Genomic DNA, 60,948 nt, shown 5'->3' with positions numbered 1-60,948 from the left:
ATCTCTACACTCCTCTCAGCATTGCAAGGCACACACGGAGTTACCAGGACGGCAGCCTGTGCCTGGTTGAGATGGAGAGAGGAACAACTGCGGGGGAGATAATGCATTGTGTTAGTCTGGGAACAATATGTTAGCAGTGAGATTCTACGCAATTTTGTGTGGGTGTGTGCGTGTGTGTGTGCACGCGTGCACCATTGTGTTGCTTATTTTGAAGCTGCGGTACGTGCAGCTAGAGCTTTCCAACCTCCACACCTCAGTGCAGAACAGCAGGTTAGAGTTAAGTCGGTGAACCAGGCCTTCTGTTGAGACAAGCTTAGATTGATGCATGTGTGTGTATGTGTGTGTGTATTCACATGTGTAGTCACACAGGGATGTGTGCTCAAGCCTTGTGAGCCCTGAAAAATGACAAACAAGAAACTTATAAGTCCCGGGATCACAAACTTCTGGCTTAAATGCACGCCTGAAACCTCTTTCCCGTCCATAACCTTTTTTTGTTGTTGTTTTTTTTGCCAAGACAGAGCAGTTTGCCTTTTATCTGTTTTGTTTAAGTCAGGGAGGAAAAGTGACAGCAGTGCAAGCAGGCAAACAAACCAAAAGCGAGCGCTTTGCAAAGTTTTGAATTAAATTAGGATTTCATACCACCTCAGAGCCTTTGAGAAGCAGCTTATGTGTGTCATGAATTACTAAGTAGCAATATTTGGGGCTTCTCACTGCCATCAAACAGCTGAGGCTTAATTTCCTAAGATTTGCCCTGGAGTGTCCATGAAAGTGGGCTGTCTGAGCTGCTATCTGAGGAATGAAAAGCCTCTTTCGCTTAAATTCCATCAAGAAATCTTCCTGGAAATCATAATTAGGCTTAAAATGATGAATTATGATCAAACTTGCATTTATATTTCAATGGGTTGCACTTAAATGAAGACGAAAAAGGAGAGGTGATGGATGACTAACGTCTCCCAAACCATTCAAGTGGTTTAGAAAACAATAATCTGAGCCTTTGCTAGTGTAAGCAGTTAGCTACGATGGAACAAGAGGCCATATTTGGCTTTAAATAACACGTCACTTGTTCTCTTGTTCTTATAAAACACTGAGTTATTGCATGAAATCTCTTTGCTACCAACGAAAGACGAAGGTGCAAGAAAGTGAACAGGTGAAACCAGGGGGACCCCTCTAGACGCTTTTCATCGGTTCATTCAATGCTTTCTGAGTATGATCTGATATTTACAATCAATGTATGGAGTAAAATTTGACGTAGACGTAACTGTCTGTTTTTCGTTAAGACTCAACGGACCATGTGGGGACAGAAATTTAATGCTCCATCAGTGCCTCCAAGTGGAGCAAAACTAATCAAAAAGTAGGTCAGGCTGCCAATAATTGAAACATTCAACATTTGGATATGAGTGAATCTCAGTCAGTGCATTTCCATGCCTTACTATAAGATACGCTGTTACTAGGTAACTGTCGTTTGAGCAAAACTTGCATCAGTTCTGTAGCACTGGTGCACATCTGTCATTTATATGACATCTTATATGACGTAAAACTGTCTGAAAAACCAGTAGCTGATAGTGAAAAAATATATACAACATTGTCAAATGTGCAATAGACCAATGCAACTTGATTTAACCAAAAGTGATAAAAGTTGAAGTCAGCTTTATCTCATTTCTAATCTGATAAATGATTTTATTAAAGCAGTTTTTATTTATGACCAGAAAACTTTGTGTTCCATGCCATGTTGTAAAATATGTGCACTGTGTAGGATAACAAAATAAAATAAAAAATACATGTTTAAAGACTAAAAAACAAAACTTGATGTCCTCAAAAAAGTCTCCTTCATTGATTTAAGTAAAAACAAATGTTTGTGTAAAACACCAGCATATATGGCAGCTTTAAAGTTAACATACATGACAGCATGTAATCAAGTTCACAGTGCAACCATTTGAATCGATTTAGGTGATGTTATGACAAGATTGATGCGCCATATCCTCTGAGTTTATCCAGTTGTTCAGCTATTTATTATTAGAAAGTGATATGTGTGTTTATTTGAAGCGTGCTGCTGTTCCTATCATGATATTTGGGACTTTGGTTTTGTATTTTGCTGCATTTTCGTATTTTAAATGTATTTTATATTCTGCTCTCTGTTCCCTTTGTCTTCTGTCAGACATTTCTTCTTTCTCAGTTCAAATTCACTTGCTTGTGTTCACTCACTTTCTAATCAACCACCTGCTCCTCGTTTAATCAACTCTTCAACATGAATACCCGTTAGTCAGCTCTTGGTAAGATCATCCTGTCATTCCAAGATTCCTCCTTGTATCTTTAGTTTTAACATATTTTTGAACATCTGTTTTGAGTAAAGTTGTTTATTTTCATCTTCATTCCTCCTCTGCATTTTTGCCAGTAAATGACATTTCCCTTTAAACCTTGATCTTGGATTAAAATGAAGTATATTCATACTGTTCACCTACGGTATTTATGAGCGGAGGATGCTGATCGTTGTGGCCTTCCTGTTCTAAGAACTCTTTACGCAGATTTGCTTAAATAAACACGTAATAGCATTTAACTTAGGTCAGAAGTCATTACACAAATTGCTGAGAAATATGTTTTATTAAAGTAGCTGTTTTTCAATGGTTTAAAAAAAAAAAACAAGATGATTTGTTTTAAAGCAGTAAACATTTAGGTTATTTCCACTTTTGTCATTAACTTTCATGTTTTCCTTGATTTTTTTATTTTTTTTATTTCTGAATGAATAACCACACATCCACCAAGCAGCTGTGGTAAAATACTTTTATAGAGCATTAATCCATATCTGAAATAAAGCATCCAAGCAGCTCTGATACATACAGAACTCAACTCACCATTTTTATCAATTCACATATACTTTCTATGTAAATATGTGGGATCTTGTTTGTGTGTGTGTGAGCACTGTATGTACATGTAGACACATGTAATATTTCATCAGTTACAGTATAATAAAAGTTTTAAATCGGGTCATAATTTCTTTTAAATGTCCCTTGATATAAAAGCTGGTGTGCTGACCCTCATTAGTCCATAAAAGAAAAATCTCTTTCTCCCCTTCCCCATAAATTCTGCTAATTTAACATTTAATAAATATGCTCTCTTATCTGCTGTATTGTCCCTTCGCTCCCATACCTTGACAGTATATATTCTCTTTATGTCTCCTAATAGCTTCCTGACTACGAGTTATATGGCAGACTAAACTTTTGCATTTCCTTGACTTCAGTGGGGTTTTTTTTTTCTCCATCCTGCCCCTGGATCAAATTTGTAAATGCTGAAGATGCATAAAAAAAATTAAAAAAAAACAAACAAACAGAAACAACATGTGCAGTCTGGTGAAATCATTTCCATCATGTCTTAACAGAATCAGATTAAAAACTGTTTCTCCCTCATAGTAATTTATTTGCATCTTAATCCTCCTGGTAATTTCACAGTTTTTTTTTTCCTCCCCTTCACAGAGTCAAATGTCACTTTTTTTTATTTTTGTTTTTTGTAAAGAAGCGTGTGCGGTGCATTACAGTAACAAAATGTCTTTCCCCCCCACCCCCCATCCCCTGACGCTCAGAGGAACCAAAAGCACTTCTTCCGGTTCTTCTTGGCGGAGGCAGGGGGTCGCATTAGTTGTGGAGAGTCTTGTTGGTGAGGTGTTGCGGCCTGGGAGGTGGGAGTCTGTGGTGAGCCCTCTGGAGGGTCGCCCACCTTCCAAGTTCGTACCACCTGCCCTTCTTGCAGACGGAAATCGTGCTCCACACTGAAAAGAGGATTTAAAAAAAGATATAAAAAACAGCATTTCTTTCTCTTGGTCACATGAAGCAGACAGAAAAAACAAAAACAACAAAGAAACACTCAATCTTCTGTAAACTTCCCCAGGATCAATTATGCCTTAGAATTACAATTTTATATGGAAATGTGTTTCAAAAAATGTACACAGACAATGACAAAAAATTACATTGCTACTCGACATCACATACTTAGAAAACACTTATCGAAGAACATTAAAATCCCTCACTGAGTCTCTCTCTTTGGGGTCGATGCACCTTCCTGTGCTTCCAATTTGGGTGAAAATATCTCTCTTCAAAAACAACTTACAGTACTGTAGCAGCATGTGTTTACAGCAATGGTTTATTATACACTATATTTCTCATGGGTTTTTGTGTTCAATCTCTCCAAAGGATTCATAGCTCGGTGCAGATTTTTTAATATATCTTTTTTTATTTGTCCTTGTGAACGTTTCTTCAAGTGTTGTTCCCGTTTCGTATAGCTCTTTGAAATGAACCTCTTCTTGCAAAACAACACATAAGTAATTCTGAGTGGTGCCGAGTCATGACCCACAACGGAAAGTTTTCATATTAGTGAGGTTGACCTTGATCAGGAAGCTATTTCTGAAGAAGAGTTGGGAAGAGCAAAATCTTTCAGGTGGCCTTTCGGCATACATACAATACACACCCATTGGCACCAGCATGTACAATAAAAAAAAAAAAAAATCATTTTATTAAAATGGAGAAAAAAAAAAGGTGAAAATATAACCTTGACTTTAAGTGCATTTATTCAGTGTGTAAAAAGAAACCATGTTTAATAATTGATTTTTTTTAAACCACCATTGTCACAATTAGTGGGACCCCTGCTGTCACCAAACCCCCTTTTTCGATGGTTCTTTGTCATCTCATGCAACATTTCACAAGGCTGCAGAGAACAGAGGGATCTTTGACCATTTCTCTTTGTTGAACCTCTCTTGATCGTTACCCCCTCTTTTAAATTAGTGGATGAGACTGAGACGGCCATGACAGCTTTTATGTTTAAACCATGTCTGTGTACATTTGGCTGGATATTTCGGATTAATACTCTAACAATGTCATGCCTCCTCATTTCCATTTCTTTTAAAATTGAGCAGTCATTCTTGGCTTCTCTATTGATATTTAAAATCTCATGTAGTTACAAAAAAATGCTACGCCATAATCTAACAAGGTTCTAGAGATCCTTGGAAGAGAAATAGTCAAACAGCATCAGACCTGGCAATATAAACCTTTTGTATTGGAAACAAGAATCTAGAGATCTTTTGGAAGAATGAATGAAGTTGGTGACGCACCTTGACGGGGGACATCAAGCTAACGTAGCGCCCTATCAATATCTTACTGAAATTTAAACATTATTTGTATGTTGACTCGCTGTTGACGGTGAAGCAGCAGCGATAAACATCAATCTCAAACTCCAGAGGGTCTTTGTCTGTCTGTGTGTCTGTCTAGGTGAGGTGGTTTTAGCCACTGAAAAGCTAAAACTTTTCAGTCTCCTTTGACTAAGTTAGAGTATCAGTACCTATCATCATAACTTTAGATTTGTAATGGTAAGGCAGAAATAACTTTAAAATTTGAGATTTTTTTTTTCTCTCTCTACTTTGCCACTTAACAGTTTTCGGTGGCTAGAAAAACGTGGATCATAATCCAGTCATGTTTGACAATGTCAATTTCATCCACATTCAAGGTGTAAGGAGTGAAACACCTTGGATGTCCACCTGAAACAAAAGCCTTTTTTTTGAAAATCTAATTTCATTTGGATTCGCCCCATCTCTAACCATGCTTGCAAAATTAAGAAGACATGCAGGGTGTCCTGAGGAAACCCGGTTGCTCTTTAAGATCGGGTGATGAGTCCCGCCCGTAGCTATGGTTAGGACACAACTCCAAATTGCTTTGATGTAAAGAGCAGATATACTCGTCTAGAGAAAAGGAGCAGAAATTGGGTTATCTTAATGTTTTCCAAGTCATGCTGGGCTGAAAACAAAAGTAAAAAGAACATAGCCCATAACCAAACATCTTCTCAAAGAGGAGTAACAAAAGCTTATGGAAAAAAAAAAACCCTGAAGTGCATAGAAAAACCTTTGGGCTCAACCAATAACCACTGGGTAAATGTCTCACATTTAATGCACTCTGCCCCAATCCTAGTTCGTCAAAGTGCATCTCATATTTTCTTTATATTTCCTCTATTTTTTTTTTAAGAAAAAAAAATGAATGTGTCTACAGGAAGCAGCTCCTAACTGATGTAAAGCTGATGTACATCTTACATTCAATTGCAAGATAAACCGATATGTTTTTAAACCATATTGGTTTAAAAAGGAACCAAAATGATTTCCGCTGCTGGTTCAAAGAAGATTGAACTCAAATCACATTTATTTATTCTAAGGATCTGGAATTGCAAAACGATGAGTGAGGTTACAGATTTAAAGCCTTTTTCGACATCAAGTTTTCAGAAGGGTTGAAATCTGGACTCTTCGGTTTTCAACACATGAATGAAAACGAAGTGTATTTCACTCCCTGCAGTCTTCATTTACAGTTTAGGGCTCATCATTTCTGCATAAAACACTTTTATATTGGTCAAATCTTGGCGGAAAAATAAAAAAAGGAAGACACTGATTTCTGAGTAATTTAGAGCGTTTTAAATTGCTTTATGATTTTAAAGCTGTCTAGTCTTGTTTTGTTTTTTTTCTTTTGGCAGATGATTACTACAATAAGTCACCTCTTTATTTATTTTTTTTTGTACTGCATCAGGCCATTAGTGAGTATTTAACTCATTACTGATAGTTACGTAAATTTTGTAATCCATTCAATACTGAGTCGCATCACTTTTCATAGGGCAAAGATGGATCCTCAAGTGGGAAGAACCAGTGAAAAACACTGATGAATCCACACCTGGTACCTTCTACAGTTCATAATGAAGACTGACAAAATAAATCAAGTGCAGAGAGGCTGAATATCACTGACTAGTTCCAACAGCAGAGATTCTGGGGTTGCAGTCGATGCAGACACCAAAAAAAAAACAAGTCAGCAAGGTGCACCGATAGTCACGTGGCGCCGTAGCTTTGGGGCTTCACTGACAAAATGAGATGTGAGCTCTGATGCGCTGCCTTGGAAGCCATCAGTAAAAGGTAAGCAATAATAAACGAATGCATCTGCAATACAGGAAGAGGAAAATATCAGCTTGCTGACTTGGTTTTGTCAGCAGTTACATGTTTAGTAAGCATTCGCCCTATTAACGGATTCTTCTTCCCTCTTTTCCTTTTTTTTATTCACTTTTCTTCCCTGCTATTTTTTTGCTTATTATGCAGTGGCCTAGTTAGCTGGTGTTTCTCATCACAGCGCAGATGCTGGAAATAAAGAGGACTCCCTCGGCAACGATACAAGGAAAGAAATGTTGCAGAGGAAGCAACGAGGACGGAGCTCAGCAGCAGGAACCGAAGTTTTTAAAGCGAGAACAATGAGGACTCTCGCACTCGCATCCATCTCGCTCCACAACTCCCACACCCGCAGTCACTCAACCACTTTACTACGGATGCCCACTGCTATTCTAATGCGCAGCAAACCTAATGAAACCTTGAACTTCAGAGAGCGGCGCGATACGAGCAGAGTGGATGTGGACAAAGTAAACAGTGGAAAAGTGTGTGGGTTCAAAGAGCGGTGGAGAGGATTTCTTCCCTTTGCAATATTTACAGCAGGTGAGGGGAGTTTGGGGGGGGAACGTTCAGCTAAACTCCAGTGTGGCAGCCGGGACTCCTCCTTCACAGTGGAAAAAAAAAAAAAAAATCCTCCAAAGCTGTCAAATGAGGGAACAGTGTGCAGGAAAACAAGTCATAGAAGTTATCTGTGGGGTTGTGCTGCAATGAAATAACCCAGATAAATAAAATATACTATTCTCTCATCTTCACTGCCACTCTATTTGTGCCACTACACACCCCGGCTCCCTGAAGATCCCCTCTGTGACTCGTCCCCTGCCTCCGCTGTGTTCTCCCTTTGTGAAAATGAATAGCCTCGGACCATGGTAATGTGTGATCAAGGCACAGGGTCTCCGTGGGGGGCCGGAGGGGAGGGGAGGGGCGCACTTCCTACCCTCAGCCAGAACCATCTACTCACCGAGTTCACAAACTGTGGCAGGCAGGAAGCTGTGAACCTTACATAGGTCTCCCCACTGCTCCTCTTTAGTGCGCTGCTCACATCTCTGTGATTCTTTTGCTCCGGGCTTTCCACAAACTCAAGTCCTGCCTACGGGCAAGTTAGATGTGCAAATCATGCAACTTGGTATTTTAGATGCAGACGTACCATGATCCAAAACATGAACAACAGGCATCCAAAGGCCACATAACAGTAATGTTTAAATACATTTCTTTTCCACAGGCGAAAAACAATTAGACATAAAAATATGATATATATATATATATATATATATATATATATATATATATATATATATATATATATATATATATATATATATATATATATATATATATATATAAGTTTTTATTAAACATGTAATGGGACGTCCTAATACTTTCACACTTTCACATGACTAGATATTGCTCAGCCAAAATGTAAATAATTTATATTTGAGATTAACTTCATGAGAATGAATGGTTTATGAGTCTTAATCTCTCTCTCTTTAACAGCTCAGTGTTGCTGCACATTCAAGATCTTTGGCAAACACAATATGTCACCAGCTTTTAGCTCCTGATTGCTTAGACCGACCTTTCATCAGTGTTTGGTAATGCTCAACACTGTTACGCAAGCCAGCTTCTTATTCTTTGTTTGCAAAGCAACTCGAATGGGAGGATTATGCAAGATTCAAGGTAAAGAACAAAAAAACAAAGAAAAGAAAAAGGAACATTACATGTGAATCTCAGAATCCATCTTTTTTTTTAGTTGAAGGAAACTTCCTTTTAAATGCTCTAGAGGTTGCATAAACCTGAATAAAATAAAAACAAATACTTTTTATGGGTATATTATGAAGGGTTACATGTTTTTATTTTTCAAATTTTACATTTGGATTTTGGCATTTAGGCACACCAGCTGGAACAGATGAACATAAGTAGTTGGGAGTAAATCTGATCAAACATAATCGATACCAAACATTATACTTTAAAGTGCTTCATTGGACTTGAACTAACTTAAGTTTTCTAAGACACCTTCTCTCTAATATTCATAAATATATCTCATTATTCTGGCCGTTTCTCAGTCCTTAAAAAATCTGTGTGGGAGATTTAGCCATAAAACTAAACTTTCAGAGTTATTTTTTTTTCTTTTTTTCACTTCTCTGGTCATTATATCTTTACTCAATCACTAACATGGAAGCATATTCACCCACATCCTGGATCATTTGTGACTTCCTGTGTGCTGGTATATTTCTCCTCACAAACCTAATAATAATCTCATTTATTCTCATGCCCTTGCTCCTTCGTCTATCAACTCCTCTGCTATTCTGCAATTCCTGGGGATGTGCACACTTCCAACCAAGCTGTCAATTTGGCAAACTATTTTTTAATATATTTTCTTTTTTTTTTTTTTTTTTTACAAGCCTCGTTGAATTAAAACCAGCTCTTAGAGAAGTTGTGGATTGGACATTGGTTTATCCTAACCAATGTTCAGTGCAGAGACTGAGCAAAATACATGAAATGTGATTGTAATGATCGTGGTTGCGGCAGCAGCTTTGTGAACTCATTGGTTTTTTTATGGTTCGTAAAATGATAAGTTATTAGAAATTTAACTAATTGGTTTGGGATAGAAAAAGTTCAATCTTTCCATTATCCCTCAGCCACTTTCCTAAACTCAATGCTGCCAGTTCATCGAATGTATTAAGAGGTTATTTGGCTGAAAGCTAGTCTATACTCCATGTGTAACACGGGGGAAAGAACCCGGATTGTGACTGAGGACGTGGCCCTAAAGCCAACTGGTAGACTACTGAAATATCAAGTGGTCTAGAGTTTCCCAATTAATGATACCCAGGTAGGTCTGGCTGAGAATGAGGAAACAGAAATAGTATACAAAATATGTTTTATTTATACATTCTTTTACAATATTAAAAATAGACTTTATTATTCTAATTTAAAACGCAATAGGCTCAAAAACCCAGGACAAGACTAGAAGCAATTGGAACCAAACGAATGCAAACCAGATTAGTAGAAACACAAAATAATGTTAGGAAAAAAAGAAAAACAAATCCCGCACTGCCCCAACCCCGTCCTAAGGCTGTGCCCAACACGCTAATAAAAATAAGGAGCTATGCTGTTCTGGTTCTGCACGGTTTGTGGTTCTGAATGGTTTGTGGGAGCACAATAGGCAACAGCAGCAATCTGCAATACCCAAAGAAAACAATGACGCATCTGCTGACAATAATAGACAGGTAGAGTAGTGACATAAAAATCCATTTATCCTACTAGTATTAAATGTCCACGATCCGAACACTCACAGCAACCCGATGAGCACGGCGCCAGCGCTCATCTGACCTGAGAGCCAACTCAACCAACGGACCAAACAAACGCACACAGATTGGCGTGCACACCCGGTGCCTATATGCTTAATGAGCCCGACAAGGCTGTGAACGGAAGTGACGGTGGGGAACGGGGCCTAGATGTGTTCAAAGGCCCAAACCACGGTGGGAATTTACAACCACTAGATGTAAACTACATCTTCCAATAAAACCACCCGGTTACACATGCATGAATAATGGTCACGTACCACGATGTGGTAAGGAATTGCTTTATAGTTTCTGTTCTCTGACACAAACCTGCATTTGAGCATAAAAATTAAAGTGAGTCCAAAGCCAGCCCTCATTAGCTCAAGTTTGTTGCTATTCCAGTCAACGGCACGTTACCTTTTTCCTACCGAGTGTCCTTACCTCGTTTATTTTTTTATTCTATCCTTGGAGATTTAAAACACAAGCCTCCCTCCGGTTGCAGTCGTTCAGCGACCTTGCCCGGGAGCTTTACAGCGGCACATCTCAACAGGGGCTTGAATCAGCAGATTTGTGGCTACGCCACGCTACGAAATTCAAGGTTGTTTGTTTATTGTCATTCCGTTAATTAAAGGTAAACAAACAAGCGAGAGAATTAGCTTCACCGTTCGAGATGAACAACTTTACGTCGGCGGTTGAATTTGTATCGGCGAAGCTGCTGCTTGCGCCGCGCCGTCGCCGTGCAGCCGGCGGAAAATATACGATACCTGCACCGCGCTGCACTTTGTGTAAATTAGGATGTTAGATAAAGTCAGAATGGATTTGGGCTACTATTTGACTAGATGAAAATGATATTTTAAAACTGTATTTCAGGCACAGTAACTGGACAGAGCCTCATCTCTTTTTTATACTGCCATCCATAAAACATTCATTCAGCTGCACCAGCAGGAGATCATCATTTCTCCTCCGTCTCTCGTTCTATGAAGAGAGGGTTTCAGCTGAAACATAGTAGGGCAGAGGCAATCAACATGAAATATCTTTCCAATTTTCTCTCTCCCACCATATAGGCTGAACATCCTTGGGGGGGGGGGGGGGGAAGAGCTTTGCATCTCGTCAGAAGAGCTTTCAGTCTCTGTTAGGATCCGTGACCGTAGATCACGACACGTTTTTCACTCTGAAATTCCAGACCCCACTTACATCCCAACACTCTATTTGTTCCCTCCTCATACTTTTGTATTAGAATAGTAGCCACAGAAAAGAAAGTTGGAGCGTTAGGTTTAATAACGAGTTATTCGCCAATGATGGAGTCTCCTTGAGCGAGATGCAGGAATTAGACTGCTTCTAATTCGCTTATCAGATTGTACTGACTTAAAGAACGCATTGGATAAAACGAGGAAATGTATTCTACTGGAGCAAATCGTCACCAAACAGGCTGAGATTCTCTCTAACTGATGTCCTTTCCCTGCCATTATTTTTCACATTTAATCTCTTTGCTGCTCTTCAGTAATTTAAAAATACGGCACAAAGTTCCAAGGTGGAATTGTCATTGGTGTTGCGTGTCCATTTATTTTATTTGTCTTATTTTTCAGGTAAACCTTATAGAAAGATTCCCACATAATTCACATCCTAACATACTCCAAAATCATCTCTCTAAACGTTTGGAAGGCATCCGTACCACATCCCCAATCCACAACAACTTGCTTCTTTAAATCCAAAGCAACCCTGAATCTACCAGTTTTTTTTTTGTTTGAGGCACTCGGTTTCTCCCAGGATACTTTTTTTCCCCCCCTAAAAGGCCATGTGTGTTTCTGCTTTGCTCTATTAAAGGCAAACACAGATAAACACAAAAAAAGAATTTAAGAAAGGCTAATTGAGAGGAAACAATTAACCCGACATGCATATTTCCGACTGATAGAGAAAGTTGGGAGTGTGAACGGTGAGGCCGTGGTGAAACACTTGTTTTCTTCATACTCTCTCAATTGTCTTTCTTGTTTCTGCGGATGAGCTGCTTCCTGACAGGCAGTGAGTAAGACTGATAAAAATAATTTCTGACATGAGGTCAGTAATCCCCAGTTCTTCAAACGGAGGCATCTTCTGTTTACTGCTCTTCTACCTCTATATCAGCCACCTTATGTCTACTGACCCAGCTGTCACGCTTCTGAAATTTACCTGCATTTATCCAAATGACAACAAGTCTACATGGGGCTGGAAGCTCAACTTGAAGGTAAATTTACTGCAGGTATATTTGCTGAAGACTTTTGGGACAGCAGTAAATCTTTATAGGAATGAATTTACAATGAACTCCCTCATGTCCAGCAGCAGCAGCCGAGCCACCAAACTTTAGGGTCCAGGGTAAAGTCTTTAAATGTGAAGCGAGAGTCCAACATCAACTCTAAACTCAAACAAAGGATTTGCCTCTGATTGCAACAGAGAAAATGTGGGTCTACCACAAGACCTTTTAATTTAGACATTGTAAAATGCAGTGATTAAATCATGCCTTCCTACATCCATTACCGTCTCATTTGGAACAGCAACGCAGCAAGACTGAAAGACACTGCTGCGCATTTAAAGGAGAGCTTTATAGACGCAGAAAAAAAAAAAGCAAAAAAAAAAGTAGAAAGAAGGCAGGAAACATAAGTGATGAACTCTGACATGTAGGATTCGATCTTTCATGGCAGTTTCCAGTATGACAGGAATATAACGTTTTTAACATATTAAAAGAAAATTGTCAATAGTCGACAAAAGCAACTGGAATGACGTCCCAAGAAATCTGCATGTGCAAAGATACCAAAACTAATAGGTCCATAAATTAGGACATGCTTAATACAGTGGAACGATAAAGAGAGGAGGAAAATAATCATAAGGGTTTTCTAAAATCCATGCACTACGTACGAGTAAATGACGCAAACCGCTGTTTGCTTAAAAAGACGAGATGAAGGACCTGAAAGGTTTGAGAGATCAAAGAAAATCCCCCCGCTTTGTAAATAAATAGGCCAAGAGGAAGAGAAAGAGGTGGGATTAGCAAGTGCTATTGTTTCAAAGTAAATAAATGTGTTCACCCATGCTATGTGTGTATGGTCACCACAAAGGACCCTAATGCAGAAGAAGAAGAAGTTGAAGTTTCCTCCGAAACATTTGGGCCAGCCAATGAATTGGTAGTTATTGCATAGAAACACTGTCAGGCAGGCTTTAGCATTTAAACACTGAATTTAAATCACAGGAACAGCCTGCCGAGGAATGACTTTATCCGATTATCCGCTGGATCCTGACTGAAGATGGATGGGCGGACAGACAGACGGATGCACGGATGCAATGAAATCGGCATCTCGTGATGACAGCCTCATGCAGCTAATATAAACTTTCGTTAATTAAGCTGTTATCCTGAAGAATTACATCACATCTAAAGATCACGAGATAATTAAAGCAGCATCTCAAACATGACACCCAGTCAGCATAACAAAGTTTTGCTGAAACACCATCAATCCCTGTGTACCCGGTGAGTTATCAGTTGAGTTTTCATCGAGCTCAAAGGGCCGTAATTTGTCAAGCTCAAAGGGCCCAGAAAGAAATCTAATTAAACATCTGAAGATAGAGGACTTCACAAACATGATAGTGGACTCCGGCAAGTAGCACCAGAGATGGATTTCCATGATAGACCGAGAGCAGTTTGGCTGGAAGACACCGCGGAGCTGAGGTTAATTTCATTACGTTTCTTCTCATCCGTACGAGTAAATGACGCAAACCGGTGTTTGCTTAAAAAGACGAGACGAAGGACCTGAAAGGTTTGAGAGATCAAAGAAAATCCCCCCCGCTTTGTAAATAAATAGGCCAAGAAAGGAATGGTAAGGAAGCCGAGCATAAGGACTGAGGAGGAAGAAGCAAATGTAGGCCAGCAACTCGGAGTACCTGCACTGGCTGGAGGACCGACCTGCTCCTGCATTTCAGTGCTCGGTGTCTTGTGTCATCCGGAGAGCTCACATGACGAAAAAAAAAAGGAAACGGGTAGAGGAGGGGTGTACAAAGTGCATAAATGAGACAAGATTGCATACTCTGAACAAGAAGCCAGGGGGGAGCCTCGCAGTCGTGAGCATCCAGGGTCTGTTGAGAGGGATAAAAAAAAAAAAGCCTGTTTGCTATGAATTCCCTGTCATGACTTGTTTACTTTAGGAGGTGGTTGAGCACACATGCTATTGTCTAAATGCCTTTGTTGGGGGCTGCTGTGTGCATCTGATTATCTAATGTGGCGTTTTAGTAGAAACGGTAGCTGAGACAGATATGCAAGGACAATGTCACGCTCTTGTAAGAGTTACCATGACCTTGTTCAAATATTTTTCTCATTATTTTTTGTTATTTATTTGTTTGCTTGTTTGTTTTGAAGTGCATCACCTGTCAGAGTCATGATCTGCTCACATTCTGGCCTACTTTCAATCCTGACTGCCTCAGATAAAGGCAGGTAGTGACAATTGAAATTTAGAGAACAAATCTAAGTTCAATTTAAAGCCTCGTTTGCCATAAATGTGCAACAAACCTGCAAGAAAGAAAACTGAATCTGGAAGACCGAAAACCATTGTAAGTGAAAAACGCATTGAATGATTGGTGTGACTTCGTAAAAAACTATACAAATTAAATTTATTTACCACATCAGTCTTTAATTAGTAATGATGAGGGGGAAAAACAGAAGTTATTTAAATATAAAGTGACTTTTTACTAGAACATAAAATATTGATTTATTGGTTTTAAAATGCCACTTGAAACATAAAATGCTGACTTCCATGTGTGATTTATTAGTGAATACTTCGAGAACGGGCGCTTTAACAGTAAATCTTTTTCCATGTCCGCAGTTTGCAGACACAGCACTGTTTCTGGACTGCTGAGCAGGAAAGTTTGAACCAGGATGGTTAATCAACCCTTCTTTTGTGTGCGAAGAATCCCAGCACAAGTAATTTCATTACAGTTGTGTTCGGTGTAAATCTAAAAACTACCACACGGTATTTTTTTGTGCAAGAGAAAAAAAACAACAAAAAAAAAACCGTGTGGATTTTTGTTGACTTTTAATGAGAAAAACATTTACTTTTGAGCTCCCCTGGGGCTGCTGCAACCCAAATTTAGCACGGCATATGTGTCGAGGTGTGTTTCCCCAGTCTGTCTCGACATTCTAGCCAGGATTTTCCCTCGGCAACCGCCTACGATCGATATTCACCCAGAGCTCAGCAAGTGGGCAAAACAAAAGAACTGCACACCTTCTCTGTTTATTGCAAAAGTTGATCCACTGTTTGTTTGTTTTTTTTTTGTTTTGTTTTGTTTTATTTTTTATTTTTCCAGAATATTGCGACGTCGAAGCAAAGGAGCAGCAAGTCAGCTGAAGTGAATTAGAAGAAGAAGTAAAAAAAAAAAAAAAGCAAAAGGTGCTGGCTGGCTGCACACAGTGAGGTTATTGAGTGACGGCTGCTGGAGCGGAAGCCTCTGATGGATGAGTGGCTGTTGAGGAGATGTGACAGAAAGAGGTGTGACGGCATGATGGCAGTTTGCCACCTGAAAAAAACAACAACTACAAGATAGCATCAATCATTTCCATTTCCTTCTAGGACCACTGATGAGCACAGACTAACACACTGGGGCTTTCCGTTTTCCGTGAATGGAGTGTATGTGGTTTTGTTTCACCTCTTCCAGCTTTTTCAGATGCCACAAAGTTAAAGGGCTACTGTGAGTTAGGTTTACAGGGAGTCACTGTACAGGTAAGGAAGGAATGAGGGTTTTAGGAACCTGATTTCATGTCTGTTACATGCAATATTTACTCTAGATATTATGATGCATCTTATAAAAATCCCACAAAACCATAAGCAAGCTGCGACAGCAGAGCTGACCTTTATAAACCCACAAGAGAGAGAATTTTCAAATGCACTGATGATATACGAGAGTCAGGAGTGAATATAGATTATATGGTAAAATGAGAGATTCGTGTTCTGAAGATGGTAAAGACTTCATAGTACCATAAAAAGATTTCTTTAAACAACCAGCACCTGCTTTTCTTAAGGCCTGGGAACTCTGTAACGTCCAGCTGCTGAACTGGACAATTTGCACTGATAGTCTACAACAATTCAAATTTCTGCTTATATATTCACCACAGCATCACCATATAGGCTTAGTAGCAGAGCCATTGCTTTGCAGCTTGTACTAAGTATTTTAGGCCTAACATTACAAATATGTTCAGTTAGACGTCGCTGTACTGCTTATTAAAAACAAAAACACAACCTTCTCTTATAGTGGATGCACATGTTGTTAAAGTCGTCCTCGTGTAACGGCCATCCTCCTAGGTCTCCGTCTCCAAGGGCAACACATTCTGTGTATCCCCACTCGATCAGCGTGACTTGCAACTCAAGAACTTGCAAGGTAGCTTCTCCTTTATAAGACAATGTCTTTTAATCGTCTGTCCATCATCAACAAGGATTCTGATCTCAAGGACAATTCAAGACATTTGCACAGTTGTGCATAAAAAACCCCCCCAAAAACTGTATTTTGACTTTGATTCCAAAGTCAGAGAAAAAAAACAAGCTGGTTTCAGATTTGGATAAAAATACTAAACAAAATCCCAACTCAAATATTGCGTCGTAACTCTCAACACCCAAACATGATGTTTACCCAGACCAATCAAAGGGCTATTAGAGTTTAAGTAACATTCCCCCAATCTCCAGGACAGGCAATCTGTAAGAAACGTAGAGTTCTGTGTTTTGCCCAAAGACGCTTCAGCATGAGACAGGAAGTGACTTTCCAAACAACAACTACAGCTGCCTTCATGAAATGCTGCAGCATTTTTTTTTTAAACAATTTCATTTCACTTCTACAAAATAAAATGGGACGAGAAATATGTATTTTTACTGCAACTTAATCGACATGAGCACTACTCAAATGTTTTAGCAATGACATTACTTAATTCTATTCCATGCTATGCAGATAATCTCTACTGAATAATTACTTATCACACTTATTGATGAGGATTCTTCAGGTTGGTTGCAAACGATGGACACTATGAGCCGCTTTCTGATCGATTCGGCTCCAGCTTATTCAACCACTCATTGAGTGTGTATATCAAATTGAACATTTATCTCCCCATAATGAAGTACATCGCAATCAATACGACATATTCTGCCCTGATGCAGCAGAGTCCAGAATTTTACACCCCTTTATCCTGTTGCACGCACTCTATTAAACTGTGGTGCGTCAAAGCACCACGACATGTGCTCCAGTGCAGGACAAAATAAGAAACAATGCAACACAAGCTATGTTGGGTTGTACTAGAAGAAGCTATGCAAGGCCGTAAAAAAGATACTTTCTAGAAACCTACTTTGTATTGATTTTGTTTTACTTCCCGGAAACTCAAAAGTGTTAATAACTGGCCTGCGATGCATTACTTACCAATGCTTTATTCCTTAATAAATTCAGGAGCCCTCAGTTTTTGGGCCTCTATGGCAGAGTAAGGCAGCAGACGCTATTAGTAAGTTGAAAAGAAATCTCAGGTTTGGATTCAGCATTTAATATCTCATTTATTGATCGCCTCTGATAATGACAGAGGCTCAGCGCCAAGCAGGAGGAGATTGAGAGTGGCTGCGTGGTGAATGAGCTGCAGGGATCTAATTTAGATCCCTGAAGATCCGTGTATGTGATTCGAGTGTGATTAGTATTTATATGACACATCATCCACATTAGGCACTGCTTTCCTGTTCCACATGCCACTCTTGATCTTCCTCTCCCCTCCCTGTTCAGAAGACAAGGCACAACGGTGATAGGAACCATCTGGCCCTCCGCTGCTGGCACCAGTTCGGCTCAGTGATTATTGCCAAACAGCATGAACAAGGGTTTTCACTCTCCCTCGCTCCTTGGTGTGTCTCCCTCTTCTTCTGTTTCACACCCAGCACTATATCTCCCGTCGCCTAAGCATAAACAAACTCGCGTGTCGACGGAACACAAATATGTGGGGACGTACGATAATTTTGTGGTTGCCCATCTCCACTGAAGCATCGGAGAATAAAGTTGCATGAACGGCCCAGGCTGTTTTCTTCCTTACTGTTACCGAGTCAGGAAAAGTACGACCCGAATAATCCTCTTCAGTTCTTCTTTCTTATTCCCTTGCCATGGAAATCTAATGCTCCTGCTGGCTGATCCTTTCCTCTCTGTAGTTTCATATGAATAGGAGTGATGCCTACAATGTACTTTCTCCTCTTCCCCCTGCGAGACGCCTGTTGCTCCACGGCTCAGCCCTGTAGTAAAGATGGATTACTCCACAAGAATTGCGTGCCCTGCCCTTTACGTATTTCTCACACACCAGTTCTCCATTATCAGCTTCATCCGCAGGGGGAAGCAAGGGGAGGGGAGAGGGGGGAGGAAACGTGCGTGCACAGATACACGGGTACACGCATGGAAGCTGCAACACACGAATCCACACAGGTCTGGAAGCTTTGACAGGGTTGTTAGCAGAGGGTCGGAGTCACGAATCTGACAAATCTTTTTTTTTTTTTTTTTTCAGGAAGGCATAGACCTCTTGAATCCAGCTAAAAAGAAAACACAAAGGCAATTATTTTTCTTTCTCCGTCTTGTCTTTCATCTGTATTTACCTCCATCCTTCTCTGTTAATATGTGGATAAAGAATGGAAAAAAAAAACTGCATATCGATTTGTCAGCTAAGGACAACCTTGGTTAGAAAGCATTTATGAAAAACATTTTGAAATCTAGGCAGTAAAGAAAAAAAATATGTATGACAGAAAAGAACTCAAGGGACTTGACCTCAGATTTCAGTAGATTTATTAAATCGTAACCGAGTTGTTTTTCGCTGCTACCAGCATCAAAGGTGCACACTGGAATACATTAAACATTTAGCACGATACTTTGGCAGCAATTTAAAACTCAGTCGTGAGCAAAAAGCAGTGGGGCAGCTGTTTCTAGACAGCTATTTAACAATTAAATAATACAATGCAATTAATTTAGAAATCTAGGTGTGGTAGCCATATTGAAATGCCTGCCAAAGGATAATGAACGAGGAAAACTCAAAGACAAAATAAGAAAAATAAGAGGAAGAATAAAAACTATTCTCATGAACTATTGCAATGGTTGCGTAACATTTTGGAACAGGTAACCCGCCTGGCAATTATAAAATGGCCTACTTAGTGCAGCATTTTTGGAAGAAAACTGGTAAAATGATACAGTGGGGGGACAAAATATATTACTGAACTTGTAAATAGGTCCCTCGAGGGTTTGAATTTAACACCAAATACTGGAACCAAGCAAATAAGTTTAAATGTGTAATGAATACGCTAACAGAGAAGACGGACTGGTCAAGCCTGATAAAATCTATATTTTTAAGAAAAGCCTTTGTTGCTAATGAAAGCTTCAAGGCATATCTTATGTGAAGAAATTTGCCTCATGTAATGCTCAGGCCCACTGGCCCATTCTTCAAGGTGCTGAGAGTCACTTCATTGTGCTGTAATATCCAGCTAAGTCCACAGATTTTTAGTTGCATTTAAGTTGGGTGATTGACTGGGTTGTGGTAGCAATTTCATTTTCTGTCTCAGACATTTTCTGGGGCTCTGTGCTTGCTATCATTTAAGGTATGAAAGGTCCTGCCTTGTTTCCTTTGCATCAGATCAGGACAATGTTGAGCTGTCAAGAAATATTATTTAAGATTTCTCCATTCATGCTTCCTTCAGCCATGAGGCCTGTCAGTACTGTGTCTTGAACGACAGGACTTGCACAGTGCCGTTCCTCTTTGAAATTTGCCATGTGCAACGACACACACAGATTACTTTTGGTCCCAACCCAGATATATTCTAGGTTGTGTCTTCCTAGCATTTCATTGGCTTGTCCAATAATTCTGAAGCAAACTTTAAGCAAGGTTTAACATGCCTTTTCTTCTGCAGTGGAGTGTTGTGGAGTGAATAGCTATGGATGCCATGGCGGGTGATGCCAGTAGTTTTTTGCAGATCTCTGTGAGCACTTCCTGGCTCTTGGAAAACACTTCTGAATATTATTTAAACTCCTCTGTGACAAATTATTGTGAGGAGCTCCTGGATGTCGCCACTTCACAATAACCTGATTTTCTTTTCACTTCTGAATTACGGGGCCCAACGAGGCTCGCTGGAATGTTCGAAAATATTCCTGTAACCACAGCCATCTGTTTCGCAGCAACTTGTTTGCAAAGGTCTTGAGAGAGACATTTTCTTTTATCCAATATGAGATGCTTCTTGTGCAATAGCTTGGTAATGAGAAACCTTTTCATATGCCACTAATGAGTACTAAAGCAGCTGACAATAATTAGCACTGATGGGGACAATTGATTTATACATATTGAGATATTTTAGGGGAGTTTGTCTGGATTTATTTGTAAGAATTTATTGTACCTACTTATGATGTAAATTTTATCTCAAAAGTATCATTAGAAATATATTTACTTAGAAAAACATTGAAGTCTTCAAATCTTTATTTTTTCTGCAGTAAATATTATTTAAAAGTCATAATGCTATACTGAATGCAGCTTGCAGAGTTCAATTATTAGTTCTGACAGAGGTCAAAAGTAATAATTATTATATTACAGTACTGAGACATTACTTTGTTCAAAGGTGATGTTTTGGAAATGTAATATTTGTTAATTTAGCCAGTCACAGGTCTGTGATTATAAATTAAGGCTACAAAAGAAAAGAGCCTGCTGAATTTATAAATAATAAAACAAATAACTAACCAGACATGCTTCTTTGTACTAAGAAGTCTAAAAATGATCTGAGAATACGAGTGCATAGGTACACCGCATGTAAAATTAGACACTTCAACAATTTTCTCAATTTCTCAATTAAAATGTTGGACTACAATTCACCCCAGATGTCAGCAACAACCTAATATTCACATACAGAAATAAGAAATTATATTTATTCACAAATGAAGCTATGGTTAAAAATTCTAAATGACATGGAAAAAACACTGAACACATGAGGAAAAAAATGGCGTGCAAAAGACACAAAGAAATTAGGGTTTTAGTGCATTAAAGTATTTTTTTTTAACATGGATAAAGACTCGTCCAAACAAAATCAACAAGATCATAAACTGATTCAGCATGCTTGCAATTTTTATGCAACAGAATCACGGCAAAATGAGGTAGAAGAAAATAAAACATTGAGGCAGACATGAAAAATATCTAATAGTTACACTGTTCTGGTGGTATCCATTGCTAAAAGCAGAGAGGAGCTGCACAGTTAATGTCCCTCCACCATATCTCAATTTTTTTCCCCTGCAAAACTGCCACTGCCACACACGAAACTAAGTTTCCAAATGTTCACTTTACAGCTTTTTACAGCAGTTTTATGTGAACTCATAAAAACTTGAAGTGAACAATTGTTTCAGTCCAGATGGACACAATGTGCATAACCCAGCACGGCCTTTAAATTACTGCTCAGTCGAAGCAATGATTTGCCAAGACCAAAACAAAAGAGACACACAACTTCCTACATTTGTCAGACATAGTGTGTATGCTAAGGCCTATTTTTATACCCCTAGATATAAGGTTTTATCGTTCTGCCAATATATCATCAGGTTACTGAGCAGAAGTGGCTGAAATCCCGAGATTAAAGGAGAAGAGAAACACATAGATTTACCAGGTTTTAACTAAGCTTAATGAGATTTTAGAATCATGTTCAGAGGAGTTTTGTGGTTTTGTCCAATTAAAAATAAAACATCAAATACAACAGACTAACCCAACTCAAAACTAATCATCAATCAACACATCCATATTCAGATGTTAGAATAATTGGTTAAAATCGTGTCTAACTTAATCACTGTTTATATCATCGCAAACCATGCGTATACACAGAATGTTAACATAAAACCATAACACTACTTCAGAAATTATGAAAGGATGGTTTTGAAAGGTGCACAAAGTCACAGCTGGTTTTTGGTCTTGGATTGTAAACATTCATGAACTTGAGAGGATGCAGGTGAGGGGATTTTTCCAACACATTGCTGAGCATGCAATGTTGCACAACGGTTTTAACTCGGCTCAGCCGTCTGTGGGGAGTTGCAGTCAGAGGGAATCATGAACGCAAAATCTAAAATCTGTGAGGGTTTGTGTTTCCTCCTCAGTCCCGTTTCATATAGACTTACTAAACTTGGACTTCTCCTTGACAACGGATGACGTGCATTTTGCATTTAAATTGGACTGGAGCTTGGAGAGCACACACTTCTTAATCTCCCAGCACCCAGTGTATGCACAATTTGGGGGTGTGTCTATGTCTTAAAGCTGGGTGATGTATTTAACATGGTAGCCACATCTGTGTGCAATAAGCATAATAATAATGATGTGTTTCTTTATTTTATGTTCTTTCTTTTTGTATGTATGGAGAACATCAATCTCCAAACAAGTGAGAAAAAAACGGGTTTTGAAAGTTACAAATACTTTTTGCACTTTTTTGCCCACTAAAAAAGCGGGCAAAGAAAGGAAAACTTTCTGGGGTTTTTTTGTTGTTTCTTTAAAGAACAAATAGAAAGCACTATACTTGTAATTTCAGACACTGAGTGCAGAAATAGAGCTGCCATATTGTAAGAAGTCTTTTTGTAAATCATTTCCGCTCTTTTACACAAACACATAAGCGCTGTCACTGTAAAAATACTACATTATTTTCACAATGCTGTGCCCGTTTTATGCTTTCGCTTCTCACATACTGATGCACTCTTTCCCTTTCATTTTTAAGGACTGTGTATAAGAGTTCATTTGATATTCTCTTCAGCTGGGTTCTCTTTCTTCTGTTATGATAATGCATGAGAATTGTCAATGTTTAATGAAAGACTGGAGGCTAGATACCGGCTGAAGAAATATCCTCACTGTGGAACACGAGAGGTTCAATCTATAATTTTCTTAGAAATTATAGATGAAAAATTCCAGAGAGCTCAGATAAATGTGCTCACACTGAGGCCTAATTTATTTTTTTTGAGCGATTTCTGCTTATTTGAATACTGGTTGTCAAGAGTAAACAGCAGAGAAACGCACTGGGTGAAGAAAGGCAACCAGAACCGTGAGCGGCTGCCAAAGCAAACTTTTTCCCCTCACCTCCACATTCACCCCTCTTTTCCTGCTGCTTCCATACGCAGCCTAAAGCTGCAAGTTTGCACCATTTCTCCTCATCCCCATTTAGGCGTGAAATGTATTTCTATTCACAGCAGTGAAAAAAGGGAGAAGAGGAGGGAGAGAAAAGGAAGTGACACAAGCAATCTAATGGAAAAACCGCCTCTGTCTGATGTCTGTAAAATTGCATATTCCTCTGGATAAAAACCAGGACAACAAGAAGCTGTCTGTGGCTACGGGACAGTCTTAGAACCATGTGGAGAATACTTGAATTAGACTTCTGTGCACTTATGGGCCATGTGAGAAAAGAGGAATCGGAGCCGGTGAAAGCAAACTTAAACCCAAGCTGATAAGTGGCACTCTTTGGGTGGAAACAGAGGCACACTGTAACAGGGCAGCAGTAGATCTTTGGTTTGACCGGCAGCAAAGACTTTATGCATTATCCCCTCAAGAGTCTCCACAATTGAAAATTCTGCTCTTCTTCTACATATGCACTTGTTTTAACTCCACAACGGATTGCATGCTGTTTCGAAACCGTATTGATGTGATGACTGAGCTATTGGCAGATTTAATATATTTGATGAACCCTGAGTTGAAGGCTGTTACTTGCATTAAATAACAAGAAAAAAAAAACATTTTACAAAATCTTATTTAGAGGAGGTGATAAACGTTTGGTTATGTTTAAATCAAACCAGGAAAAGCTGATGTTATTGGTCAAACTAAAACAAATTATCTGAAAATTTAGAGAATATTTAAGGCATGCTTGGGGCAAAAAGTTAAATTATACTAAAATAATAACCAATAAAGAGTACTGTGTAATAATGACTATGTCAATCAGCTGTCAACGTCATTACCTGTTATAGCATAAAAACAAATAGAAATGTTAAAATCTTTACATAAAGTCACTTTTTACACCTACATCATCCTCCATAGTCACCAGTTTTTCTAACAAAAAAAAAAAAAAGAGAGAAATATGTTTGGACTGCAACAAGAAATCAGAGTGAGAAAAATCCCCCAAGTCCACACTGAGAAAATTTCGTACTTAACCAAACCAATTTTTGGATTGACTGAATTGATCAAAGCAAAGAGAAAAAAGGAAATATAAAAGATTTTGCTTTCACTCATTTCTTTTGTTTTGGATGTTTTTTGTTACAAACTCATGAAGACAAGAATACAAGTAGTTACAAATAAAATTACAAATAAAAAAAATTATTAAGGGAAGTAGCGCTCCAAACAAACCTGGTCCAATGTGTAAAGAAAGAACACTGTAAATCTGATAACTGGTTGTTTGGTGGCAACAAAAGCCATCCAGCTTCTGTTCACTGGTCAGTGTTTCATATCGATTTGGGGGTACTTAATTCTCTTTGCTGAATTGTTTTAATTTATCCTCAAAGGACTTTTTGAGTTTGAACATCCTGACTAAGATCATAACCTCTTGATTGGATTCAAGTCTGGTCTTGGACGGGGCAACAAAACCTTGCTTTTTGAGACGTTCAGAGGTGGATTTGCTGGGACGTTTTGGATCGTTGTCCTGGTGTACAGCACACATATCCCTGACTTTAAGGTTACAGACTAATGGTCATGTATTCTTCTTAAGCATTTTCTGCTGGAGAGCATAATTCAAAGTTTCATTAATTAGGGGAAGTTGTCCAAGTCCTGGAGCAGCAAAACAGCCTCAGATTATCACACTTTCACCACCAGACATTAGACTGTGGGTGTGATGTTCTTTATATAAAATGTTAGTTTTCACCTGATGGTGTCACTTTCCAAAAATGTCTACTTTTGTCTTGTGATTTGAGAGGATAGTTTTCCAAACATCAGTGGAATCATCGAGATTTTTTTTATTTTTATTGTTTGATGACCTAAAATATTGAAGTGCAAAGAAAAAAGTAAAAACAAAAATCATCTGTCATACAGCATATAGCAACGATGCTTCCGATTGTAAGGTAAGTCTTTTTAACCGTTAAAATAAATTAAAAACTACTTAAGAGAAAAAGAAAGACATTTCAGCAGTTCTACTTTAATTTATTCTGTAGCACGTTCACACATTTAGTCAGAGCAGAATCATTCATCACTCAGAATAAAAAGCAAACATTTTCTAACGGCTAAAAGAAGACACCAGAGACTGAGATGCAGAACATGGGAGGTCTACTTGTAGAGGATCCAAGAAAGTTTGAATCAGACAATAAAAAACAAATATTATAATTGTTCAGTAATTTCATCTCCATAACATTAAGACAGTTTCGCATTTGGAGCAGCACAAATCTAACTCCTTTTCTTTCTCAGAACATGTAGAACATGTCCTTCCACCTCTATGAATACATTTTGTAGCTCAATCCCCATCAGACTTCTAAGAGCAGTTGAGGAATACATGCTGATTTTTCACTAAAATCTACACTGCAGCTCCCCTCTGTGTCGCAAAGGAAGACATCGCTGCATCACGGTCTCAGTGCACCACAGTGCAGAAACATGTCTTCTAAATTTTGCAGAGAAAGTTGTCTGCCAATATCTCTAAACATAAACTTTGGTCTTCTATGTATTTTTTATGGTTTCGAGAAACTGAGGACGTTCCAATGTTAATTTTGCAACACTCTGAACGGCACACAGTCAAAGTAAACACCCAAAGGTTGGGTGTTCAATTCCAGTGTCCTACAGCGCATTTTATATGTCCTTGGAAAATGCATTCATCTTCTCTGTACTGTTGTGTGAATGCGTAAAACTTGAAAGTTGCTTTTCAGGGGCTTCTTTCTAAAAGAAGCCTGAGAAAACAATAGCAGTCAGATTTTCAAAGCTGGTAGAGACACACTTTAAAATATTTGCAGCTTTAATTGCAGAAACGGTTTCTCTATTCAGTTCTATTTATTGTCGTAGTTCAATGTGCAACAAATGTCGTCTCAAGGCACTTTACCAAAAGAAGTAAATTCAATCCAATTATACTGAGAGAATCCAAATCAGCTACACACATATTACAAATGAATCCAATCAAACATTGTTGTTAACGTGAGTGTGGGATTCAAGTTGGTTAAAAGTTTTCCTACAGTATTCATTCGTACTGGATGACTTGCTGTGACGGTGGTGTGTAGCGTACATTATATGTTCGTCTTTGAAGCAATCTCTCATACTGAGAACGCATGTAGCGGCGTGTGTGGGGAAAAATGTGTTTTAAAGAATGTTGACTGAGTGGGGCTGAACGCAGAATAACACAAAGACATGTTTGCACTTTTGAAGGTTTTGCAAATACGAATTATTTTCCTTCTGTTTTGCAAATATTCCACTATATGTCTTGTTCTAATTACATAATGTTTCAATAAAACGGATTGAGGTTATGGCTGGAAACACGCGGAAAAGTTCAAGGAGCATGAATATTGTTGCAAGGCATTGTTTTAAAACGGAACGAGGCTGATAAAGAGGAGCTCGTGTTTAATATAATGAAGGTGACTTTGATTTTCATTCCAATCTAAGGAGGTAGATGTCAAAACACAACTTTTATAAGGTTATTATGGTTGCATGGATTACAACTGGGGCTGCACATCCATCCATCCATCTGTTGGCAGGATGGATGGATGGATGATAACTGTGCAGCATATTTAGTACTGGAGAGTGTGATAGTGTAAAAGTCTGAACAGTACATGTGGCCCATTCTACTTTTCTTTTGCACACGATGCTTTGTGATAGCGCTTGATGACATAGAATACGAATCGTAAATACCATCTGAAAGACGTTTTTACAGTGTCTGTGTAATCCTCCAGAGATTCCTGCTTAATGATTGCAATCTATCGAGAAATGTCAAAGAGTGATTCTTCATCCACGCAGAGCCTAGAAAGACATGTCTCTAGTTCATCTTCAACAGCATTATTACATTTTAAAATCTTTTAAAGCCACAGCAATTCATTTTTAATGTGAATGAATATTTCACAGAGCTCTAGAGTTACAAAAGGACAGAGTGGGAGACTCCAGATGATATAAGAGATGTGTGGTGCAGACGCAGAAAGCTATAGCACTGAGTCCAACGTCTGTTCTTATATCCAGTCTGCAGCGTTGCCACCTTACGCTGCGGTCTGAAATGCGATGCCGTGTCAGTGAGGATAAGAGCTATGAAGCGCTCATAATTAGTTTGTGAAGAACTGTAAGTACTGCCCCAAAGTGTTATCTTAAATCTCTCCAACTGGATCTGTCTAAAGCTTTCATTCTAAAGGCGTTAGAGACTCCAGGAGCAATCACCCACCTGCACTGCATCAATGCACCTGACACGCTGTACATAAAGGTATCACCGATGCAAAGAGGAATAAAAAATGAAAAGAATAAAGAGAAAACACTATTAGCGGGAAATGAGGCCACAGATAACAGTCAGCAAGCAGGAATAAGGGAAGAATGCTTCCTCAGCAGCCTTTTTTTTTCTTCTTCTTTCTTTTCCTCAATTATCTGCTGCTCACTGAAGACGATGATGGATCGCATTTGAAGGGGGGTGTGCGGAGGGGAACTCTTAGTGGACTTGAAGCTTAGCTGAAACCGTATGGTCAAGAGAGCCATTAATCCATCTCGGAGTGGCGGCCCATCGAACTCCGTCGGCAAAATGCGTGATCGCGCTATAGACGGAGCAGTTGCACAGATAAAGCGGCAGAGTACAGATCTGATTAGGCTCCTGTCTCTGCACACTCCACGGGGATTAAACACAACAGCTCCTTGTTAGACCTCCCCACTTTGTTCCATACGCTACGTTTGCAGTAAGTGAAAAAAAATATATAGCAGGAAGTACAAATCATCATTCCCCTCACTACTTCACACCCCTGCATGGACTCAAAATGTGAGTCACATATTAATATGCAGCTAATTTGCTACTGGTGCTGGTTAAATAACACTGGATACATTATGTATTATTCCTTAGCATCAGAACTTGATAAGAATAAAACACTTATTTATATGTCCTGTTTAGGTACAAAGTGCTACACTCTCGCTGGTATCTGCATTTGCATGCCTAAAGTGTCATTTGCATTTTTACATAAGCTTTGCCCAGAAAAATGTCCTGAGTAATAGAGAACAAAGCTCTGTGTGCAAACCCACAGTGGCACAGCATCAGTTCATATTTAATATTCAACGTTTGGATTTTATATTTAAAAGAGGGGAAAAAAGGCGCATTCTTTACTAAATGAAGCAGACATTTGATGTTTGAATTTATCAGTCTCTCAGAGTGATGTGAGGGAGTTTCGGGCCACTCTTCTAAACAGACTTTTGTTTCAGCACACCTCTCAAGACTGCTGTGCAGCATTTCAGCCTTTTGCAGTTATTGCTGCCATATTTGGGATGGTTGTTATGTTCACAACCTGGTTTGGGACGCAGTTGAGCTGTTATAACTATTGGCCTCGTATTTGACTCTACGCTGCTTAACAGCAAAGTAAGTTTTGTCAAACATGTCGTTGTGTACGATAACTAGTGTTGTCAGTCAATTAAAAAGCGTAATTGGATTAATCACGAGAAATCGCTACGTTTAACTTTGTAAGCTTGAAATGTAAAAATGCACAATTTCAAAAAACGCTTTACTTTGTCACAAGCATTTCACTTTCCCAGTTTCCCAGAAAGTTTTAAAAGAAGTCATTTTGTTTCAAACATAATTTAGAAATGCTAACTATCAATGGAAGGATAATTCACCGTTGCAATAAGTGGGCTACATACTAACTCGGTTTTATTTTAAAGTTCATTGCTGTGTTTTTTAAACAGAAAGGCTTTTAAGTCTTTAATCTTCATTGTGCAATATTACCTTGTTAAACTTTTCAGATTAATCGCATGCATTAACACATTAACATTGACAGTCCTAATAATGACTATCCATGGTTCCATACATTTTGGAGTTCATTTGGGATTTCAGCTTTAGTCTTTTTCCATTTTCATAAATGTTAACAGTTGGATTTTAAACCAGGCCCACAGATTCTGAGCGTGAATTGTTGGGTTTTTTTGCAGTTTTTCTCATCAGTGCACAAACGTTGGGTTTCTTTTGTTAAAGCTTATTGTGACTCTAGTGGCCTTTATTTTTGCAGTTATCAGACAGGAAATGGGAGGAAAAGAGAGAAGGAGGGAAGACATGCAGCAAAGGTCTCAAGGTCAGGAATCGAACCGCAGAGGGCTGCGTCAGGGACTAATAGGCTCCATGTACGGGGGGCCCGCTGCACCGCTAATGGACCTGTTTTGAACGGTTTCCAATTGTGAATAATCTTTTGTACCATTGATCTTTTAACCCTCCTTAATGTAATGGGTAGCAATAATTGCTTCTTCGAGGTGATTCCGGATATTGTCTACTTCAGCACCGAGTCTTTCTCTCGCACCTTTCTCTTGGCCTCTTCAAATCCTTTAGACTAAGTAAGGACATAACTTGTTTTTTCCTACAGTTTTCCTATGTAATTGTTGGAAACATTTTCCTTCTCACAAAGTAATAAATGAAAACCTAGAGGCTTGCACTCAATGTCATTACCTCCTATGCACTACTGCCTAACATGAATACATTTTAATTTAAATAAAATTAATTTGCTGAAATTATCACGCATGGCTTTAAATCTAGTAATGCCTGTACTGGTAAAATCAGTACTGTGATTTGTAAAAACCAACAGCTCCCCGTTGGGTATAACAAATATGAAAGTGGAAGGAAAATGTAATCATTTGAAGCCGGCACCTTCAGTTTATCTGTTTATTACCTTCTGTACAAGAAAATCTAGTCTACAGGGAGGAGGCTTTAGAGGGCAAGTTAAAGAGCAGCCGCTATGGCAGCAGGAAGGATTTGCAAGATATATTCATATAAACTTTTAAAGTCTCTTTTTTCCCAAAGGCTGATAAGTTCACAATAGAAGTAAAACAAATTTTTATGCTTGTATATTAACAATGAGAATGTTATATTAAAGGTGATACGACAGTCTCAGCGCAAGAATTTAAATTTGTTTAAAAGCTTTATTAAAACAATTTGTTGTTTCATTGTTGAGTTTACATAAGTACAATTTGATTTCACAATAAATCAGATTGTACTCATGTTAACACCGTTGGACACTTCCTCCAGATTCCGCCAAAAATGCATTTAAACGCTGTTAGTGGTGCTGATGTTCTTCACAGGAAGAGGGACCCCAAATAAAATGTTGCTTAATGCAAAAGTGGGCCAGCACTGTGTGATATATGACCACAAAACACCCGTTCCTTACATCATATATTCTATGTTGAAAAGTTGATATTCAAGCAAGGCACTTTTTTTTTTCTTAAATTATATGCCTGCTGAAACTATGTGTGTAGAGAAACTTAACCAACATGTATGCATATGCATAATTCAGAGACTTCTCAAAAGAGAGCTGCAAATTAAAATCAAATGAGTTGTTCTGGCTTCACCCATTTTATAAAGCAAAGAAAAGGAGAAAAAAAAAAAACAAAGGAGCTGTATATTCTTTCAGAAAGCATCCAAACTCAAGAACCCCTCATAACCCTCATCAGTAAGTAAGTAACTTTTATTGTAGGATATTTAAAAAAAAAAAAACACTTCAAGACTGCAAAAGAACACAAGACCTCTGAATATTGTGGCGTTGGAACTACGGAAACTGTCAAAACGCGGCTTGAAAATAACTAAATTTATTTGAAAACAGGCAAACCAACAAGGAAAAAAAATAATGGATTAATTAAGCGTTCTGTGACGTTAAACAGGCTGTTTGGGGCGATATTTGCAGTAGCGCAGCCAATTCAACTCCCAACCCCATTGGAAAATTAAACCAATAAACTGAAAAAAGATGAAATGTTCAATAGCTTAATTCAGTCACATATTTTTTTCTTAAGTCTGCGTGTTAGTTATTAGAACTGTCAAGTGGCCCAATTAGTAAAATTTTATGGCCATTTTCACTTTATGTTAAAATAAAAAAAAGCATGTGAATATTTTTGCAATACACTGTTCATTGATGAATTTGTATTTTGTAGGTACTATATTTTATGAAAGTGGTTTTAGTTTTTGAGTAAATATACAATATTTATATGAGTTAATTCCATAGAGATAGTTATCCACCTCACCTGACCAATTGGAAAAGGAGAGTCTTATTCAGACAAGAAGCCGAGAGGCTCATGACAACTCTGGAGGAGCTGGAGAGATCCACAGCTCGCAAATCTGTCCCTAGGATAAATATATCTAATTATGTTCAATTAAATAGCACCAACTTACTAACGTCATACATACAGACAGAAATAAATATGATACTTTTGAGTTTGATCCAACACAATGTAATCAGATTCAGTTCAAAATATCAACTTGCAAAACAATCTTTTAAGGAACCCAACCAATGGCACCGGAACATTAATGTTGCAGCAATCTCTTAGCATGCATGATGGTATAAAGGGACAACTCCCCTGTAACAGGAGAAAACGTAGCTCAATGTGAAGACCTGTCTTCAAGACAAATGGGAATTTGAAAAGACAAAGTAGACACACAGACTCACTGGTCCACAAGTACTGTCTGTGTTAGAGGATATTTACGGTAAATGGAGTCAACAGCTTTTTAGTTGCTTCATTTGGAAGAGAAAATACAACATACCACATCATCTATGAGCCAGTAGTATCATCTATAGAAGGAAACACTGAGTACATTTCATGGTGTATTCATGAAGAGTGACGGAAAGCATGAGATTGTTGAAAGAAATCCATAAGAACTCCTGTTTGCAACTTGCCACAAGCCATACAGGATAAAAACACGGAAAAGGGGGCTTTTTCCTAATAGGGACATGTAACTGAACTTGACATATAAACTAACAGGGCACCTTCCTCACAACAAAGCACGGTGTTGGGAGCAGCCTGGTATGGAGATGGTGGTCTTCAACAGGAGATGGACTAATTTAAATACTTGGCCCTGAAAGAAACAATGGACTTCCGAGTTAAGACAACCACTTTAATCACAGCCAGAGCTAGAACGGAGTGGTCTAGATCTGTGCATATTCATGTGTTACAGTCCTCTGAAGGCCAGACCTAAATTCAATCCAGAATCTTTGGCAAGAGTTCACAAACACTCTAATATGGAATTGCAACACACATAGTTGTGTAGTTATACAATACTATGTGTTGGTCTAAGAAATAAAATCACCTTGCAATTTAAAGTTGTAAAACAACAAAAACATGAAACGGTTCAACCCAGCACTTCAACAGGCACCGATTTCCAGCAAATAGTGCCTAAAGCTTTGCTGTTTCTCCCAGAAGTTAGATTTCAAAGAGCCTTTTAATTGATAGAATCTGCCTTGTCAGATTCTCAGGCTTTACCATCAGTCATTCTTACCAGGCTACACCTTATCTCCAGATATTTCTCTCCAGCTGTCTGATTCTGTCTTTTATTTATTTCTTTTTCTTAACTAAGCTGAACTCAAATCCCTGCGAGGGTGTGGAGGAAGAGTATATAGTTTTTCTCTCTCAAAACAGGAAAACCCTTCACTCAAAACACAAGTGAAAAGTGTTGACAGATGATTGAGAGATAATACTGCTTTTTGCTTTTTGACCACAAAAGAATCTGACTTAAAAAGTTGAGAGTGCGGTTTAAGAATGAAAAAGCCTCTTGTTGGGAGGAAAAAAAAAAAAGTGGGTAAAGTAAGCTCACATGCTTACCTTCCAAAAAAGTAATATTCAGACAAATCAACATGAATTAGCATTTAAATTCTCAATAAATCGCTCCTTTATGAGGCTCTCTTTTTTGTCTCATTCCCTTTCAAAACTTCTGATCTTTTTTCTCCCAGATCCTTTTATCCATTTATATATTTTCCCACTTTTCTCAGTCATCTTCTTTCTCGTCTTCTGCCACTCTTCCTTTCGTCATGTCTTACTTGAGGAGATTTTCAAACACAGTGAAAATAAATTACAGAGCATAAAAGGACTTATATAGTACTTTGACTGAATCATTTATGTGGTGTACTATAACCAAACTTCAGCTAACAATTGCGGTTTTGTTTTTGAGTTTTCTTTTTGAGGTTGAAGATATTTTGTAGCTATGGGGAAAGCCTTCTTAGCTGTGCATAATAATGAATAATAAATTTGTGAGTATCTGAGCACACAGTCTAAAGTGTGTACTTGCCATTTTTCTCAACAGCAGTGCACCATTACAAAGACTGATGATGAGTGTTGCCTTGATAATTGAGTTATGCTTTTCAGATTTATGAGATAACCAACACCTCAAAGCTGTTTACATCATAGTTTTAATAAGCAGAGAAGTGCTTTGTTGTTGCATCTCAATAAGCGCAAATATTTAAGAAGGAATATAATTACGTTTTTTAAAAATGAAACAATTTGATCATATAGATTTACAACGTGCATTACACGTTATTTCTCAGAATAAACCGTATCAGGACAGATAAAAGTATTTTTATTACAGACAATAGGTCTTTAAAGGGGTGCTTGATATTTTTTGGCAATGTGTGCAGGTGCAGAGAGTCCTGCTCACAAAGGAAGTCTCTCTTTGTATAGCGTGTGCATGAAAAAGGTTTCAATCTTTGAACTGAGTTACTGAAATGAATTAGCTTTGCTGTGATGTTCTATTTATTAGGAGATTTCTGTACCAATAAGTTTTGCCACTCTCCCGTTGAAATATCTCTTTATTCTGTCAGATTCTCTTTTTTCCCCCTTTCAACTGCTCACATCTAAAAGTTTTCAGTTTCACAGCTTTTTACAGTTTTCATGTGCTCTTTTTACGGCCTTGTGCAAAGTGCTGTTTAAATCTTGGGAAGGGAATTATTTATACAACAGTGTCAGAATGTGTATGTGCGTATATTTGATATGGCTTAAGGTTAATTTTTATGACAAACACTAGGACCCATTGTTTGTTATGGGATCCAAAGCCTGGGCCCCATAAGAAGAAGTGATGTTTTGGGGTTAGGATTTAGGCAGAAATGGTTAGGTAACATACATGTAAAGGTTACGCTATAGAAATGAATGAAAATGAATGGAAGTCAAAGTTCCTGTGAAGATAGAAAGGCATACTTTGTGTGCGTGGGTGTGTATGTGGAAAAAATATGCATTTGCTGTTGTTCAGCTAATTAAATTTAAGCCATGAGGATGTCGGTTACATATTACAATGTATAGATGCAGCAATGTTCTGGTGACGAGGGGCCATTCTTTTGAGAGCTGCACCCAGCTGTGCTGTCACACGGTGCAGAACAACAATCCTTCCAAGCCATAAAACAACCTCTAGATCTGATGTGATTCAAAATGACAGCATGATGCACACATAAATGTGCACTGAGAGAAACTCTGTGCTCTCAGCATTTAGAAGAAGAAGGAAAGGCAATGATAAAGCTGAGGAAATTCACACATGCTTTGGTCAAACGTACCTGTAGATGATGCAGGCGCAGTCTCTGCAGGTCCCACAGTTCTCAATGTCCTGCCCCGTCCTGTAGGAATGTCTACTGTTGAAAAGCACACAGATGACATATCAGGGGTACCAGGGGCATGTGTTGCTGCATGTCCATTTGTGTGACCCCTCTGATACAGCAAGTTACCTCACTGAGCAGCATTTCTGGCACAGGGATCTCTGAGAGTACGCCAGTCTTCTTCCTGAAATTATCCCTGATCATTTTTTAATGAACTACACCCCCTCCAACAAGCTCCCTCGGTTATGTAAACCACGAATCGCAGTGTCACTCAGGGCATAAAATAATGCTTAGAAGGTGAAAGTCAAGTTTGCATGCGTACAAGCTACTGTGGAGTTCTGATACCAGAATGGGCAAAATGAGACAAAGGACCTGCCAGTCACATGCCTGGGAAGTAGAGTCTCTGCATTAAAGTTGACATAATATTGTGGGATATTCTGTCTGGATACGGTTTTAGCCAAATATTTACATGCAATGTTTGACAAGCCCTTTTTATTTCTCATGGTCTGACAATACACTGACAGCCTGTTTTGAGTCAGTTGGGATTGCTGGTACTATTTCTATTTACTCAATCCTAGAAGAATAAGAGATCATTTTAATATTATTTATTTACTTAGTCAAAATTCTGAAATCGACATAAATTTCTGTTTTTGTTGTCTATTTAGTAGAGTTACATTTTAAACTATATGACTCGTGCACACATTTTCAGCTTTCCCTACAAATTTTTCTATTACATTGAGATTTGGCCTTCCCCAAACATTCACGTTCCTGTCTTTCAGCCATTCTCAGACTTATTTGATCGTTCATTGTCCATTTCGAAAACACACGATCCTCAGCTTGAGAATCCTAATTGATGTCTTAAGGTGTTGCTTGTAATGTCCACACTGATCTTTGCTTGTGATTCTAATCCATATTGTGAACTGCACCAAGCTCCCCTGCAACAAAACACCCACACGGCATAATACTGTCACCCCCATACGTCTCAACCGAGATGGTGTCCCCAGGCCTACACGTTTCTCCTTTTGCAACAAGTGTCATTATGGCCAAACACTTCACTTCTAGTATCATCAGACCACAGAACATGTCTTAAAAATTAAACTTCTTTATCACGGTGTCAAGTTCTAAACTGTGGTCTGTCGCTTTTGTTGATTTTTGGGGTAATGGCTTTTTTTAAAATCTCTCTGTGAACACAGTCTCATTCCTGAGCAGTATTATGAACAGTTTGATCAAGTCATCAGGAAAAGGGACACATCTAAATGTCGCAGGACTCTGGCCCTCGAGGACTGGAGTTTGAGACGACTGAATTAACCAATTAGAAGTCTACTAAGCCTTTGCATCATCATCTGGGCTTTCCAAAACACTTAGAGGTCAAATAGTCTTAGCATATGTAAATCCATGATTTTAATTAAAGTTATGAACAATTCCCTAAAACGTATGGCATCTAGCAAATAGAGATAATTTAGGAAATCCAAACTGACTTAAGAAAAAAAGGGTTTACAATGACTTAATGTCAGATTGTAAGACATAAAATGTGTTTTTTTAATATATATATATAGGGCATGTAAATATCTGATTTCAGCCGTACCACTAAAATCTTTCTATGGATTCATAGACCCACACCCATTTACATATCGCTTCCTGTCCAAGAATGTTCCCACATCATATATGTACTATTTTGGTGCGATAAAGCGAGAGAAATTACTAAGCCGCTTACAACGCAGGAAGCAGATTAATTAAGTCTTGATGGGAACAGTAAAGGGTTTACACTAAGAGGCTTGGAACATCTGAAACCACCAACATGACGGCAACTAAATGTTGATTTCTATCAAACCTTGCATGCTGCACGCATGCATGAAGCTGCTTCAAATGGATGCAACTGAGACCCCTAGAGATTTCCTGTAGTCTGACGTGACATAAATTCTTTGACATGCAGATAATTTAAGCTTGAATGGCTGATATGAGACATCATAAAAATAGCTACACATTCCCCTTAGTATTCAATGTGGTATTTCTTCATCGCTTTTCTACACAAACCTAGATGTTTTACCTTGTTGTATTTCTCTTTGTAAACAAACTTACATTGTGTTCCATCCACTTATAGGGGGACGGTATCCCAGAAAACCATCAATCTGTAAGAGTCGCCTCACATGGTGCAGGGAAGTTATTACTGCCAACGTGTATACTTTTTGGTGAAGTATAATTTGCCTTCAAAGAACCACTTTTCTCTACCAATTGATAATACATGAGATAACAAGCCAATGCCTTAGTGTAAAGCTAACCATACATTACTTTCCCTCGTGGAGTCTGAACTTTGAAAAGAGATTTTCTTTTGTTTTTTAATAAAACTATGAACTCCTAGGCTAGTCTCTTACATCTACCTTTAAAGTCATACTTTCTACTGTCATACCACTTCTTTTTTTAGGACAATATCCTCCATCTTTTGTTTGGGTCAAAGGGAATTCTGCATAGTATAGAGAAGCAGATGGCCTTTTTACACCACTCTTGGCCCTGAGCTAAGATGTCCAGCAAAGGCAACATTTACAGCTCTGTTGGCCTGAGGGTTTTAGTCATTATGTATTTACGGCTTCAAATTCTGGATCACTCCCTTTCTGGCCCAGGGCTTTTATGTTGGTTTAAAAGTCAAACGAGTTCCTTTCTCATGCCTTAATTTAACCCTTGGAGACAGGGTTGAACTATCACTAACACTACCTGTGGATTATTCAGCACCTGAAGCATGCTGTTATAACCACTCCTGTTTCTGAGAACTCAAGAAAATATAGGCTTCAGAAGTAAAGTTTCGACCTCCCAGACTTAGAATAGTTGAATCCAAATCATGAACATTGATATCACAATTAGCATTAGAATTTTGGGAGGTACAAATAGGTCCAAGAGAAACACGTATCGGGAGTGCCACAGTGCATCCCTTTAAATGAGAGGTGTCAGCTGTTATTTTATAAAATGTAGAAGCCCCTATGCACCATGGAGAAGCAACCAATGTGGGTAGCTTAATAGAAGAATAATACACATAATTATTTTGTGGGTTTTCTTATGCCACCGATGTGAGTTGCCCCTTACAGTAACTTCACAGTATTGCATTGTCCTACTCACCCATCTCTCTCTGCTTCCTTTTTCTCAAGGTCTTGAATGACATCCAGCAGGACCTTAATCGTATTCTGGCTGGTCTCCAGGACGCCCTCCAGACTGTGAAGCTGGTTCTGCAAGCTACGAATATCATGCAGGGGTCCATTGGGACTCAGGAGCTTTTCCGTAACCCGTGATGGGTCCAGTTTACATCTGGCCCCAGACATCAACCCTCCAAGAATTTCCTGAACCTGTCTTAAAGTGTCAGCTTGTGTGGGACTCAGCGGCCCAGTTGCAGGCTGACCCCCAGAGGCAGAGCAGCCCCTGGCACCAGAGCAGCCCTGCTGGTTAGGAGGCAGAGAGTGTTGGCTGTTTGGTGTGTTGGGCCTGACGCTGGCTCCTGAGCAGAGCATTTTGTGTAGCACCCCAAGCTGAGCCTGGGCTGAGCTAAGACAGCTGGGCTTAAAACAGGCCTTGGCAGGGGAGGAGGTAGAGGAGCGCCTCTCTCCCTTCATCACAGCAACTGGCGGAGTTTGAGCTCTGTGCTTCAGAGAACTGGCTCTCCCACAGAACTTGGGTGAGTCTGTACACTTCATATCCGTCGTATCCTCCTTTTTCTCCTCCCTCTCAGTACCTTTTTCATTGGCCTTGCTCTCTGTCCTGAGCATTGGTGTTCGGGCTGTGGCAACGGCTGGCTCACTTCCTTTTTTCCGTGGTGTGTAGGGAGGAGGTGGCGGAGGAGGAGGTGGAAGTCGAATGCCCCTCTTATCCTGAGCATTATAGGAGGCTTGAGAAGGGGGAGTGTATGGTGGTGCAGCACGAAATGTTGAAGAGTACAAAGGAACAGCTTTAGTTGGAGTCCCACAAGCTTGAGCATTCTGAAGGGTGGACACATATGCTTTCACAATTGGAGGTGGAGAAGTGCGAGATTCAAGTCTAGGGACAGGGGAGGGATAAAGGGTTATCCCTGTGCTGGCAGGGGGGGTGTTTTGCACTGTTTGATATGGTATGTTACAATGAGATACTGTTTGTATAACAGTGGTGTAAGAAGGTGACGTTTGATTAATCTGGGGTGTGTGGGGGCCACCTGGATGAGTACTGGTGTAATATGATATGGATGTGCAAGACAGGGCAGTCTGAGTCACAATTGTACAGGGTGTGAGGTTTGTGAGTGGTGCATTATTTGTTGGACCTGATGGTGGCTGTTGATGTCTTACATTTGGGACAGCATTGGGCTGTTTGTTAGGTTCACAAGATGTTAAAATGGTGCTTACATTTGGAGTAGGGGTGGAGCAGGTTAAGGAAGAGGATGATATTGATACTGGGGATGTGCAGTTATAGGAGGAGGACTGAGGGGCAGTAAAGGAAGGACTTGAGCAAACAGCAGTTTTGCTGGGTGGTGTTGGTGGAGACAAAACAGTATAATAAGGAATAGGGCTTTGGGCAGCAGAAGGTGCAGGAGTGGAGGAAAGAATAGGTAGGATGTTTGGTGGAGGATTAGTGACACTTGCTGGCTTAGTAGGAGATGAAGAAGCTGCCTTATAGCCTTTTTCAGTGGTTTGTACTGGTGCATTTGCCAGTGTTGGAGGAGAAGTACAGTAAGGCACAGTAGAAATGTTGGTGGTGGGAGGGTTTTCAGCTGCAGAAGCAGACACTGGGATGTCAGAATGTAAGCTGGGCGATGCAATTAAAGGTGGAGAGGCAACGGAGCTACAAGTTGGCAATTGTGTAGTGCAAGGTTTATGATTTGGGGAAGATGGACATGGAGAGTTTGCTTGTTTTTGAGGGGTACACTGCTCAACATTTTGAGGTAGGGTTGGACAAGAATTAGTGATTTGAATTTGTGTTGAGCAGTGTTCGTCACTCAAATTTAGAGACTGATGTTTACGTTCAGTTTGACTTTGGGTGGTGCAATGCTTTGAAGCTGGAGGTGAGGATGGACCCTCAGTTTGAACTTCAGTCGTACACAGTTTGGTATTTGTAGGAGGAGGAGATCGAGGGGGGCTTTCAGTTTGTGTGGGAGTGGTGCAGAAGTGCACTTCTTTTCCAGGATCACTTGTTGTCCGGCTTAGGCGCTTTCTCCTCCTTACCACAGAAGGAGTGCTACTTCCCTGGCGCTTGGGACCATCTCGGCAAGATATTGAAGAACAGTGACACAGATCACTATTGTGAAGAACTGAAGGTGGACAGCTGTGTCTGGATGGTTTTACCATAACACCTGACTTCATTTCTGTCTTTGATACTTTGGATCTTCGTTCTACCACAGTTTTATCCCCACAGCTCGGTGGTCTGCTCTGATCTTTGGACCCAGGCAGCACATGGTTGTGGCTAAGGTACTCATCTTGAGAGTCATGCTCATCATCTCCATCCACACCAACTGAGTCCCCAATGCTGTGGCTACGTGCATGGGTGGATGAGAGAGACGGAGGTTTTTTGAGGCATGGTGAAGTCTGAATGGCTGTGCTGGTGCTTGTACTGGGTCTTCGTGTCATTGGTAAAGTTAGAGAGTTAGACTGTGGTGGCGCCCAACATCTGCGTGTAGGACCAGGTGTTAGTGGATGAGGCGGGGCCCGTGCTAAAAAAGCAGCCACCTTTTCTATTGTACTTGCCATATCCCCACGCACAGCCCCCACCACAGAGGTTTGACCAAGTAGGCCCTCAGTGTGTGGTCGGTCTGTCCATGGCTGAGGGGACATGCTGTTGTTTTTCCGGAGAGGATGTGGGCTGTCACGGTCCTTGGCAGGCCGTTGACGGGTGTTGTTTTCTCCTGTTGCACTGTTGCCACTACTGCTACTGCCATCCTCAAGGTCTTTGAAACGAACCTGATGGGTGCGGCTGCGACGCCGCTTGAGCCGACTTTCAATATCTGGTGAGTCTCGATTAAGCAGCACAGAGCGTACAGTCATTGTTCCAGGCAGTTTGTCTGCCAAGGTGCTCTTGCCGTTGCTTTGGCCTGTGAGCAAGTGATTAGGCTCCTTGCTCACCATTTCTGTGGCTTCTCTGTTTCTTCCCCAACATTCACAGGCAGTTTGCCGTTTTAAAGGCCTTTTTGTTTATGCGTCAACAAGGAAAGTAAGTTTTTCATTACTATTTTGCTATAGTATTAAATGCATGTGAGAGCTATGTACTTTATTGATGAGTCCCATTTTCCTCATAAAACCAAACAAAGTTCGGCTAACGCTTGCAAAGTTTAGTCCATTTGTAGAATAATTGCCAAAGCTTGTTCACATCCCTTGAAATCAAATGTTGTCCTTAAGAAGAATTACTACAATGTCCACAGGTAAAGGTAAACCATCATCATAGACAGTAAAAAGGGTGTGTCAGATCACTGTGACCAATGCTAAGTTCTACAGCAACTGTGAATTTTACCTCCACTTCTACAAAAATATGACATATTAAGATAAATTAGAGAAAAGCAGCATCAAATTTTGTTAAAGTGAACATGTCCATGCTTTTATATGTCCTTTAAATTTGTGCACATTTTCCTTTACTCCCATTTCTCCCAATTTCCCCTTGCAAATATCATGATGAGGCCAAAAAGGCTTGCAATGCCAATGGGCAGAGAGTCAGGGAATATAGCCTGTTCATCCTTAGGTTTGCATACTTGGCAGTCCCTTCTTGTACTCGTGCTTTGTCCCCTGATCCCTCAGGAGATCCGGTGGGCTATGTATGGGATGGTCTTTGGAGGGTCTTCCCATAACGAGCTGCCTTTTGAAACTTATTTCGGCAGACTGCTTTGTCTGTTTCGTTGATTTCACTTTCTGTATTTCAGTTCTGGACTCAAAGTGTCATTCTCCCATGGCTGAAGATGGCGTTGGCTCCTACAGAGAAGTACACAAAAAGGGGGAAGAAAAGAAGAGACTGTAGTTGTTAACAAATGCATGTCTGTTTAAGCAGTTGTTTGAGATAAATAGGATGACATAAGGTAAGCAGCTATTTTGAAATGAATAAGGGTACAGTCCACAAAGTGGGAGGAAGAAGAATACATTAGTTAGGAGAAACGACTGAAGAGTTGGAGGTGGTGGAAGACTACAAGCAGCGGAGAAATAAACACCCCAAACAAGTGAAAAGGGATTGTAATTAAGGCCTATTCATATTGGCTGAAGGGGATACTTATGTTTTATGTCTATTTGATTTTCTCTGTATCATTAGCAATTGTTAAACGTAGCGTTGCTGCAGAAGCAACAAAAAGTGTTTTTTCCAGCTCTTGGGAACACAGGGTGACTGTTATCATATTTCCCATGTGCATGTGTCTTACAGATTTTCCTTTTCCTCTATGTTTTAACAGTCTGCGGCTCTGTTATCAGTTCTTGATGAGCTGCCACGATGACATCCTCTCTGATTCATCTGGTCACTCTGTGGCAGTCTGTCTACCATGCTGTGGTTAGTAGTATGTTCTCATCTCTATGATGCTGCAGCATGTTTGTGATACAGATACTATATATATATATATATATATATATATATATATATATATATATATATATATATATATATATACACTGTATATCACTTCCACTCCTTGTCCGCATTGCTAGCAGTCAGGAGTGATCCTGTCGTCTGCCTTACAGGATCTATGGATTTGTTCCTTGTTATCTCCTTGTGATAGCCCCTGACACTGACAGGCCCACGCGCTAATTCTGGGTGCGAGTGTGACTGTCCGTACTCTTATCTTCTGTGGGAGGGGTAATTAGTGACTCCTTCACAGCTCCCAGGTTATTTAGGGAGTGTGATACCCGAGGCCCTGCCACATTTATTTATGTCCACCATTTTTTTTCTTGCTTTCTCACTCTCTTTTTGTTGCTCTAAGGAGAGGGATCTTTGTCACAGCCGCACCCTTCCGTCAACCTCTTTAAAAACATGGTTATTAGGATTAATTATGATTACGGTCACACAGACAGAGCCTAAAGGAAAATAACAACCATAGTGAATTATGAAACATACCACAAAGTTCTGATTCTTTTTTTACTTTCTTATCACTTCTGTGTGTAAAGATGAGCTAAATGACCAAGACCAAATCTCTCTTCGAAATGATAAATATTCTTATGCGTGGATAATCTATTTTTCTGCTACAGAGGCTGAAAATACAAAAACAAGGATTTATCTTTAGCTCAATAAGGTGACTTGCAAAAACTATTCATACCTCTTAAAAGGGAGTGTTATGCAAAATCAACCTTTGGGGCTTTATGTCATAATGTTACTCCCTCATCAAAAACATACCCAGAGCGATGTTTTGACTCATTCATGCATGTTTTGAGGTATCACTGAATCTCCTGTGGCAGCCAATTGGGGTGCCCTAACACTTCCTTCTGCAATGCACTAATTCCCCCAAGCTTTCCCTTAGAGCTGCAGTCTCCAGCCAAGCACCCTCTCCTTGCACTTCCCCAGCACATCTCCACCAGACCAGCAGCGGCCATAGTTAGCAAACATCTGGTGGAACTGAGCATCTGCTGTCATACAAACTACAATACTTCTAATAACGGGTGTACAATGGACAGCATGGGAAGCATTGTTGTGTTGACATCCTTGAAGGGTGAGTGTTGGAAAGAGGTTCTTGATGAGATAGAGACCAATTTTTCTGTCTGATGCAAAGTCACAATGTTTTTAAGTTGTTTGTGACATAATACAGCATTTTCATAAGAAATGGAGGCAACATGCTTGATTGGGTTATAAAATGGCACTGTGTGCCTGGCAAGCACAGAATTCCTAGTCTTAAAACATCTTTAGCTTTTATTACTTTATAACCACAAATATCAGTTTGCTTTAAAACGATTTCATGTACGGTAAAATAATTTGAATTTCATGTATCGTTTTCCACTTTACAATTATTCATTACTTTGTCTCTTTTGACTGTTCGTCTATCGCTCAAAATCCCCCAAAATGACCCGAGGTCTGTGGTTGTAATTAGACTTGTGTAAAAGTTTGAGTAGTATGTACAAATTTTGTTCTTTGTATTTGATATTTATATTATTTCACAACTCTACCAGGATAAAATTCTCTTCAGACTTCCCAGTTTCATCCATGCACCGCCAAAGGAGCATTACCCTCTCTTATTCTACGGGCTGTCATCCTGAGTGTGCTCTCATTCTATCTTACTTGAAACCAGGCCTATTTTTCTCATTTTCACCCATCACTTGTGTCTTCCTCTCTGCCTTTACGACACTGTTGAAAATCTCCCCTGTCCGCGTCCGAATTCTTCGCTCTCAGCCTGCAAACTAGCCTTGGGTCAAAATTTATGCCGACAGTTTAATGAATCCATACCCTCTTAATGCTGCATGAGCTCACTCCAGGGGCTGAGACCAGCCATTTACCCACATGTGACATTTCCATGTTAAGCTCTTATTGGCAGACAAGAAATAAATCACCAGGCAAGAGGATGAACGTGTGCAACGGCATAACGCCAACAGGGGTCATAACTCTCTATCGTTATTATTTAAGATTTACTCCAGCCCTCTTGCTTCCTGCTAGCGTCTGTGAGAAGGCTTTACTCTGAGTACAGGCATCTATCCCCTCATGTGGGGTGACAATAATGCCTGCATCGCATCCAACTCATCTTTTCTAAACCACGGTTACTCAGAGAAGCACAGATCTCACGGACTCAATAAACAAGAACATCCTGGACGTGCAAATCCAATTGTAATATTATGAGCCCGGGGTCCTACAGGAGTTGTGAGAATTACATCCATGACAATAACACACCTTTGGCTCTCCCTTTGCCAGGGAGGTAGGGGAGGGGGGCTCTGTGGTTTGAATTGTTATGTAAAGTCATGTCAGATCAGATTGTCTAGGCATGCCTAAATTTGTCAGACAGGACTAAGAGGAGGAGGAGGCAGGAAGAGGAAGGAAAAGAGATAGACATGCTTAGTTATATTTAGAGATGCTATGAGACACACAGTGAACTGCGAGGAGTAGGATTCTGAATAAGTAAGAGGGAGATGGGGCGGAGGGAAAAAGCAGGGGTGGCGGGGGAGTGGGGAGAGTTGGGTTGGCAGGCCGCAAAGCAGGAGGGAACAACCCCTGGCAGCAGAGGAAATGTCATGGTTAGGGTTCAGTGAAGTGGTAAATCGGGAGCATCAGCGCGTCAGGGCATTTAAGGGTTTACTGAAGAGGAACTAAGAAAAGCTATATGATCAGTCATTGGCCCTGTGAACACAAAGAGGCTCCTGGTTTATACCTGTGCTCTGTCACAGGAATTAACAATGCTCTCGTGGCTCTCACAGCAGACGCAAACCGCACCAGCCGTTGCAGTTCTCCTGCGGTCTTGTCAAAAGGGATCACCAATTCAGGAACAGCTCCCTGGGAGTTGCTATTAGATGCCTATTTTGTCAGGTAAGCACTGTGTTCAGCAAAGCGCAGCAAAGTCTCACGCAAGCGGGTGTTTCGTTTTATTTGATACAATACAAGCAGCGAGTGAATTAAAAATTACAAATTCACGACTTTGTGGTGACAAAGATTTCTCTGTAAACACAAGCACATGCATGTGTAAGCAATCTTAAACCACACACTCCCGGAAATTATACGGATGTCTTTTGGAAATAAGGGAGTAAACAACTTTGACCTAAAGCAGCTATAATAAGCATTTTTTTTTCCTTTTTTTGCTCTTTAGGAAAATAAGACATTCTCAGTAAGATGAGCATCCTTGAATTGTCCTGTGAAGGAGACAGAAGAGCTTTAAACCAGTTCATTTGCATTTAACCTTCTTTACTCGACTTCACCTAAGTAAAATCCACTGCTGCATACATGGCAGATTGAAGTTGGCAAGGCCATTGTCGGACATGGGGAATCATATTTTATGTAAAACATGTTTGAGTGTCCTGATAAAATGCTACATAAGTCTGATGCCATTTCATTTGTGGTTTGTCACAAGCCTACAAGTAGAGCATGTGGATGACAGCGTCTTGATTTTAGGATGTTTTTTTCAGTAGGGTCAGGGCTGGTCAGAGCTGATTACAAAATATATAGATGTAAATACAGTGTAATGTGTGTTTTACACTGGAATGTTGACTTTCCAATGAAATGTTGGAAATGTTGATTTTCCAATGTCAACATTGGAAAGTTTCTGTTAAAAAAAACAAAGATTTTTCCCCATTTTTCCCCATTCTCCACACTGTGAACCAAAAATGGGTTCCAGAGTGAAAATTTTGTCTATGTGTATTAGTGTGGACAATGAAAATGCATCTTTTTGTGAAAAAGGTGACGTATTAGCCCAAACATTAACCTGACCTGTGAAATTCATCATATGTGACTTAAATAACAACAGTGGATTACATGTTTATAATGGTCCTGCAACTGCTGCAGCACCTCATTAAAGGTAAAAATGTTCCACAAAAGTCTGGTGAATGTTGTTCACCTTTCTTGTTTTCTTGTTTACCTCTAGTCTCATGTGCCGGCGTCATGCACAGGTCCAATACTTGATATTTAACGCCACTTACAGGACTGGAGGAGTAAAAACAACATCTTGATTTTGTGTGGATGAAAACATTCCTAAAAACGGTCCCATGTGGACACGCGTATTTTTGAAACTGGGATCAGAAGACACACTGTAAAAGGCCCTCGAAGACTTGAGACTAGAGAATAGACGTTCAAACCTTAGCAGGACAATGACAGGAAACGCTGGAATCCAATTGAGAATCTCTGGCAACAGATGTGAAATGCACTCTGTACAAATACAAGTTTCTGAGTATTATTTGAGATGAATATTAAAGCAGTTCAGATTTTTCTTCCACTTCACTGTTACGCACTACTTGCTGAGGGTCAATCACAAAAAAATCCAAATAGTCTACACTGAAATGTGTGGTTATCACAATGACAAAAAGTGGAAAAACATGCAGCATGAGTACTTTAGCAAACACTAGCTGGAAACACTGCATGGTGTTGATGCATTTGACTGATCGCATCAATCCAATCATCCCAAGCAGCAAATCAAATCATGCAAAGGAAATGTTCGTATTAAATGCACTGCATGGGAACTCAGTGAGTACAACCATTATGATTGTGTTCAGACGCTGTTGTAATAACCTATTTGTCTAAAACGATCTCTGTGTGGCCTTTTAAAAACCAATGAGAGACACAATTCATGAGCTGAAGTGAAAACACTGTACAAAACATGCCCACAGAATTATTTTTGTAAATAAATATACACTTACGTCTCAAATCACTTAAGATAACAACGGAGCATTAAACCATCTGGTTCATTGTTGTCTGAATATGTTCTAGATACAAACCTAAGCGTGGCTGTGCAGCCTGCCGTGGCTTTTCTTGTGTCAGCCTGACCTATTTGCTTTTTCTTGCAGATTTTCACTGAAAGAAATTAGGTACTGGAGTGTTGCTCCCTAAAGCTGTACATTTTTGTGTGACACTAAAACGCAAGACAAATACACTAGTTGCAAATAATGAGCCCCAATCATTAGCATTTGCAACAGCTTAGATGATTCTGTGAGCTTTATTTGCCATTTAGGTGGGCAATCTAATATTTACAACTTGTCTTAGCTACCACGTTATGGTTTACTAAAACGCATGCTGCTTGTTTTGAGATGAAACATATCCTTATGTGACTTTTTCTTTGTATTTGATGAAGGAACATCAAGCTGTCTCCTGGTTGTTGCTTAATATATAGACATGCCTCTGATCATCAATTGAAAATGTTTTACGCAAATTAACTTCTGCTGCCATTAATTATAATTTATATTGACATATAAATGTTTGCGGAGTCACTGGTTCGGCTCTTCATAAGGAAGACGTATCACAACTGTTTGAGTTTTCCGTCCAGAATGTGTTTGCCAATAATGATTTGTTCCATCTGTCCTCCTCTGACCAAAATCCTTTGCCTAATTTGAAATTCCTATTTGTAGGCCAGTGAATTGGAGCAAGCATTTGAGAATGTCTGCCCATCACAAGAAGATGGAGCAAACTTTGCTTGCTCATTAGGTAATTTATGATTTGGGTTCTGCATCCATCATTGCAAAAAAATAAAAAATAAAAAATGTTTTACTGAAGTTAAAAAATTTTTATTTTTTTTATTTTGTCAGGAACAAAACGAGCACGCTCATAGATTCTCTGCTTAGCTGCAGAGAAGCAGTGTCACTTCTTTACAAATCAACAAGTACATAATAGTGCATTACCTCTAAAGCCAAGTCAATGCCAGCTTTATGAAAACGGCTGGCCAGCAGACAGAAAAGCTGTCCAAGTGTGGAGAAAGTTACCAATCTCCATGACAGAAAAATGGAGATTGGTAAATACTCAGCCGATGGGAAGAGAAAGAACTGAAATTGATTCTACATACATGTATGTAACTTATGCTTATTATGCTGACCTGCTGACAGACAATATGTTAAATAAGAAAGAAAAAAAGTCTTTCTACTCATTATCTACTTCAAAATTCCATACTCCGTTTTCCAGATGCTAATTTTTAAACACATTTTGGACTAAACCCAAAGTTAGTAATGGCAGATGTCCACTAAAACTAAGCCTGGTTTTACTGCAGGACTCGTCCTGTTGAAAACAAACAAAAACCAACATCTTGAGGTACAGAATCTTGCCCAAGCATGTGGTCAAGAGAAGACCAAATCTAACTCATGATCTTTCAATTGCAGGATGACAGTTTTTCTTATGGAGCCCTCAAAATAAAAAAAATAACATAAAACCAAGGTTAAGTGAGAAGTAGACTGTTCTCTGGAAGCTCCTACTCCATCACAGGGTAACATAGACACACAACACAATATAAACCAAGGCCATTTAAAACTGAAAATCAACCTTACAGCATGCGTGGAAACCAACATGCCCACATTAGTTCACAATGTTTTACCCGTTCATACATGGTTACGACAGGATCCAAATCTCTGTTTCCTCCCATAGTCTCAACATAACCAAATTAAGTTAATTGGGAACCCAACGTGATCTACAGAGGTGTGACTGCGTGCAAGAGTAGATGTCTGTCCTGTGCATCTGTCTGTAGGCCCTGTGATGGACTGGAAACCTGGGCATGATCCCTTCCACTCTCCCGGTGATGGCTGGGTTCACCAGCAAACTCACGCAAAATAGAATAAAGAGCAGGATACTACCATTAGGAGTAACTTTAGGTTTTCTTGTCGTATCATTGGAGGTCTGGTTCTATGTCAAAGGTGGTCGTCACTAACCCTATCAGGGGCCCCCTGTCCTACGTGGCTTAGATGTATTATTTTCGTCACACATCTAATTTAAATGAACGTGTCGGGTTTCTGTACATCCTGAAGACAGTATAGACATTAAAATAGACAAAAACGTCGCCTTTCACCTGAACAATGTGGAAACACTCTTGGAAGGTCATTGAGGTTGATCAAAACGGTGAAACATGCCTGACTTTCTTCAGGTTCAATTCGGATAAAACAGCTTGGCTTCAATTTTAAACATATTTCTCTGGGCTTCTACGGAGGTTCATGGCTTGGAGATCCAGAAGTGATGGACCGATTACACATCTAACACATGCAGGACAGTGGGCTCTGAGGACTGGGGTTGAAGACAGAGCAACCCCCGTAAAAGAATTAGCCGTGGGGAATTATGCTATTAAATATTGTAATCAGGAGGGGGAAATATCTGTAAGAACTGTAATTAACTATGAAAACAGTAAACTCTAATGGTATTTCCAAATCCTGAAAACTGACAGTATGCTTAGATCACTTACTTTTCAGTGCTGTTTAGTGGTATAGCTGCACTAATTAATGTAACTAGTGAAGTGAAGCAGCTCATTTGATAAAAAAAAGTTTTATTTTTAGAGCAGGCTTTGTGTTTTTGAAGAATTGACTGTATGCAGTGGAAGATTTAAAGCCAAAGAGACTTAGGGATGTTTTTTAAACCCTTTCATTGTTATTGCAATAAATATTCTGACATATTGTGGTACAATTTAAGTCTACTGCCCATCCCTAATGAGCAAAACGTGTGTGGGTGTTTTCAAGTAAGTTAAATTATACTGACGGCTGAAACTTTAATCATCAAGCAAAATGTTGTGACTGTGCACATTATTTATATGCAATATATTCAGTCTGAAATGTTCTCAGCGTTTATTTTTTTAACAATTATTCCAGTAAATAGATTATAAAAACAATGCTTGGAAATCAATAAATCAGCTTTCTTTTTTGCCAAGCTCTTCCGGAATGTGAAAATCCGGAAGAGCTTCACATTCGCACAGAATCCTGCAGGAAGAATCGGAATCCTGCAGGAATGTGAGGGAGAAACCTGTGCGACTTCCCTTACAAAGGTGTGTGTAAGGGAATTCGCATGTACATGAAAATGCAGAAATTGTTGTGACTAGGTGACTAATGCTACACCAACATACACTAGACTTTTCTTAGAAACACACACAGGTCTATACAAAAGGAATTCCCTCTGTCAATACCGCCTCCTCCGGAAACTTACACCAAACACCACAGACACACACAGACACACGCGCGCGCGCAAGAGCATACACGGCCTGAGTCATGACAAATGTGCAGAGAAGGAACACAGCTAGAATCTGCAAAGCTACATCAAGTGCTTTAACAATCTGAGCTCCTGGCTGTTTAAATCTTCTCACGGAGCAGCACAAACTCGGAAAATAACTCCCACACCTGCAGTAAAGCAAATCCCTGTATCCAAATAAGCAAAATCCATTTCCCCAAGATTTCATTCTCTCTCTATCTCTCCCTCTCTCTCTCTTTCTTTCTCACACACACGCACGAAGGCTAAGGTGCACAGCGGGTCCAGGAACACACCTCCATTGTCAGTAGCAATAAGTGCACACAGACTCGGCTGCCTAAAACACATAAACAAAATCCGAGCATGCACGTGTACTCACGCATGCGAGGATGCGCTGCACTCTGCTTCTGTCCTCTTTGTGGAATTCAACAGAATGCAAAGGGAAACAAACGAGAAGTGCGACGTTACTAAATAGGAAGAGGCGCTCGAGTTGTTTCTGAAATCTGTCCTCATCTTTGCTTCTTCTCACTTTGCCATCGCTATGGTGATGCTGAGAGGAGGCTGCTGGGTAGATTGCTGTACTATCTGCCATCAGGACACAGAACTGAGTCACACATACCACATCTACAACATCCCTCTTCCTGTTGCCCTCTGCGCTGACTCTTCCCCACACACATACACACACACACACACACACACAGAAGCGTGCGCTCGCTCCTCTTCTGTTATTCCTTCACGTTGCTTCCTCCCCATTCTTCCATCCCTCGTGTTTGCTTTTTATCCTCACCTCTGTCACCGCTGCACGGTGAGCTTCACGTTGCATCCTTTTCTTGGGTCCACCTGCTCCTCAACTCTCCTCTTCCCTACCCCCCCTTAACCGGTTGTCTTTTATCTCACCCTTCTCTTCTCCCGTGGATTCAAGCCTTTCTTTCACGTGGGAACCCTGCTCTCCATCCCTCACAGCTCTGCGCTGCGCTGTGCCTACCTAGTTGTCTGAGTGTTTGTGCTGTGAGTGGAAGTGAAAGGACAGGAGGGGGAGCAAGAAGACAAGAGTGAGCAAACAGGCAGTTACACTCTCAGATGCTCCTCTCCGTTCTCTCTTCCTCCTCTCCCCCGCTTCTTTCTCTCCGCATCTCTCCATCATGACCTCCTCTCCCCAACGCCATGCGAGCCCCCCGCGTATCCTTGTAAGCAAAAAAATAAATAAATGGGGGGGGAGTGAGAGGGAAAGCAAGGGACTGGATGGAGCGTAGAGGAGGCAGAGGGAGGTGGAGCTATGCCGAGTCGGTCTAATTAAAAAGCAGAGTATGTACAGCTGCAGGGAGCAAAGAAGGAGACAGCAGGAGGAGGAGAGAGGAGAGGCGAGTGATCCAGGGGGCGTAACCGAGGGGACACACAGAGAGAGTGGAGGCAATTGGCGGGGGCTGGGAACGAAGGGGGCACAGGGTAGTTGGAGGAGAATGTGATGGAGAGCAGAGAGTGGTGTGAGAAAGGGAAAAGGGAAGAACTAAAAGGACACCAAGGTCAGCTGGTGGGGGATGCAGAAAGGTCAGGCATGGAAGGGGAGGTGGGGGGGTGAGGTGGAGAAGGAAGGAGAGGCCGATAGAAACAGACAGGTAGAATTATTCCACAGATATCTCCCGTATGAGTGGAGGGCAGAGCCGGAGAACCGTGACCAGCAGGATAATAGAGACACATGGACAATGGCTCTCTAAAGAAGAGCCACAGCCATACAGTCACCGAAGGTTAAGCCGCTCTACTGTTTCCAGGCCGCTCTTGATTAACATGCATGAGTGTTGTGCATGCAAATTAAAGGGCAAATCACCAGTATGTATTAAATTAATCACAGGTCCTTGCTTGGTTGGGCTCCCCGTTCAAGGCTCCGAACACGAGGGAAAACTGATTTCCTCCATTGTTCTGGCTGTTGTGCATTGACCCCGTCATCACTGTAATGACTGTTGTCACCCCCGGCTGTACAGTAAGTAGCAGAAACCACTACGAGATTGAGGAATAAAATAGTCTACACCTACATGCCTGGAGGGCTGAGACATCTCATCCCATTTTTATCAGCCGTGATCACTCATTTCCCAGCATCACCTTGCTCTCCATCAGATTTGCATTAAAGTGTTTTGTGCAGTTATAGCTCTCTGCACTTTCAGAGCCAAATAATAGGAAATGAAAGGATTTCAAATATAATTTCATTGAAGGAGCACACCTCCCCCCCTAACTGAATTTAGAGTAAGAGCTCAATGGACAGGCTATCCAGTGCACCACTGACTCATAATAGGTTATGCAGTAATGTTCTGTAATACAGGATGACAGATTTGAATATATTTTTCAGCACAACTTATCACAATGTGCACAGGCATTTCGTGAGGGTTGCATATTGCAACTCCTCAATTCAAAACTGTGAATGTGCGCGCATCTAACAGCAACATGTTCAAACTTGAACAGCTTCATTATAATTTTTAATGATCTGCAATATCACCATAATAATTAAGTATTTAGATGACAAAAGTATTTATAGCTTGTAAAGTTTTTTTTTTTTTTTTTTTTTTTTTTCCAGATATTTCCACTTTACAACCGCAAACGTCAATGTAGTGGTCAGAACTAATGAGGTGAAGAGATTCTCGCAGAAAAACTTGATAGAGGTCGCAAAACACTTGGGCAATAGATCACCTGACAGCTGGGACAATAAAACGATTTAGATCAAAGCAACTTCATTTTAGGATGGCCCAGTTAAAGTCCAGACCTAAATCCAGTCGAGATTATGCGGCAAGACTCGGAGATTGAGGTCTTCAGATGCTCTCCCTCTAATCTTATTCGACTATTTAGCAAAGAAACTGGTTATCACAGTGGTATTTTGAATAGAACAAAAAGTTTAAATAAAGAGCAATACGTTTACATCCTGCATTGTAAAAGTATAAGTGGGTAATTCGCATAAACTAATGAGATGTTAAAATGAGCAAAGAAAAAACAACAACTTACAAACAAAAAAGACGCAAAAATAACAAAAATGGGGGTTGTTGCAAGATACATTGCTGTTTGATTATTTACCAATTACAATTTAAGCTCCTCAGTAAAATAAGCATTTACCATTATTATTTCCACCTTGGACCTTTTGTACACATAGAACAACATGCCAAACATGTCAGGAGGACTGAGTAAAATTAACAAGCCAATGTGTAAGTATGAGGGTTTCACTTCAAGATTAGAGCGGAATAAACCTTTTTTTGTTTTCTACATTTCAGGAATAGTGTAACTAAGAGGAGCCCGTGATTTGTACCTTCAACTCGACTGACGCATAGTGACACGTTGTCCAAATGAGGGTGTTCAGGGTCGTTAGCTGAACAGGGAGTTTCACTTTGCGCGACTGCAGCAACTTTGATGTCTGCGAGAGCTCTGAACGACTACTGATGTGAGAAGTAACTGTGGCTGCTGGAGACTGTCGGCACGGTGAAGCGGCAGATGGACCAGCGGAGGATAATTAGAGGAGGACAGACTCCATGAGCCGTCTAAACAGGCGGAGAAGCCTGCTGGCTACAGAGAGGACCTTGAGTTTACAGACAACAAAGCGTGTCTGCTGGCGCTGTTCTGGGCGGGTTTTTCACTAGATTGCCCATTATGTTTGGACGTTTGAAGCTCTCTGCCGTCTCAGCTGCTCCACTGGGGCTCCTAGTGAAGTTGTGTGAGGGTCAGGCCATTTTTAGCGACCTAAAAACTGTCTTCTGCTACAGATGCAGCAGCTATCTGTGAAAGGGATCGGAAATTGTCACGTCGCATTGAAGTTGTTTAGAGCTGTTCCATCTTTGTGTTGCTAAACGGAAATAGAGAGACGCCGACGTTAAAAAAGTAAAACATAAAATTAAAGGTTTACATTTTAAAATTTGCCATTTGAAAGTCGGCTAAGATTTTCAGTGAAAATAGTGACAAAAATATTAAAAACCTTTACTTTTACTTTGTGTACATTTACTCGGTAAACCTGGCTGATATCTGGCTTTGGATTTTGAGATAATCTTTTGGAATCCTTTTAAATATAATCTAATCTAATCCAAAGCCTCCTTAAGTGCAATAGCAAGAACGCTCAGGATTTTGTAAATGGGACTTTGTTAAAAGCTTATAAGCAATTGATATCTTATCTGCAGTAGCTAGCCCTCCTGGCTCCTTCAAACAGTACAAATCCATTAGCTGGTCCCAGAGGCTTAAGCCAAAGACTAGTCTGAAAGGGGCCAAGATCGAAGCAGGCTTCTTAAAACAACTCCAATCTCCAACACATCAATGTTTTTCAGGAAAATACTATTCCACGAACCTTTAGTCTGTCACCGCATTAGCATTGGAAATTACATACATAAGGACTCTGTCATGATCCCTGGGTTTCTGTGTGTTTGTTTTGGAGTTTTTTGTGTTCAGTCCTGTTTCCCTGTGAGTCTCTGTCCTGTCCTCCCCGTTGATTGCTCCCCAGGTGTGTCTCATTCCCTTAATTACCCCGTGTGTATTTATACCCACCTGTTGTCTGTGTTCCTCGTCGGGTCCTTGTCTAAGTTTGTCTATTGTCGTAGTCTGTTCGTCGTAGAAGCACTCGCCAGTAGAACTGTTTAAGTCCTGGCTTGTGTATGTTTCCGTGTGATTCGCCAGTAGAACTGTAAAGTCCTGGTTAGTGTTTGTCTCGTCTAGTCCATTAGTCAGTTGCTACCGGTGCTTAGCTGCGTGCTAGTTGTTCCTGCCGTGCTGCCTGCCTTGGACTGTGTGCTATTTTTCACCATTAAATACATCATCATCACCATAACCTGGGTCTCAGCGTTCTCTCCTCACCACCAACACCCCCACTTCCTGACAGAAGGACCCGACCAGAACCGGTGAGGAACGCCAACATCATGGACCCAGCAACCACCGCAACAGCTCAATACCCATTCCTCAAATCTCCGGACATTTACAACCTCGAGTACGAGGAGGACTTCAGTTATCTACGCAACCTGTTTCATTCCGATCCCTTCATGCTGGAGTTAATTCAAGAAATGCATGAAGAATTCCTCGCCAAGCAAGTATTCACCACACCGTTCGCCACCTCCGTCTGCCCGTCTCCAGCCGCCACCTCCGTCTGCCCGTCTCCAGCCGCCACCTCCGTCTGCCCGTCTCCAGCCGCCACCTCCGTCTGCCCGTCTCCAGCCGCCACCTCCGTCTGCCCGTCTCCGGCCACAACAGTCCCCATGGTGATGGGGTTCCAAGCAGCCAGGCTGGCGCCCGGGCGGCAGGCGGCACGATTAGTGGCGTGGGCCGCTCCAAAGTCCCCCGAGTCTGCTGCCGGAGCGCAGCCGCCCGAGCTCCCCGAGTCTGCTGCCGGAGCGCAGCCGCCCGAGCTCCCCGAGTCTGCTGCCGGAGCGCAGCCTTCCCCCGAGCCAGAGCTCCCCGAGCCTGCTGCCGGAGCGCAGCCTTCCCCCGAGCCAGAGCTCCCCGAGCCTGCTGCCGGAGCGCAGCCTTCCCCCGAGCTCCCCGAGCCTGCTGCCGGAGCGCAGCCTTCCCCCGAGCTCCCCGAGCCTGCTGCCGGAGCGCAGCCTTCGCCAGAGCTCCCCGAGCCTGCTGCCGGAGCGCAGCCTTCCCCCGAGCCAGAGCTCCCCGAGCCTGCTGCCGGAGCGCAGCCTTCCCCCGAGCCAGAGCTCCCCGAGCCTGCTGCCGGAGCGCAGCCTTCCCCCGAGCCAGAGCTCCCCGAGCCTGCTGCCGGAGCGCAGCCTTCCCCCGAGCCAGAGCTCCCCGAGCCTGCTGCCGGAGCGCAGCCTTCCCCCGAGCCAGAGCTCCCCGAGCCTGCTGCCGGAGCGCAGCCTTCCCCCGAGCCAGAGCTCCCCGAGCCTGCTGCCGGAGCGCAGCCTTCCCCCGAGCCAGAGCTCCCCGAGCCTGCTGCCGGAGCGCAGCCTTCCCCCGAGCCAGAGCTCCCCGAGCCTGCTGCCGGAGCGCAGCCTTCCCCCGAGCCAGAGCTCCCCGAGCCTGCTGCCGGAGCGCAGCCTTCCCCCGAGCCAGAGCTCCCCGAGCCTGCTGCCGGAGCGCAGCCTTCCCCCGAGCCAGAGCTCCCCGAGCCTGCTGCCGGAGCGCAGCCTTCCCCCGAGCCAGAGCTCCCCGAGCCTGCTGCCGGAGCGCAGCCTTCCCCCGAGCCAGAGCTCCCCGAGCCTGCTGCCGGAGCGCAGCCTTCCCCCGAGCCAGAGCTCCCCGAGCCTGCTGCCGGAGCGCAGCCTTCCCCCGAGCCAGAGCTCCCCGAGCCTGCTGCCGGAGCGCAGCCTTCCCCCGAGCCAGAGCTCCCCGAGCCTGCTGCCGGAGCGCAGCCTTCCCCCGAGCCAGAGCTCCCCGAGCCTGCTGCCGGAGCGCAGCCTTCCCCCGAGCCAGAGCTCCCCGAGCCTGCTGCCGGAGCGCAGCCTTCCCCCGAGCCAGAGCTCCCCGAGCCTGCTGCCGGAGCGCAGCCTTCCCCCGAGCCAGAGCTCCCCGAGCCTGCTGCCGGAGCGCAGCCTTCCCCCGAGCCAGAGCTCCCCGAGCCTGCTGCCGGAGCGCAGCCTTCCCCCGAGCCAGAGCTCCCCGAGCCTGCTGCCGGAGCGCAGCCTTCCCCCGAGCCAGAGCTCCCCGAGCCTGCTGCCGGAGCGCAGCCTTCCCCCGAGCCAGAGCTCCCCGAGCCTGCTGCCGGAGCGCAGCCTTCCCCCGAGCCAGAGCTCCCCGAGCCTGCTGCCGGAGCGCAGCCTTCCCCCGAGCCAGAGCTCCCCGAGCCTGCTGCCGGAGCGCAGCCTTCCCCCGAGCCAGAGCTCCCCGAGCCTGCTGCCGGAGCGCAGCTTTCCCCCGAGCCAGAGCTCCCCGAGCCTGCTGCCGGAGCGCAGCTTCCAGTTCCCGAGTTTCCTGAGTCTGCTCCGCCCGAGTTTCCAGCCGGCCTTCCTGCCGGCCCGGCGGACCCGCCTCCACGTCTCGGCTTTCTGCGCCGGAGACGCCGCCCGCCGGACCCGCCTCCACGTCTCGGCTTTCTGCGCCGGAGACGCCGCCCGCCGGACCCGCCTCCACGTCTCGGCTTTCTGCGCCGGAGACGCCGCCCGCCGGACCCGCCTCTACGACTCCGGTTTCTGCGCCGGAGACGCCGCCCGCCGGACCCGCCTCTACGACTCCGGTTTCTGCGCCGGAGACGCCGCCCGCCGGACCCGCCTCTACGTCTCCGTTTCCTGCGCCGGCGGAAGAGACCGCCGGACCCGCCTCCTCGCTTCCTCGCCCACCCTGATGGGTAGTTTTGTTTTGTGTCTTGGACTGTTTTCTGGACTCTGGCCCTCCTGCCGTCGCCCCTCCGCCCACCCTGCTGGGTTGTTTTTGGTTTTTGGACTTTTCTGTTTTTGTGGACGTCTGGTATCCGCCCTTGAGGGGGGGGTACTGTCATGATCCCTGGGTTTCTGTGTGTTTGTTTTGGAGTTTTCTGTGTTCAGTCCTGTTTCCCTGTGAGTCTCTGTCCTGTCCTCCCCGTTGATTGCTCCCCAGGTGTGTCTCATTCCCTTAATTACCCCGTGTGTATTTATACCCACCTGTTGTCTGTGTTCCTCGTCGGGTCCTTGTCTAAGTTTGTCTATTGTCGTAGTCTGTTCGTCGTAGAAGCACTCGCCAGTAGAACTGTTAAGTCCTGGCTTGTGTATGTTTCCGTGTGATTCGCCAGTAGAACTGTAAAGTCCTGGTTAGTGTTTGTCTCGTCTAGTCCATTAGTCAGTTGCTACCGGTGCTTAGCTGCGTGCTAGTTGTTCCTGCCGTGCTGCCTGCCTTGGACTGTGTGCTATTTTTCACCATTAAATACATCATCACCATAACCTGGGTCTCAGCGTTCTCTCCTCACCACCAACACCCCCACTTCCTGACAGACTCATAATTATTCATGCAGGAGATAGAGGTAGGAGGCAGTGCACCATCAATGATCCTTCTATATGGGCTGAGAATGGAACATGAAAAGTGTTTCCAGTCATAGTTACCGTATGGTATAAAATTAAAGAGTAAATATCCTAAGCTTAAGTTATGCGAAGGCTTAGTCTGACACCATCTTGTTACTTTGACCAGAAATGCTTCATGTGCAACTAACAGCCCAATCCAAACATGGCAACCGTTTAAAGGGCTGGGGATTTAAAGGGGCTTTAAATAGCATTTACTATGATCCAGAGCAGTTCTAGTAACAGAGTCGCTCCTCTTTATTTGCTGGTTACATCTTTTTAAGTCTCTAGTTCCTACACACGACTCCCTACAACAGAATTATGAAAGATTTGAAAAATCTTACTGCAAACGCCGATGAACCTGAGGCTCAACAGGACTTAAAGCCTGCTCTGCCCCTTGTTGTAAACATACCCACGTCGTGACCCCGACTCATTGAAAGTCTGAGGTGCACCGAGTGAAGAGGAATGATGAGAGTCCTCTGCGGTGCTCCAGTGCTGCGCCACAAAACCTGCGACACATTTCCAGTAGTTCTGAAAAACTCTTAACCATCCCTTCTAAATAAACCTTTTTTTTTTCTCCAGACACCGTCATAAAGGGAACGCTGAACCTTTCCCCACCCCCCAAGACTCTTATTATCTAGCCTCTGCATCTTCCTTGCGACAAACAAAAAGCTCATATTTAAACAGACCCTGAAAACTACACTCAGATCAGGTCATCAATCATCACCTAATGCAATGTTCCCCGGGGAGGAGGACGCGTCTCAACCGAGAGATCCCTCTGCAGCCATTACCTAAAAAGGGTTTTATTGTTTTGATGTCTTACTTTCAAGCGTGATGGATGAACGAGGCCAGTCAGTCATTTGCAGGACCTGAGTAAAGGTGGCATCTCCCTCTTTGATCTGAGCCATGCCCTGGACATTGTCATAGATCTCGGGCTCCGTTTGATAGATGAGGGAACTTTTCCTGTTTTGTTTCCAAGCTGAATAATGACTTTCTGTGTCTGTCCTCTTGTCTTGCGAAAAAAAAAAAAAAAAAAAAGAGGCTGAAGGTCAGAAAAGAAAAGCTGTTTGGCAACATAATAAATGGGAGACAGGATTTACTGTGAAAATAGAAAGATATCTGGCTGCCGCTATCTGCAGTGAAGGGCAATAATACATCGGACAAATCTTAATGCTTCCTTTTCTTGTCTGCCCCGCACAATAAGTCTTCTTTAAAGTGAGTTTAGATGGTTTAAATCAGCTGCACTTTAATTAAATTAGATATGCACAGCATGTGGCAGATCTGGTCGTAGAGCTCGTGGATGAAATTGCCTCAAAGCGTGATGCTTTGTGATGGCTGTTTCCACCAGGTGGTGATGTTGCTCATAAAGTGATGAGCAATGTTGCATTACAAAACAATTTTTAAATGATTCAGTAGAAAAACAGAATATATATATTATTTTTTTTCTTACTTGGATGCAGGCAACTTGTCTAAATCTAAATGGGTGTTTGTTTATTGAAGTGTTAATTATCACCGAGTTATGAATAAAGGGGCAAACAGGCGGATAGATAATGAGCTGTGCTTCTGCAGAGAGCGGTGCGTGTGTGCGCCTCTTGTTTTATGTCTCTTTTTTGCTCCGGGCTGCATGAGTGAAATCCAGCACTGTGTCCTGCTGATGTCATGGATAGTGGACTTCTTAAAGAAATGCCACGAAAAGAGATTAATCACTGGCCAGGGGCGTCATGGTAGGGAATGAAAACATTTTAAAAAAAAAATCCGAAAGATGCCGTTTATCTCATGCACGAAAGAAAACAGGACTTATGAGTTTCAGGTACATGACGCTGATAAAGTGACGATTCAGCAACCATGAATGTCCCGATTTGTTTTAGTTTGTTTCATTTGATGTCTTTAAGGAAAAACATCTAAGAGTTTCCTCAGCTGCATGCCTGGGATTTTAATTTTTTTCATAAAGTTTTGCTGTAACGTTGTTCAGAAAATACAGTCATAAAAAAGTGTTTGCCTTTTTAGTCACGTTTCAGTTCATCAAACAATTCTGACATCAAAACACACACAACCTGAGAAAACAGAATGAGTTTTCAAAGTAAAAAAAGGGGGAAGCATATTCTTCAAAAATATAACTTAAATGCATTAAAAATATGTTTGTTTGACTCAATTCATCGAGCCACACCCAGGCTTTATCACAGCCTTGTTAAATTAAGGAATCCCTTAAACAGAACTTGTCTGTCAACACAATGTCAGCATCATGCCCCAAATCTAGGACATTCAAGAAAATATTTAAAAAAAAGTCATTACAGCTTTGGGATCTCAGCAAGTCACAGTGAGATGTTAAAAAAATAACCAAGAAAAACTATCAAAGCAATCCATGTCTCCCCAGTTAGTGTCAATGTTGATAATTCAACAGTAAGAGAAATTGGGCGAGAAATAATCATTTCAAACTGCCATTTATATTCAATCTGGATATCTTTGTTTGACAGTAAACGAAATCCGATGACCAGAAACATTTAAGTGTGACAAATCAGGAGGAAAATACTCTTCCCCTGCACTGTGGGAAACTATGTCAGTTTCATTGCAAGAAATGTTGTTGCTGGTCTTTTAAATTTATTGGACTATATTCACAAATTCCTACAGAATGTATGAAAAAAAATATAAGGGTATACAAGGAAATGAAATATCAGCCATGGATATCTCTACAGCGTTGATGAATTAAAATGGAAAAAAGAAAACATTTATACATATATGTATATGTCGGTGTAACATGTCTGAAGATGTAATCTTAGAAAACCCAAAGAACGTCCGACTTAGCAGATTTGGTCATTTTGATCTCCACAACAATTATTTACAGTTA

The 60,948-nt window shown here is 41.3% G+C and overlaps 1 protein-coding gene across 1 annotated transcript; it reads right to left on the bottom strand.

The window, feature by feature from the left end:
- Positions 1-2,571: 2,571 nt before the first annotated feature.
- LOC106912508 (uncharacterized) lies at positions 2,572-40,786 on the bottom strand. The gene is made up of 3 exons (XM_014979338.2): positions 37,777-40,786; positions 34,630-34,704; positions 2,572-3,760 (listed from the first exon to the last, which is right to left on the bottom strand). Exons 1-3 carry the CDS (start codon positions 40,734-40,736, stop codon positions 3,571-3,573), a joined length of 3,225 nt encoding a protein of 1,074 aa, XP_014834824.2. The 5' UTR covers positions 40,737-40,786; the 3' UTR covers positions 2,572-3,570.
- Between the last annotated feature and the right edge of the window lie 20,162 nt (positions 40,787-60,948).

This window comes from Poecilia mexicana, unplaced genomic scaffold (assembly GCF_051168715.1).
Source record: "Poecilia mexicana isolate PSO_F unplaced genomic scaffold, ASM5116871v1 scaffold_12, whole genome shotgun sequence".
NCBI lineage: Eukaryota > Metazoa > Chordata > Actinopteri > Cyprinodontiformes > Poeciliidae > Poecilia > Poecilia mexicana.
This window is presented reverse-complemented; position numbering and strand designations above follow the sequence as displayed.

Bases quoted from the DNA above. Each gene is read 5' to 3' on its own strand.
- LOC106912508 (XM_014979338.2), bottom strand. From the start codon at position 40,736: ATGGTGAGCAAGGAGCCTAATCACTTGCTCACAGGCCAAAGCAACGGC. The intron at 34,705-37,776 runs GTGAGTAGGACA...GCTTTTCAACAG, and splicing joins AAGGAAGCAGAGAGAGATGG to TAGACATTCCTACAGGACGG. The intron at 3,761-34,629 runs GTACGTTTGACC...TCCTCTTTTCAG, and splicing joins TGCGCCTGCATCATCTACAG to TGTGGAGCACGATTTCCGTC.